The sequence below is a fragment of the Ornithorhynchus anatinus genome, unplaced genomic scaffold (genome assembly GCF_004115215.2).
Source record: "Ornithorhynchus anatinus isolate Pmale09 unplaced genomic scaffold, mOrnAna1.pri.v4 scaffold_93_arrow_ctg1, whole genome shotgun sequence".
NCBI classification, from domain to species: Eukaryota; Metazoa; Chordata; class Mammalia; order Monotremata; family Ornithorhynchidae; genus Ornithorhynchus; species Ornithorhynchus anatinus.
The window spans coordinates 1,742,924-1,805,278 of record NW_024396943.1 but is presented as its reverse complement, the minus strand read 5'-3'; the positions used below and the strand labels follow the sequence as shown (position 1 = coordinate 1,805,278).

General features: G+C 47.4%; 1 protein-coding gene, 1 long non-coding RNA gene and 1 other non-coding gene across 3 annotated transcripts; all 3 read left to right on the top strand.

The window, feature by feature from the left end:
• Nucleotides 1-9,375: 9,375 nt before the first annotated feature.
• LOC103166910 (telomere repeats-binding bouquet formation protein 1-like) lies at nt 9,376-41,772 on the top strand. The gene is made up of 14 exons (XM_029057386.1): nt 9,376-9,442; nt 11,778-11,838; nt 12,573-12,680; nt 14,710-14,838; nt 16,130-16,261; nt 19,878-19,938; nt 20,349-20,464; nt 20,624-20,745; nt 24,757-24,909; nt 26,921-27,052; nt 31,652-31,791; nt 33,021-33,223; nt 39,304-39,368; nt 41,014-41,772. Exons 2-8 carry the CDS (start codon nt 11,823-11,825, stop codon nt 20,695-20,697), a joined length of 636 nt encoding a protein of 211 aa, XP_028913219.1. The 5' UTR covers nt 9,376-9,442; nt 11,778-11,822; the 3' UTR covers nt 20,698-20,745; nt 24,757-24,909; nt 26,921-27,052; nt 31,652-31,791; nt 33,021-33,223; nt 39,304-39,368; nt 41,014-41,772.
• LOC114809007 lies at nt 15,550-15,687 on the top strand. Its single transcript, XR_003756760.1, has one exon. It is a non-coding gene; the product is annotated as a small nucleolar RNA SNORA7 (small nucleolar RNA).
• Nucleotides 41,773-54,535: 12,763 nt separating the features above from the next.
• LOC114809004 lies at nt 54,536-62,095 on the top strand. Its single transcript, XR_003756755.2, has 3 exons — nt 54,536-54,658; nt 56,119-56,250; nt 61,994-62,095. It is a non-coding gene; the product is annotated as an uncharacterized LOC114809004 (long non-coding RNA).
• Nucleotides 62,096-62,355: the final 260 nt, after the last annotated feature.

Here is a 62,355-nt window from a genome sequence, read left to right as displayed (position 1 = left end):
TGACAGTGAGGTTCCTTAGAAAAATGAATATGACGTGAGTAAGGCAGACTGTACCATGAGACAAGTTGTTCTTTTAACTTGGGCCAGCACCTTCCATTGTCCCCACGTTTGTTGTCCATTTGCAGTGTGCAGCTTAGAGAAGCAGCATGGCTTAGTGGAAAGAGCACTGGCTTGGGAGTCAGAGGTTGTGGGTTCCAATCCTGGTTCTGCCACTCATCAGCTCTGTGACTTTGGACAAGTCACTTAACTTCTCTGTGCCTCAGTTTCCTCATCTGTAAAATGGGGATTAAGACTGCAAGTCCCACATGGGATAACCTGATTACCTTGTATCTACCTCAGCACTTAGAACAGTGCTTGGCCCTTAGAAAGTGCTTAACAAATACAATCATTGTTATTATTTGCACATTGTCGGGGTCTGTAAAAGAAACAAGACACAGCAACACAGCACTAGAAGTTTATTATTTCAATGGTAATACAGATCTGTATGGGTGAGGACATACAGAGCCCATTGTTCTAAAAGCGAGTTCAACCTCACCGCTGTACAGCCAGAAAGCACAGTCTATTACAGTCCAGGGTAAGTGGGGCATTTCCTTTCTTGCCACTTGGTGGGAATGGCAAGAGAGCAAATCAACTGCGAGTCCTCGCCTCTGACTTTGTTCGAATACTTCTGCCTTCCCTCCCTGCTTCTGAGAAGGACTGATGGATGATTCTCCTCTCTTGGTTTTCCACTCATCTAGTGGATAGAGCATGATTCTCTGTTTCTTTCCCCATTTATCTTATTTTTCACGGATGGGAAAATTGGGCGGGGGGGGGGGGGGCCTGTGCAAGGTTAAGATTAAGCTACAGTACATGAAACAAGGTTAAGTTTCAGCACACCAAATGGATTCCAGAAAGCTAAAATGGAGTTGTCTGGTCGTGGTTCAGTTTCCACAGGAGGCAATAGCTGTGTGATCATTCCCGCTCTCTTAAGCAATGTTGGTTTAGAACGTTTCTGATGACAACCCAATTTCAGATCAACACCCCCGTTTAGATACAGACGAAGACAAATAGTACAATTCTAGTGAAAGGCTCCTAGGTCATTTAAATATTCCCCAATTTCATTTTCTGTCCCTTAGAACATTCTAGGCCCTCTTCTGCACTAAGGGCCAAGAGTAATCGCTGAGCTACACGTTGAACTAAGGGCACCGCAGGAGGACGGTCCCCGGGGCTCTCACCACCCGTCACGTTAATTGCTGTCATATCAGTATCTGAGGCTTATCCGATTAGACTGTAAGCCCGTCAAATGGCAGGGACTGTCTCTATCTGTTGCCGACTTGTTCATTCCAAGCGCTTAGTACAGTGCTCTGCACATAGTAAGCGCTCAATAAATACTATTGAATGAGGCCCAGAGACGGAGGAAGGCAGCAGGTGAAACCCGCTCCTCTGCTGCATTGGTCCAGGGCGGGGTCCTCCCTGGATGGATGGGTGAGGGCTCTGAGCCTTCTTTCCCTTCATTCATTCATTCATTCATTCAATAGTATTTATTGAGCGCTTACTATGTGCAGAGCACTGTACTAAGCGCTTGGAATGAACAAGTCGGCAACAGATAGAGACAGTCCCTGCCGTTTGATGGGCTTACAGTCTAATCGGGGGAGACGGACAGACAAGAACAATGGCAATAAATAGAGTCAAGGGGAAGAATATCTCGTAAAAACAATGGCAACTAAATAGAATCGAGGCGATGTACATTTCATTAACAAAATAAATAGGGTAATGAAAATATATACAGTTGAGCGGACGAGTACAGTGCTGAGGGGATGGGAAGGGAGAGGGGGAGGAGCAGAGGGAAATGGGGGGAAAAGAGGGTTAAGCTGCGGAGAGGTGAAGGGGGGGTGGTAGAGGGAGTAGAGGGAAAAGAGGAGCTCAGTCTGGGAAGGCCTCTTGGAGGAGGTGAGTTTTAAGTAGGGTTTTGAAGAGGGGAAGAGAATCAGTTTGGCGGAGGTGAGGAGGGAGGGCGTTCCAGGACCGCGGGAGGACGTGGCCCAGGGGTCGACGGCGGGATAGGCGAGACCGAGGGACGGTGAGGAGGTGGGCGGCAGAGGAGCGGAGCGTGCGGGGTGGGCGGTAGAAAGAGAGAAGGGAGGAGAGGTAGGAAGGGGCAAGGTGATGTAGAGCCTTGAAGCCTAGAGTGAGGAGTTTTTGTTTGGAGCGGAGGTTGATAGGCAACCACTGGAGTTGCTTAAGAAGGGGAGTGACATGCCCAGATCGTTTCTGTAGGAAGATGAGCCGGGCAGCGGAGTGAAGAATAGACTGGAGCGGGGCGAGAGAGGAGGAAGGGAGGTCAGAGAGAAGGCTGACACAGTAGTCTAGCCGGGATATAACGAGAGCCCGTAGCAGTAAGGTAGCCAGCCGTTTGGGTGGAGAGGAAAGGGCGGATCTTGGTGATATTGTAAAGGTGAAGCCGGCAGGTCTCTTAGCTAAGGACACGAAGGGTGGGGCATTCCATTCATTTGTCAGTGCCATCATGTGTGGGGATCCCAGGTTCTCTTTCCTGGCTTGCCATTTCTCACATCTACCCCAGCCTACCCCAGTCAATCAGTGGTATGTATTGAATGCTTACTGTACAGGGAGCACTATTCTAAGCACTTGGGAGAGAACAGTATAATACCGGGGAGAAATGATCCCTGCCCTCGAGTAGTTTACAGTTCAGTTGGGGAGGCAGACATCAAAGTAAAATACAGATGGGGAAATTTGGAGTGTGTAAGGATAGATACAGAAGTGCTCTGGGACTGGGGGTGGGGTGACTACCAAAGTGCTGAAGGCGTACAGACCCAAGTATCCAGGTGACCCAGAAAGGTGGAAAAGTAGGGTGGGGAAATGAGTTAGTCAGGGAAGGCCTTTTGGAGGTGATATGATTGTAGTAGGGCACTAGAGGGGAGAGTGGTGGTCTGTTGGATGTGAAGAGGGCATTCCAGGCAAGAGGGAAAATGTGAGCAAGTGGTAGGCATTGTGAGGGGTGAGATCGAGGCGCACTGAGTAGGTTGGTTATTAGAGGAGCAAAATGTGCAGGTTGGATTGTAATAGGGGAGTACTGAGGTTAGGTAGTGTGGAAGAAAACTTCAAGGACTCTGTGTTGCATTCAAAAGGGTATATCAGAGACAAGCTGATTACTACTAGCACTTCTTCTTGTACTAGTAGGGAACGGTGGTTGACGGGCAGAGTTTCCTCAGCTGGTCGAGGCCAGCTCTACCTCCTGGAAATTCATGGGAAGCAGCACAGCCTAGTAGATAGAGAGCACGGGCCTGGAAGTCAGAAGGATCTGGGTTCTAATACCGGTTCATCCAGTTGTCTGCTGTGTGACCTTGGGCAAGTCACTTCACTTCTCGTGCCTCAGTTAATTCATCTGTAAAATGGGGATTAAGACTGTGAGCCCCATGTGGAAAAGGGACTGTGGCCAACCTGATTACCTTTTATCCACCCCAGTGCCTAGAAAAGTGCTTGACACATAGTAAGTGCGTAACAAATTCCATAATTATCATTATTATTATTATTATCCTAGCTTCACATGTGATTGGAGAGCACAAATCATAGTTGTAAAGTGCCAGGCACTGAATTAAGTGCTACACAGAGCAGTGAATTCTACCTGGGGGCATTATTAGCCCCTGCCTAGTCCCTTCCATTATAAGGATCTGGTGGGCATACAGTATTGGTAAGTGGTCTAGGAATCCTGACCTGGCTTCTTCCTGTCTCAAAGACCTTGATAAACCAAACTTCCTGTTAAACAGATAGACAGAACAAAGGAGAGAGGAGGATACGTCACGTGCCCGCTTTGAGTAAACGGAGGCTTGGCCAGGCAAAATGGAGGCCAGGGCTAAAGACCCATCACGTTCCATCTCTTGGTATTCTATCATTCCTAGGGACTCTAGTCCCCGGAGCTACTCTTGTTCCCTTAAACAAGTTGTCTAGGAGACAAGCAAACACAGGGCTGGAAACAAAGCAGCTCAGAGGGAATGGTTGGATGGGAGGGGATCAATGCAAGGCCTAAACCACTGTGCTTCCACAGTAGGAGAGGAAGAGCTCATTTGGGTACCGTTTGTTGTTTGTTTGTTTTTTGGGTTTTAAAAAAATGGAATTTGTTAAGGGCTTACTATGCACCAGGCCACTAAACTAAGCACTGGAGTAGATTCAAGATAATCGGGTTAGACAGACCTCATGCTCCGAAGAAGGCTCGCAATCTTAGTCTCCATTTTACAGAGGAGGTAACTGAGGCCCAGAGAAGTGAAGTGACTTGCCCAAGTTCCCACAGCAGACCAGTGGCAGAGCCAGGATTAGAAACTAGATTCTCCGAGTTAGAGCCAAGAGTAAGGAATTTGTTTGATACGGAGATGGACGGGCTACCATTGGAGGTTTTTGAGAAGTAGGGAAATGTGGACAAGAATGGTGGTTTTAGAAGAGTGATGCTGGTGACTGAGTGAAGTAGGGACGGGTGGCAGAGATGTCAGTGAGGAGGCTGGTTCAGAAGTCGAGGCAGGATAGACTAGGTGCTGAAACCAGCGTGGTAGGTAGCAGTTTGGATGGAGAGGAAGGGATGAACTCTGGACATACTGCAAAGGTAGAGTTGACAGGATTTGGTGGCAGACTGAATGTGGAAAGAACGTCAAGGGAGCAAGATCAGTCCATCAGTGCTATTCGATTGAAAGAAAACAAGGCCGAGGCTCTAACAAACATTAAGTACTCGGTAGGGGCTCAATGAATGCAGTCGATGAATTGGTCACAGGGTGATCGGGTAAGAGTGTGGATAGCTCAGTCCAACCCTTCACTCCCACTGGAGAAACAAGTGGGACTCCCCGCTCCCCCACCCCTTGCGGCGCTTCCCTCCCTGGCCTGAACAAAGTCTCCCTCCAGTAGGCGGCCCAGCAGATGGGTCACCTAATGACTGACGTCTTACAGGCTGCGTTCCTGTGCCACCGGCGAAGCCATTCGCTCTGAGGCACGAGACGAGGCTCTCGCAGCCCAAGTCGACAAGGCAAATGTACTACTTGGCGAGCATTTGACCCTTCAGTGGTATTTACCAAATGCCTCCTGTGGGCAGAGCACTGTACTAAGGGCTCGGGAGAGAACAGTGGCAGAAAGTGACAATCCCTGCCCTCAAGGAGCTTACGGTCTACTGGGGGAGGCACACAGCAATATAAATGACGCGTAGGGGGAGGCGCTGAGTGTAAGGCTCTGTGTTGTGGGGGTCAGAACGATCATCTGAAATGCTCCCCTTCAACCCAGAGGGGACCTGGTGGTCATTCATTCATTCAAAGACAATGAATGAATAAATGATAAAGACAATCCCTACCCACCAACGGGCTCACAGTCTAGAAGGGGGACAGATGACAAAACAAAACAAGTAGACAGGTAACCCTGGGGGATGAGGTGCCCAGCTGCTCCGCACCCCACGATGGCCATGGACGCTCCACAACTCCCCGCCCTAATTACTAATCCTCCTCGACCTCTCAGCGAGGACGGGGCTGGCTTTAACTCTGCCCTCTCTCTATTCGGCAAAACTCTTCCCTTCCCTTATGGACACCCATGCCCCTCACCCTCGCCAATTGTTCTGGAGACTTAACTTCCTTCTCAGGCCCCCTGGCCCCCCGCTCCCCCCCGCCATCCTTTGCACTCAATGACCTGGCCATATACTTTATTATGAAAATGAACACCATCAGGTGTGAGCTCCTTAAAATTGCCCCTGCCCCTCCTCAGTCCTTCTCCCGTCGGGCCCCCTCTTCAACTCTCCCATCCTTCCCAGCAGTTTCTCGAGAGGAGATCTCCTGCCTCCTCTCTAAAGCCACCCCTTCCACATACGCATCGGACCCCACTCCTTCGCTCCTTATCAAAACTCTTGCCCACTTCCTCCTTCCCTCCCTAACACCCATCTTCAACCATTCACTCTCTAACGGCTTCTTCGCCACTGCCTTCAAACATGCCCATGTCTTCTCCCAGTCCAAAAAAACCCTTCCCTTGATCCCATGGCTCCTTCCAGTTGTCGCCCCATCTCCCTCCTACCATTCCTCTCCAAAGTCCTTGAGCGAGTCGTCTACACCCGCTGTCTCAAATTCCTCTCCTCCAATTCTCTCCTGGAACCCCTCCCATCTGACTTCCGTCCCCTTCACTCCACTGAAACCACCCTCTCAAAGTTCACCACTTAGCTCTTTCCTGCCAAATCCAACGTCTCCTACACCATCCTAATCCTCCTCGACCTCTCAGCTGCCTCTGACACTGTGGACTACCCCCTTCTCCTGGAAACGTTATCCAACCTTGACTTCACTGAACTCTGTCCTCTCCTGGTTTTCCTCATCTCTCTGGCCGTTCATTCTCAGTCTCCTTCGCGGGCTCCTCCTCTCCCTCCCACCCCCCCTAACTGTTGGGGTCCCTCCAGATTCAGTTCTCGGGTCCCCCTCTATTCTCCATCTACACTCATCCCCTTGGAGAACTCATTCGCTCCCACGGCTACTACCATCTATACGCGTATGATACCCAAATCTACATCTCCTCCCCTGATCTCTCTCCCTCTCTCCAGGCTCACATCTCCTCCTGCCTTTGAGACATCTCTACTTGGATGTCCTCCCATCACCTCATAACAGAGCTCCTTATCTTCCCACTCAAACCCTGTCCTCTCCTGGACATTCCCGTCCCTGTAGACGGCACCACCATCCTTCCCGTCTCCCAAGCCCTTAACTTTGGCGTTATCCTTGACTCTTGTCTCTCATTCAACCCACACATTCAGTCCGTCACCAAATCCTGTCGGTCCCACCTTCACAACATCGCTAAACTCCTCCCTTTCCTCTCCATCCAAGCTACTACCAAGTTAATACAATCACTCATCCTATCCCGCCTGGATTACTGCACCCGCCTCCTTGCTGACCTCCTAACCCCCTGCCTCCTCACATTCCAGTCCATACTTCACTCCTTGGCCAGATAATGTTTCTACAAGAACGTTCAGGACATGTCACCCCACTGCTCAAAAATCTCCAGTGGTTGCCTAACCACTGAATCCAATGAATGAGTGAATGAGTACCCAGTCATTCATTCATTCATTCAATTCAATCGCATTTAGGGCGCAATTACTGTATGCAGAGCACTGCACTAAGCGCTTGGGAAGTACAATTCAGTAACCAATAGAGACAATCCCTGCCCACAACAGGCTCGCAGTCTAGAAGGGGGGAGACAGGCATCAGATACCCAGCTCGGTATCAAACAAACAAAAACTCCTCACCATTGGCTCTAAAGCACTCCATCCCCTTGCCCCCCTCCTACCTCGCCCCGCTTCCCTCCTTCTACAACCCAGATCACACACTTAGCTCCTCTGGTGCTAACTTTCTCACTGTGCCTCTATCTCGCCCGTCTCGCTGCCGACCCCTGGCCCACGTCCTACCTCTGTCGTGGAAGGCCCTCCTTCCTCACATCCACCAAACAATTACTCTCCCCCCTTCAAAGCCTTAATGACGGCACACCTCCTCCGAGAGGGCTTTCAAGACCAAGCCCCACTTTTCCTCATCTCCCGCTTCCTTCTGCGTCACCCTGACTTGCTCCTTTTGCTCTTCCCCCTCTGCCTCTCTCTGCCCCACCCCACTTATGTAGATATCTGTAATTTTACTTATGTATATTGATGTCTGCCCTCCACCACCCTCCCCACCCCTCCCACCCCCCAGACTGTGAGCTCGTTGTGGGCAGGGATCGTCACTGTTTATGGTTGTACTGTACTTTCCCAAGCGCTCAGTACAGTGCTCTACACACAGTAAGAGCTTAATAAATACGATTTGAATGAATCTCCTCCGGGATGCCTTTCCTGACAATTCTCTCCTCTCCCCACCCTATTTCCCCATCCCACGCCTTTATCGCCCATGAACCTGGGTCTATACTCCCTAAGTATTTGGGCACTTAGGAGAAGCGGCGTGGCTTAGTGGATAGAGCACTGGCCTGGAAGTCATTAGGACCTGGGTTCTAATTCCTGATCGGCCACCTGTCTGCTGAGTGACCTTGGGCAAGTCACCTCACTTCTCTGTGCTTCAGTTACCTCACCTGTAAAATGTGGATGAAGAACGTGAACCCTGAACCCCATACGGGACGTGGACGGTGAGCAACTCCGTATCTACCCCGGCCCTCAGTACAGGGCCCGGCCCACAGTAAACACTTTCCCAATACCATTACAAACAAACAAACCAAACCAAACCAAGAAACCGACCCCATTCACTCCCCCCACAGCACTTGTTTCCATATCTTCACGCTCTGCTGCTGCCCCTCGTTGTATTGTAGCGGAGAAGCCCTGTCTCGTGGCCCATTGTGGGAAGAGCCTGGGATCCGGGAGTCACGGGAACTGGGTTCCAATGCAGACTCTGCCACTTGTCGGCCGGGTGACCTCCGGCAAGTTCCTTAAGCCCTTCGTGCCTCAATTTCCTCCTCTTCTCTAAAGTGGGGATTCCATCCCACTTCTCCCCTCCCCTTCTACCGTGAGTCCCACGTGGGAGTGGATCGCGTCCGCTCCGATTACCTCGTGTCCACCACAGCGCTTCAATCGTTCGCATTCATTGAGCACTTACTGCATGCGGGGCCCTGTACTAAGCGCCTGGGTCAGTAAGCAGCGTGGCTCAGTGGAAAGAGCACGGGCTTTGGAGTCAGAGGTCATGGGTTCGAATCCCGGCTCTGTCACTTGTCAGCTGTGTGACTGTGGGCAAGTCACTTCACTTCTCTGGGCCTCAGTTCCCTCATCTGTAAAATGGGGATTAAGACTGTGAGCCCCACGTGGGACAACCTGATTCCCGTGTGTCTACCCCAGCGCTTAGAACAGTGCTCTGCACCTAGTAAGCGCTTAACAAATACCAACATTATTATTAGACGACACAATAACATAACAGACGCATTCCCTGCCCACTAAGAGCACAGGGCACCTGTCTTTATTATTAACGGTGCAATCCACGTGATGCCTCCTCCGCTCCCGGCCCCCCAGCCGACAAGGTCAGCGCCCAGAGGGCAGGCAATGGGTTCACCAACGCCATCGCCTTCTCCCCATAAGGGAAGCGGGGGCCTCCGAGGGTGGCGCGCCACCGCGCGGCCGGCGGCGGCAAGGCGGGGAGCGGGCCCTGCCGCCCGGAGGCCGCGAAGAGAGCGAAGGGAGTGGAGAGCGGTCGTTGGCACTTGGAGGAGGGGTGGGGGCCAGGGGCCGCCACGCGCAGGCGCTCTCGAAGAGCTGGGAGAGGGAGAAGCTCGGGGCGCGGGAAGAGTGAGACGTCGGGCCGGTGGAGCCGGGTGTGGCCGAGGCGACGAGGCCGAGGGGCCGCCTCGCAAAGGAGGAGCCGCGGCGACGCTGAGGAGGAGCCGCCGGCGGGGAGCGACCCCGATGAGGACGTGAGGCCGCGGGGCCGGCGAAGGGCGAGAAGCCGGCGGTGGTGTTGGCGGCGCCCGCCGGGGTGGAGAGGAGGTGGGCCGGCCCCCGCGCGGGCGTTGGGGCTCCGGGTCGGTGGGGGTCCCGGGCCGTCCATCTTGGGCGGGAGTCCTCTGAGTGGAGTTTGCCCCGGCCGCGGGGGTTGAGGGGGGCTAGCGGCAGAACCATTCTCTTCCACAGAAAGAGAGGGTTTGGGGCGCTCGGGGCAGAGTTGTTGTGTTGTATAGGAGGAGGGGGGAGCACGGACACCGCCGTCCGAGTTAAACGGCCACTAGAGGCGGGCGGCGAGCGACGGTCGGGCGGAGGGAGGCGGGGCGGCCGAGGCTTCGGTGGCCAGCCCTGGCCGGACCCATCTCGGGGCCGCATCCTCAGGGCGGGGTCGAGGGAGGCCCCGGGCCTCGAGGCGCCGAGGCAGATTGAGCCGGTCTAAGCCGGTGAGCCACCGAACCGACCGCGGCCGCCAACGCGGAAGGACAATCCAGGACGGTGACGTGGAGAGAACGTTTGGAAAGGGAGTGTGGTAAGTGGTAGGAGCCGTCGTCGTCGTCGTGGGGTTTATGACGTGCTTACTCCCTGCAGAGTACTGTAGAGAAGCAGCGTGGCTCAGGGGAGAGAGCATGGGCCTAGGAGTCGGAGGTCATGGGTTCGAATCCCGACTCCGCCCCTTGTCAGCTGTGTGACTGTGGGCCAGTCACTTCGCTTCTCTGTGCCTCAGTTCCCTCATCTGTAAAATGGGGATGAAGACTGTGAGCCTCACGTGGGACAACCTCATTCCCCTGGTATCTACCCCAGCGCTTAGAACAGTGCTCGGCACATAGTGAGCGTTTAATGAATACCAACATTATCATTATCATTATTAATTATTACACCACCAATAGGTGAACATTAGACACAGGCCCTGGCCCTCTCAAGGCCCTCGCATCTAGTAATTGGGGCGGGGAGAGGGGGACAACCCAAAGGAGAACATGAAACCCCACCAACAGGAAAGCAATAGAAAAGACGAAGACAGTGATCTACACGATTTAGGGACGTGGCTCTGCGGGAGGTAGAAATGCAAATAAACTAGAGGGAGGGGAGGCTACCGTGAGGATACGTAGTTGAGTGCTGGCCGGGGTGGGTGGGGAGGGCGGCCGGCCGGCGGGAGATGAGAACCCACGCCCTCTGACTCCCAAGCCCCTGCTCTTTCCACTAAACCTGGCTGCTTCTCCTACAAGTACAGTTGAATTCTCTCTCTCACACACACACACACACACACACACACACACACACACACAGTGTTGAGGCAAGGTATAAATAAATACCTAGGACTTAAGAGTTTGAGTCTTAGGTCTGCTAGGTTGATAGAGGTGTTGGGAGTTCCTCAAGCAAGGCCGATGGCAGGAGCTGAGATTTGAGGAGGGTTCCCAAGGTGCGGGTGGCTGAGGTCTGGGCTGTTGGTGGGGGGGGGGCTTTCCGTAACCCTTCGATATGTTGAGCTTTAAGAAGAGATGCCCATGGGTAAGAAGGGGAGAGGTCAGACCACCCTTAGCCCCTCAGCACTTAGGTCCGTGACCCTATAGTCTCCGGTTTGCCTCATCTGTCATTTATTTTACTGTCCGTCTCCTCCTCTAGACTGAGAGCTTTCTGTGGGCAGGGAACGTTTCTTCCCTCTCTACCCTATGGTACTCTGCCGAGTGCCTAGTACAGTGCTTGGTTCGCAGTAAATGCTCAATAAATACCACCGGGTGATTGAATCCGAGGAACTTTGGTAGGTGGGCGGACGGACTATCCGTAAGGGCTTGAAAACTTTTTGGAACCCATCTACCAGGCTGGGTTGTGTCTATATTTTGATGTTAGGCCTGTGTAAATGTACAACACTTATTTGTGTTTTCACTTCTCTCCATGGATTAGGAAGCGACATGAAGACCAGGATCGTGTCTTCTATGTCCCTTGTAGTTTCCCTAGGACTTATTACAGTGCTCCTCAAGAGGAATTTTGGGGGGGTGGGGGAGGGCGATAATTGTCCTAAACTTTTGTATAGGGCCTTGCTTTCAGAGATTGAAATATTAATCCCAAGGTATAGTCACAACAGTCCTATTAGGTAGTTGGAAAATTTCCCAGCTCCCTTTTTCTGATGGGGGGAAATTCAGGTGCAGAGACGTTTTCCAATAAACCCGGGATCTAAAGCTTGCCCAGGAAATGAATGGCGGAACTGTGATTTAGAAAATAGATCTTTGGTTTCCTGGGAAAACATGACCCATATAAGAGACTGAAAAATCAAGTTATCCAATGAGAAGTATTGTTTATGAAATTTGCTTGATTTCTTTCACTGTATTGGCCATGCCCTGAAACTAGTTGATGTGAATAATTTGAAAAATCACTTTTCTTGTAGGAAGGGAATAAGAATACACAAGGAAAAACAGAAGGCTGTAAGAACATGGGACTCACTTGTGGTAAAAGCTCTCTGAACCAGTTTTCCCCTTTCTTGTCAATGTATTTTTTGTTTAGTGCCCTTAGGTAGGTTTCCGCCCCCCAACCTCTGACCCCTTCAAGTCTGCATAGTAGAATTCAGAGTAATAATTTGCAGTGATGTGGTATCTTTTAGGCTACCCGGCCAGTCTCCACGTAACGCCTGAATACCGTGTCAGTGTTTGGAGCGAAAAACTGTTCCTTGCACCTGATCCTCTAGAACTACCTGCCTGTTCTTCTTAATCCACTGTACCCCTCTCCTCATCCTCACCCCCATTCTCAGTTCCATTCCCTCCATGCCCCTCTTGGCCTCATTCTCCCCTCCACGCGCACAAATACCCATTCCCCCTTACCAGTTGACCTTTCCCCAAATCACACTCGCAAACCTCTGTGCTTACATGCATAAATGTAAAAGAACAGTTAAAGCCATTTGGATGAAGTAGTGCATCGGAAATAAGACTGCTCTCTAAATTAATTTTGGAGCAAAATCTATCCCATGATTTCATAATACCTTTTGGGTAGCAGTTATTTACTTAAGAGTTAGATTCCCCCTCTTAAAGGGGACTGAATGTTTGAGTACTTGCTGTTTCTCTCAGGGAAATTAGGCATGACGAAAAATAACTTCAGATGTTAAAATGTTGGTCTTCAATGAGGTAAGCGGGTACAACCTTCATTAACTGGCTCGTTTTTTGTTTACTTTTCCTTTGTTTTTAAACAGCCGATATCAATGTGGGCTTACTGCTGGAGTGCATCAAGCAGCAACTCGACGACATTCCTGTTGTAAAGGATGCTTTGCTCTTAATTGTGTCAATTTGTCAAGAACACAGTAAGATGATTCACTGAAATTTGATCTGGGGTTCCCGTTAGTTTGCACCGTGAGATCTCATGATGCAAAAATGTATAATTCTTTATTTCCAGAGACGATGGTGAAGCGTGTCATTTTTTTGCCTCCGAGAAAAGAGTTTTTTGAAACGGAATAGGTGGGAACGAGAGGGCTTTTTTTTTTTCCCTGTAGGAACTTGGGATAAGATAGATTGTGAGCCTCGAGAGGGACTGGGACTCTATCCAGTGTGATCATCTTGTGGCTACCCCAGCCCTTCTACAGTGCTTGGCACAGAATCAATGCTTAATAAAGACCACTATGATTATTCTCAAGGAATCTCCATTCTTTGGATTATCTGCTCCCGTGTTAGTTGGGGAAGGGCGACAGTTGAGTCGGCAGTTGCAGGAGAGCAAGCCCGTTGGCTTGTAGGGATGTCAAACAGGTGTCTCTGAGGTGAGAACAGGCCCCCAGAGTCTTTCATCCAACGCACAGACCTAATCATGGTAATAATGATCATGATAATAGTAGCATCAGTTAAGCGCTCACCAGGAGGGGCAGCCTGGCCTACTGGAAACATCACGGGCCTGGGAGTCAGAGGACCTGAGTTCAAATGCCGCCTCCGCCACTTGCCTTCTGAACAATGTCGGGCAAGTCACTTCACTTCTCGGTGCCTCAGTTTCCTCATCCATAAAATGGCGATTCGATGCCGGTCCTCCCTCCTACTCAGACTTTGAGTCCCAAGTGGGACCGAAACTCTATCTGACCTGGCTGTCCTGTGTCTAAGCTGGCAATTAGTGCAGTGTTTGGCCGATCATAAGAGCTTAGCAAGCACCACAGTTATCATATGCATAATCAGGACAGTAATAATACTGTCATCACGCACCAAGCACCATACTCAGCTCTGGGATAGATGCAAGGCAATCAGATCAGACCTGATTCCTGACCCATCTGGGGCTCTCAGTGTAAGGTGGAGGGAGACGTGGGTGGACTCAGAGTTGCTCTGCTCCGTTCCCACCCCTCTTCCTTCTCCAGGCCTGGTGTGCAGTTCCCAGTGCCCCTTCTCCGCTCAGCCAGATGCCTTGTCGCCTTTGGGTGCCCCCCTGGGCTGCCGGCCAGGATGAACTGTACTTACTCTGCCTGTGGTGGGGGGAACCAGGTGGTAGTTGGTTAGGGCCAAACACTATAGTGCCCCCTGCAGAGGGAGGAACCGGGAGCCAGGGTGAGAGGCACGCACTAAGAAAGCTGCTGGAATTTCTCGGTTCTACAGAGAAGGTGAGGGAGGAAAGCTAGAGAGTAAGAGAGACTATGAGTGAGAGTGACTGAATGAGTGAGTGACCAGGAGAGCGAGAGACTGTGAGAGAAAGCCCGAGTGTATGTGGGGGCTGGAGTAGACTGAGGCTGGCGTGGACTGCGAGTAGAGGCGGCAGTTGTGGTATTGGTTAAGCATTTACTGAGCTCTGGGGTGAATACAGGATAAGCAAGTCAGAAATAGTCCTTATTCCACATAGGGCTCAGAGTCCAAACAGGTGGGAAAACAGTTTCTGAATGAATCCTCATTTTACAGATGAGGAAACTGGGGCCCAGATGAATTGAGTGATTTGCCCGAAGTCCCGCACCAGGCAAATTCTGAGCTGGGACCAGAGCCCAGTTCCTCCGCCGTCCAGGCCACTGCTCTTTCCAGTGGACCATGCCGCTTCCCACTTAGGGCTGGCAGGAGCGGGGCAATGGGAGAATTCTTGAGACCTAAAGGAAAGAAAGTGAAGATGGGGAATTTTCCAAGCTGGGTCAGTTGTGTTCAGAGTCAGGCAGTAGGAGGTAGGGGGCTGCGAATGGAGTGACAGGGTTTGATTTCCCCAACCTTGGTTCCGGGTATCCTCCCCTCCCTGGTGCTGCTGGGCTACTCTACCCCCATTCTCAGGGGAGCCATGGAAGGATACCCAAACCATCAAATGAAAGGGTTTGATTCCCTGATTTTTTGGAATAATTCAGAAACTTTGTTCGGTCTTCCATTTTCTTTTTGCAAATCCTGTAGGCAATGCAAGTGTTTATTTTCAAGATATCGGTGGTTTGAAGGTGGTACATAAACTTGTGAGGTCAGATGTGCCCAGCTCATTGAAAGAAGTCGCCCTGTACACGTTGGGATCTCTAGCCGATTCTAATGGTAAGACGGATCGTTTCATCCCTTATTCCATACCAATGCCCCTGTTGAACCATTCAGTCTTCTTTTTTCCATTTTCCCCATTTTTGCATCCAGATTTAAGCCATGTGCTGTATTAATCCCAAAATAAATAAATCAATGTAATTTGAACTAAAGAACCCATTATAGTTCTGCGTGATTTATTGGCAGTCAGTAGGTTACTCCTCAGGAGTCTTCATGTGTTATTCACTTGAACTGAAGCTGAAATTTTGACTCGTCAGCTCAGACGATCATTAAGCTTCAAAAGCGTGGTAGTTATTTGTCTGAATACGGTTCCAGGTAGCTCAAAATCTAGATGATTATAAATGATTTTCCCTCTACAGCTGTTCACCTCATTATTATGGTGAAAACTACAATTCATTGCTAACTCTCCCTACTTTCCCTTGTTTGCATAAAGTTACTGCAGGAATGTAGGAAAACAGTCCCAATGTCATAGGCCTGTTGTTTTCCCGAGTGGTGTTTGGAGTCTCAGCTCTGAAAATGACTTTTTTTTCTTTTTCTTTTCTCTTGTGTGTGGTTTGCTTGCCACAGAAAATTGTTTCAGTGTTTACCAGTTTGTAGGATTTTTTTCTATTTGAGGGTGGGTATGGGGGGCGGTTTTCCCCAAGTGACTTTCTTTTTGAGGGCAGAAAGACCCATTTTTAAACAAGATTTATGTGCACCGGCTATGGAAGGCACCTCTCAGGGTCCCACCTGGAGAGTTTCCAGGACTCTACCAGTCTCGACTATGAGAGGGAGAGTCAAGCAGTGGCATATCCATTCCATTCCTAGCTTGGGCAGTGGCCAGCAAGTGGAAGGCAATCTGCTACAATTCAAAACTCACCTGTGCCGGGCAGCAGCGGCCTGGGAGAGAGTTGAGGGCAGAGACTCAGGTTAACTGCAAGGAAGGAGGCAACGGTAAACTGCTTCTGTATTTTTACCAAGAAAACTCTATGGATACACTGCCAGAATGATTGCAGATGGAGGTGGGGCATTCTGGGAGAGATGTGTCCGTGGCGTCACTATGGGTCGGACATGACTCGGCGGCATAAAACAAGACAACCTAAGGGAAGGAATTGCTCAATTATGGTGGAACGTGTTAAACGGGCTCATTTGTTGTGGATTATGATAGCGCTGGTCTTATACACTGCACAGTTCAATTGGAGCCACAAACAAAAAGTTTAGGCCCATTTCTGGGATGCAATGTCTTAGTTGAATTTATTTTTTAAAGAATTTGTGTTTTTAGTAACCATTCGTGTGGCTTTTCTTATTTCAGTCCTTTGTCAGCAGAGTCTCTGTACTCCTGAATTGTTTGATGAAATGATGACATTCATAGCTGATGAGAACTCTGGCATGAATTTGCAGATGCAGTCTGTCTCTGTTGTGTTGTCCCTGGTTTCAAAGAACAGTAAGTGCAGATTTTCCATGGAGAATAGAACACGAATACTTCATTTTCTGTTTCATTTTGTCCATGTACAAGAGGAGCTTTTGTTGGCCCTTTGAATCCAATTTCCACTTCAGGGACTTGAAGGCCATGTGTACATCTCGAGTTACGTGGCTTAGCGGAAAGAGCATGGGCTTAGGAGTCAGAGGTCGTGGGTCTAATCTTTGGGCACTTTGGGCAAGTCACTTAATTTCTCAGTGCCTCAATTACCTCATCTGTAAAATGGGGATTAAGACTGGGAGCCCCACGAGGGACAATCTGATAACCTTGTATCCACCCCAGCGCTTAGAACAATGCTTGACACATAGTAGTAAGCACTTAACAAATACCATCGTTATTCTAATTATAATAAAAAGTTCTGGATTTAGTGGGGTAAAAATAAAATTAAATCCAGTTGGTTTGGGTTGTTCATTATTTTAGAGCTGTCCATGTTGAGAAGCAGTAAAATGCAGCCCTTCCTGCCTCCAGTCTTTCCCCACTGCAGGCCATACTTCACTTGGCTGCCCGGATAATTTAAAAAAAGAAAAAAGTTTCATCCATGTCTTCCCTCTCCTCAAACACCTCCCAAGAGTGAGAGGACCTGGGTTCAAATCCCAGATCTGCCACTTGTCACTTGTGTGACCATGGGCAAGTCATTTAACTTCTCTGTGCCTCGGCTACCTCATCTGTAAAATGGGGATTAAGACTGTGAGCCCCATATGGGTCATGGATCGGGCCCAACCTGAATTAGCTTGTATCTGTGCCGTGCTTAGTACCGTGCCTGGCACATAGTAAGCGCCTAACAAGTTCCTTTAAGAAAAAGGGCCTAGTATAGTGCTTTGCAAGTAGTAAACAGTCAATAAGTACAATTGATCAGCTGATAATTTTTCAAATGTCTGACTCTCCCAGTAGATTGTTAGCTTCTCAGGGGCAGGGATAATGTCTGCCAACTCTACTATATTCTGCCAAATGCTTAATACCAAATGCTTAATACAGTTCTCTGCTCGTCCTAAGTGCTTCATTAATACCATTGATGGATTGACTGAAGTGCTTTCAGGTGCAACTTTTAGGAGGCTCTTTGCCTAGGTTATTTTCTCTGACTCATGCAATTTGCAAGTAACTCAGAATTCTAAGTAGATGAAGAGTTAAGGCTCATTTCCTTAAGAAGATCAAAAATTAGTTTCACTCTGATGAAAATATCTACCTTTTGAATAGGAACAGTGTGCAAAATGAGCTTTTCCATGTATTGGGAAATTAGATTTGCTATTGCTCTGTCGGCGTTTGTTACTCATTCAATTTCAATCATTTATTGAGTGCTTATCGTGTGCAGAGCACTGTACTAAGCGCTTAGAAAGTACATTCAGCAACAAGTAGAGACAATCCCTGCCCATAACGGGATCACAGTCTAGAAGGGAGGAGACAGACATCAAAAACAAATAAACAGGCATCAATAGCATCAGTATAAATAATAGAATTATAGATATATACACATCAATAAATGAATAGAATTATAAATATATACATATATACACACACGCTGGAGGGGGTTAGAGCAGAGGAGTGGAGTGGGGCAAGGGGGGAGGAGGGGGTAGCAGAAGAAAAGGGAAGCTTAGTCTGGGAAGGCCTCCTGGAGAGGTGAGCTCTCAGAAGGGCTTTGAAGGGGGAAATGTGCTAGTTGGCAGATGTCTCTCCTCACTTCAGTCTATACTTCACACTGGATTATTTTCTACAAAAATGTTCTGGGCATGTCAGCCCCCCCCCCCCCCCCAAAAGACCCCATTGGTTGCCTATCAACCTCCCTATCAAGCAAAAACTCCTCACTATTGCTTCAACCTCTCCATACCTTGCCCCCTGCTACCTCACCTTCCTTCTCTCCTTCTACAGCTCACCCCGCACACTCCTGTTCCTCGTTCTTGCCTGTCCGTTCGTCCAGCTCTGGCCACGTCCTACTCTCTCCTGGAATGCCTTCCCTCCTCACATCCACCAAACTAGCACACGTCCCTCAAAGCCCTACTGAAACCTCACTTCCTCCAGGAGACCTTCCCAGACTAAGCCCCCCTCTTCCTCTGCTCCTCCTCCCTTTCCCATCAACCTGATTCCCTCCCTCTAACTCTACCCCCTCCCTGCCCCCACAGCACTTGTGTGTGTGTATATATATAATATTATAATATATATATATATATACATATTTGTTATTCCATTTATTTTGTTAATGATGTGGATATATCTATAATTCTATTTATATTGATGCTATTGATATCTGTTTACTTGTTTTGATGTCTGTCTCCCCCCTTCTAGACTATGAGCCCATTGTTGGCTAGGGATTGTCTCTATTTGTAGCTGAATTGTACTTTCTAAGCACTTAATACAGTGCTCTACACACAGTAAGTGCTCAATAAATACGATTGAATGAATGAATGAACGAATGAGTGCATTCCAGGCCAGAGGTAGGACGTGGACCAGGGGTCAATGGCCGGACAGGCGAGAATGAGGCCCAGTGAGAAGGTTAGTGGCAGAGGAGTGGAGTGTGTGGGTTGGGGTATAGAAAGAAGGTAGAAGGGGGTGAGGCGATGGAGAGCTTTGCAGCCAATAGTGAGGAATTTTTGCTTCATGCGAAGATTAATAGGCAACCACTGGAGATTTTTGAGGAGGGGAGTGACATGCCCAGAATGTTTCTGTAGAAAGATAATCCAGGCAGTAAAGTGAAGTATAGACTGAAGCAGGGAGAGACAGGAAGTTAGGAGATCAGAAAGGAGGCTAATGCAGTAATACAGTTGGGATAGGATGAGTGATTGTACTAACGTGGTAGCAGTTTGGATGGAGAGGAACGGGCGGATCTTGGTGATGTTATGAAGGTGAGACCAGGTTTTAGTGACAGATTGGATGTGGGGGTGAATGAGAGAGCAGAGTCAAGGATGACACCAAGGTTGTGGGCTTGTGAGACGAGAAAAGATGGGTAATGCTGTCCACAGTGAAGGGAAAGTCGGGAGAGGTAAGGGTTTGGGAGGGAAATAGGAGCTCAGTCCTGGACATGTTGAGTTTTAGGTGGCGGGAGGACATCCAGGTGGAGATGTCCTGAAGGCAGGAGAGACGTGAGCCTGGAGGGAGAGAGAGAGAACAGGGGAGGAGACGTAGATTTATCATTTTGGGGGTATCATTTGGGGTTATCATTCAGGCGTCCTCTATCTCCATCCTTATTTTTTCCACAACTGCTGAGTAAGCTGCACTAGATTACATAAGATCAAACAACTGTTAAGAGTATGTTGAATCACTGAGGATCATATGAGAAGCAGCATGGCCCAGTGGAAAAGAGCATGAGCTTGGGAATCAGAGGACCCAAATTCTAATCCCGGGTCTGCCACTGTATCTGCTGTGTGATCTTGGGCAGGTGATTATTTCTCTGTGCCTCAGTTACACACCCACCAAATGGGAATTTAATACCTGTTCTCCTTTGTACTTTAGACTGTGAGGCCATGTGGGACTTGATTATCTGTATCTACCCCAGAGCTTAGTACAGTACTTGAACCATAGTAAGTGCTTAACAAATGCAATTGTTATTGTCATTATTGTTTGACAGCTAACCAATTTTTCTTATTTTTAGGAACTGGACAAATGCTTTTGAGAGAAGTAGGCTGTATTCCCATTCTGCAAAAGTTATTCAGGTAAACCTTTGGGTTAGGGTTAGGTTAGGGTTAGGGGTTGAAAAGCAATGTAGCTTAATGGATAGAGCACGAGCCTGGGAGTCAGAAGGACCTGGGCCATGTGTGCTGTGGGACCTTGGGCAATTCACTTAACCTCTCTGGGCCTCAGTTGCCTCTTCTGTAAAATGGGGATTGAGTATGAGGCCTATGTGGGACAGGGACTGTGTCCAACCTGATTAATTCATATCTACCCCAGTGCTTAGAACAGTGCTTGGCACATAGTAAGGGCTTAATAAGTACCATTATTATTATTATTACTTAATAATAATAATAGTAAATGAATAATAGGAAACTAATCTTTGGTCAAGGAAGTAACAAACATTTGTGAATTTAAAGCATTTTGACCATTTTAATTGTTTGTTTCCTAATAGAGAAACTCTCACAAAATCTGAAATTGAGTCCTCAAGTGGAAGCTTTAAGGAAAAACGTTCCCTGTGGTATGCAGTGTGCAAAACTCTGGGTGCAGCTGTCAGTAATCCTCGAAATGGTAGGTATTGTAAATTTCCTACTGTATTTGTCGCCTGGGAAAATGAATATAAGAAAAATGAGAAACTAAGTAAATTATTGGTCACTGAGTTTTTCTAGAGGAGTCCCTCTGCCGAGTCAGACATTTACCTGATTAAGTTCTGGTTTCTTTTCTTGTCAGTGGAAAATCAGGAAATTTGCTCTTCTGTTTTGCTGCATGTACAGACCTTGTTGGAAGTCCCTATGAATGCATGAGATAATTCATCCCTTTGCTTATTAATTGACTCACAGTGGAGGACAACCGTAAGTATTAATTATTTTCTTAACTGAGATTCATTTAGGAGAACCATTCTGTGGAACAGTGAATATACTGGATTCCCTCCAATGCTTGAGTTTCTCTACGGTAAACCCTAACCCAAATGGCGGTGCGACTTGTCAGCACCATCAACAGAGTTGGTAGGCGTGATCCTGCTACAAGGAGCTTGAAGTCTACAGATGCCTGGGAAAGTTCTTGATGGAGCTAATTATTGGACTGGGGGAAATAGAGTTCAAGGGTCCCGCCCAAGATGTGAACCCTTGGAGAGGTGTCTGTCTCCCTAGACAAGATATCTGCTTGCCCCTGAGAAGGCCCCAGGGCAAGGAGGCAGAGTTCCCTGGGTTGGAACCATCTTCATGCTCTGTTAAACAAAGCAGATGTCTTTCTCTGCCAGGGAAGCATTGATTAGCAGCACAGTACATCTGTTAGTCATCTTGAGGCTGTTTAGTCAGCAAATGGTAAAAGGACAGGTTATATTCATTCATCAATTTATTCATTCAATCATATTTATTGAGCGCTTACTGGTATATGTGAAGTGGTTCCTAAGAAGATATAGTAGAGTCTCTTATACAGGCTCATCCACCCCAGAAAGTATTCATTCATTCATTCATTCATTCAATCATTCGTATTTATTGAGCGCTTATTATTCATTCATTCAGTAGTATTTATTGAGCGCTTACTATGTGCAGAGCACTGTACTAGGCACTTGGAATGTACAAATCAGAAACAGAGACAGTCCCTGCCCATTGATGGGCTTACAGTCTAATCGGGGGAGACAGACAAAAACAATAGCAATAAATAGAATCAAGGGGATGTACATCTCATTAAAACAATAGCAATAAATAGAATCAAGGTGATGTACATCTCATTAACAAAATAAATAAGGTAATAAAAATATATACAAATGAGCAGACAAGCACAGTGCTGAGGGGAGGGGAAGGGAGAGGGGGAGGAGCAGAGGGAAAGGGGGGGTAAAGGCTTAGCTGAGGGGAGGTGGGGGAGGGTAGAGGGAGCAGAGGGAAAAGGGGAAGCTCAGTCTGGGAAGGCCTCTTGGAGGAGGTGAGCTCTCAGTAGGGCTTTGAAGAGGGGAAGAGAATTAGTTTGGCGGAGATGAGGAGGGAGGGCATTCCAGGACAGCGGGAGGACGTGGCCCACGGGTCGACAGCGGGATAGGCGAGAACGGGGGACGGTGAGGAGGTGGGCGGCAGAGGAGCGGAGTGGGCAATGGAAAGAGAGAAGGGAGGAGAGGTAGGAGGGGGCAAGGTGATGGAGAGCCTTGAAGCCTAGAGTGAGAAGTTTTTGTTTCGTGCGGAGGTCGATAGGCAACCACTGGAGGTTTTTAAGAAGGGGAGTGACATGCCCAGAGCGTTTCTGCAGGAAGATGAGCCGGGCAGTGGAATGAAAAATAGACTGGAGCGGGGAGAGACAGAAGGAAGAGAGATCAGAGAGAAGGCTGACACAATAATCCAGCCAGAATATCATGAGAGCCTGTACCAGTAAGATAGCCGTTTGGGAGGAGAAGAAAGGGCGGATCTTGGCGATATTATAAAGGTGAGACCGGCAGGTCTTGGTGATGGATTGGATGTGTGGGGTGAATGAGAGAACCAAGTCAAAGATGACACCGAGGTTGCGGGCTTGAGAGACAGGAAGGATGGTTGTACCATCCACAGTGATAGGGAAGTCAGGAAGAGGACAGGGCTTGGTAGGGAAGATGAGGAGCTCAGTTTCAACCATGTTGAGTTTTAGGTGGCGGGCAGACATCCAGGTAGAGACGTCCTGGAGGCAGGAGGAGATACGAGCCTGAAGGGAGGGGGAGAGGACAGGGACAGAGGTGTAGATTTGTGTGTCATCTGCACAGAGATGATAGTTGCAGCTATTATGTGCAGAGCACTGTACTAAGATCTTGGAAAGTACAATTCAGCAATAAAGAGAGACGGTCCCTGTCCGCGCCGGGCTTACAGTCTAGAAGGGGGCAGACACGTTAAAATAAGTAAACATCAAAAGCATAGGCCAGAATAAGTAAAATGAAAGAAATCATCCCCGTCACTCAGTCAGTCGATTGGTGGTACTTATCGAGTGCTTACCCATTCAATTAAAATCAGTCGTATTGATTGAGCACTTACTCTGTGCACAGCACTGTACTAAGCGCTTGGGAGAGTACAGCATTCATTCATTCAATAGTATTTATTGAGCGCTTACTATGTGCAGAGCACTGTACTAAGCACTTGGGTCTCTATCTGTTGCCGACTTGTTCATCCCAAGCGCTTAGTACAGTGCTCTGCACATAGTAAGCGCTCAATAAATACTATTGAATGAATGAATGAATGAATGTACAATTTGGCAACAGATAGAGACAATCCCTGCCCAATGACAGGCTCACAGTCTAATCGAGGGATACAGAAGGCAGAGCAAAACAGAAAGAAACAAAAACAAGACAACATTATCACGTTAAATAGAATCAAGATACTGATTCTGATAAGATACTGTTCAGTATCACAATGAACAGACACATTCCCTATCTACAATGAGCTTACAGTCTAGAGACAATGAGCTTACAGTTGCCGTGTGCAAAGTCCTCTTCTAAAACACTTGGGAGAGTGCAGTACCACAGAATTGTTAGATATATTTCCTGACCACAAGTAGCTGGTAGTCCAAAGAGGGAGACAGACATTAAAATGAATTATGGCTCTGTCCAGAAGAGTTGTGGGACTGAGGGTGGGGTGAATATCCAGTGCTTAAAAGGTACAGATCCAGGTGCTTGGGTGATGCAGAAGGGAGGGGAAGTAGAGTAGGGGGAATGAAAGCTCAGTCGCAAAGGCCTTTTGGAAAAGATGCACTATGAGTAAGGCTTTGAAGATTGGAAGAGTGGTGATAGTGTTGGATATGAAGGCGTGGCTTAGTGGAAAGAGCACTGGCTTGGGAGTCAGAGGTTGTGGGTTTTAATCCCGGCTTCACCACTTATCAGCTGTGTGACTTTGGGCAAGTCACTTAATGTCTCTGAGCCTCAGTTACCTCATCTGTAAAGTGGGGATTAAGACTGTGAGCCCCACGTGGGCAGGGACTGTGTCCAGCCTGATTAGCTTGTATCTACCCCAACACTTAATGCCTGGCATATAGTGAGCATTTACAAATATCATTAAAAACAACCAACCAAACAAATAAAAAATCCTGGAGGTTCTTGAGTCGGGAGACGTGAACTGAACTTCTTTTAGAAAAATGATTCGGGCAGCAGAGTGAAGTAAGGACTGCAGGGGTGAGAGGGAGGAGACTGATGCAGTAGTCAAGGACAGAATGTGTTTGGTCTTTGTCTCTGAACTCAAATGAGTCCCGGTGGTGAGCACTCCAAAAGCAGTAGGTAAATACCATCCCGGCTATGCCACTTGTCAGCTGTGTGACTGTGGGCAAATCACTTAACTTCTCTGTGCCTCAGTTACCTCATCTGTAAAATGGGGATTAAGATTGTGAGCCTCATGTGGGACAACCTGATGACCCTATATCTACACATAGTAAGCTCTGCACATAATAAGCACTTAACAAATACCAACATTATTATTATTATTGATTGATTATGTTGGAATTAAGAAATTTGGCAGCTTGCTGGTTATAAGAGTGAATCTATTCAGTGGGATTCTCTGTTTAATGGCCTGAGCTCGATCATTCCATTAATTTGCAGCGATAGGAAAACGTATTCTAATACGCAATAAATGTATCCGTGATTTACGTATTCATAATTTATATCGTGTCTACCAACTCTGTTATACTGTACTCTCCCAAGTGCTTAGCACAACATACTCTGCACACTGTAAGTGCTCAATAAATACGATTAAGATTGACCGACTGATTGAAAAATACTTGTTTAGCGGCATATGGAAAAGTATCATTTTAACACAAAAATTCTGCCCTAGCAATGTCCATGTACTTGTATCCATTTTGTAGAAGGAATAAGAATCCCTTTGGTTGATCAATCTAGTGACTGTTCTATAACTTTATTCCTGAAGCCCTGGTTCAGAAATTCTTCATATCTGTTGGTGGATTGGATAGTTTGGCTGACATTTTTACCAAGCTGGCTGGAGATTCACATCAGAATATTTCTAGTGCTAAAATGGCAGTAGCGGTGACAGTTGCCATGGGTGTCTGCATTGCTGATAACCGTGAGTGATTCAAACATTTGCATGTCTAGTATTCCAGTAATTCCATTTTATATGATTGTTCCACAGTTCGGTGCTTGATTTTCTGGAGACTTTATGTACACACAAATGCTGTGAATGACTTATGATGTTTTACCAGCATTTTGTCGCCATCCCTCTGTGATCACAAACTCAGTACTCTCTACCTCCTGCCGCCACACCCGCCACCACCCTGGGTTCCAGTGTGGAAATGCAAAATTCCCCTGGCTGATTTAGGAGCCTTTTGGGGAAGAATTAAGCCCCCTGCCCAGTCCCCTCACCGACCGACACCCCTCTCCGTTTGGCCCTGGAAGCCAGCTACCTACGAGTGGAATCACCATTTTGTGGGTCCATTTCCTGTCGGTCCCTCCCCATCTGCTCCAAAAGCCTTGGAAACCTTTTCCCTACGGTCCCAACTCTGGGGTGGGAGGCAGCTGCCCCCTTCCCTGTCCAGGATTGGTACTTCTGTGTCCTGTTCTCCTGAGCTACGCCTATTCCCTCCTTAACTCCTCCCACTTTTCCCATCTTGATCAAAGGCACAAGCTGTCCTTTCTGTCCCCACCTTGTTTGTAACGTTGGAATCATCTTAGATGCCTCCTTCTCATTCTTTGCCCACATTGAAATTATCACCATGTCCTGCTGATTCCCTTTTGGTGTCGTATCATGGATCATCTCATTCATCCAGCGCTTAGAACAGTGCTCCAACGCTTAGATACTTAGCACATAGTAAGCGCTTAACAAATACCATCATTATTATTATTATTTCATTCAGTCATATTTATTGAGTACTTACTGTGTGCAGAGCATTGTACTAAGCACTCTCCTTTCTCTCCATGCCTGCAATTACTGCTCCAACCACACTGTTTCCAGTTTCTGTTGCCAAACTTCTTGGTCATTCATTCCTTCGTTCTTTCAATCAAATTTACTGAGCGCTTACTGTGTGCAAAGCACTGCACTAAGCTCTTGGGAATGTCTACTATAACAATAAGCAGACACATTCCCTCCCCACAATGAGCTGGTCAGTCAGGGGAGTTTAATTGAATGGGGATGGTCTATCTACCATAGGAAGAAAAGGGAGAAACATCATGAAAACTAGTCACAACTAAAAGGGGCAAAAAAATGAGTTCACAAATAGTTGCATGGAAAGAAACACGCTATGGCTGTTGGTAGCAGGAAGATAGAAAGATGGATATCTAAGAGTAAATTACTTCAAGTCATGAATGTGCCTATGTACCAAGGCAAATAAACATAAGGGGTAAGGGCAGCTGTTGGATGGACACAACCTGGGAAGCTTGCTTAATCAGGAAAGGCCTCCTGGGGGAGGTGGGATTTCAGAAAAGGTTTTGAAGATGGGGAAAGCTGTATTCAGCAGATTTGAAGGGGGAAGGAGTTCCAGGCAGGGAAACGTTATGAGCCAAGGGTCAGAGGCAGGAGAGCAGAAAACAAGGTACAGTGAATAAGTGAGCTTGAAGGGAATGGGGAGTGTAAGCTGGGATCTAATGCACAAAGTGTGTGGGTGAATGAGAGGGAGAGAGCTTATGGCTTGCCTCAAAAGTACTCCCTTCCAGGAGAAGGGTGGGCCCCGTGGTGTCAGTGAGCATGGTAGTACATGTAGGTGACGGAGCCTTGTGTGATAGTGCTGTTGTATGCCGTGTGGAAGTAGCTCATCGCCCAGAGCTCAGTAAGAATCAGTCTGTCACAGACACGACACGGCTAAACCCTGGGTAGGAAGAATAGCCTCCCAGACAGTCAGCTGTGCAGTTGCACATATGTGCTGAAAAGGAATCCATTCTTCATCATCCTGAAGATTGCTATCACCAAATGGTTCCAGTTTTGGAAGAACTGGGGGATTAGCGCAGGGGACAGAGGTCAGAATGCTCACCGGGAGGCAGAGGAGTACCTGAAAGGTCTATATTTGGATTTTGTTTTCCACCCTGCTGATTTAAAAAATGTTTTTGTCAATTATACATATGTTTAAAATGTTTTATTCTACAAGCTCCTGGTAGTAGAATTCTAGCAAAGCATCACGTGGTGCCCAAACTTCTGACTTTGCTGCTTCTGGAGGGTCTGGATTCTGGAGAGAAAAATGGTGTTCTGCTTACCCTTGGGCATGCCATAGTATCATGTGGTGAGTATGGGTATTATTTAGTGGGCTTGATTCTGCAGCGAGCATAATACCTTGTCCACTTTCTGTTTATATATAAACTGAAAGAGAAACTGCAGAGTCCCGTGGAAAGAGCACAGGACTGCGATTCAGGGGACTTGGGTTCTAATCATGACTCTGCCACTCGCCCACTGTGTGATCTTGGGCCATTCATTCAATCGTATTTATTCAGCGCTCACTTTGTGCAAAGCACTGTACTAAGCGCTTGGGATAACAACAAACAGATACATTCCTGCCCACAATGAACTCATAGTCATAGTCATAGTCATGAAGCAGCGTGGCTCAGTGGAAAGAGCACGGGCTTTGGAGTCAGGGCTCATGAGTTCGAATCCCAGCTCTGCCACTTGTCGGCTGTGTGACTGTGGGCAAGTCACTTAATTTATCTGTGCCTCAGTTCCCTCATCTGTAAAATGGGGATTAAGACTGTGAGCCCCACGTGGGACAACCTGATTCCCCATGTCTACCCCAGCGCTTAGAACAGTGCTCGGCACATAGTAAGCGCTTAACAAATACCAACATTATTATTATTATTAGTCTAGAGGGGGAGACAAATACCATTATTATTATTGTTTTTGTTATTATCATTATGAATAATAATAATAGTGTAAGTACTTAAAAGATACCAGTATTATCATTATTTTTTCATTAATGAATTGTTATTATGATATATTATTATTTAGACTGGGTGCAGATATCCTGAAAGAAAGGCATTAGCAGTTAGTCAAAATAGAGAAGACTCTAACTGTAATTTCATTATATTCTGCAGAGCAAAATCTGATTTTACTGCTCCAGAACAATGGCCTTAGCCTTATTGCAGATTCCTAACTGATTCTCATAGTGAGGTTGCAAAACTCATTGTTTTTATTGTGTTGCACAGCTGTGAGATTTTGAGTAAGTTAATTGTTATTGTAAAAATAACCTCACATAAACTCATTTTCAAAAGGCTGTGGTTCATTTTACATTAATGACTAGTGTGGTGTGCTTTAAGCTATTTATTCATGAGAGAAAGCAAATCTGCCCCAGAGGTGAGTAAGGGGCAGATTCCTCGTGTGGCCAGCCCCAGGTACCCTCTGGACTTGTCCTCATAAAGTTAGCAGGAATTTTCTCCCTGGGTAGCAGACAGTCAGAACCTACAGCATTTCTCACCTCTCCAACTCTGAACTGCCACTCTCAGGCTAGTAGTAACCTCGTGACTTGCCTCCTCATTCACATCCCCTCACCTCCCCTTAGCCGTGCCACAGGGGCCCCCAAACCAGCTCACGTCTCTCCTGTCTGAGAGAAGCCTTTCTCTGGGTTCCCCTGTACCCTCCAGCAGTCACCCCATGTTCTTGCTTCTACCTGCACCCAAAGTCAGCATGGGAGAGTACAGCAGAGCAAGCCAGACGTCCCTACCTTCAAGGAGCTGACGTTCCTTTGGGGGAGGCAGACCTACAAAGTCTGTACCAGTAGTGGTTGCAGTTGGCAGGATGAGGATCGGAGTGGGGAGTAGAGTGAGAGTGGAATAAACAGTCGGATTGGACCATTCAATCGGTCAATCTATCAGTTGTATTTATTGAGCACTTACTTTGTGCAGAGCACTGTAGTAAGCACTTGGGGAGAGTACAGTCAACAGAGTTGGTAGACATGTTCCCTGCCTATGACAAGCTTACAGTTCAGAGGGGTAGACAGGCATTAATATGAACAAATGGATTACAGATAGGTACATCAATGCTGTAAGGTTGGGGGAGGAATGAATAAAGGGTGCCAATCCTAGTACTAGGGCAACGTAGAAGGGAACACGAAAAGAGAAATGAGGGTTTAGTCAGGGAAGGCCTTTGAGAGAAGTTGTGCTTCTAATACAACTTTGAAGGTGGGGACAGTGATCAAATGTCCCCTTAAGTACCATATGCATTATTAATCATTATTATCTGTGGGCTATGAAGAGGGAAGGCACAGGCCAGAGGCGGGACGAAGGCGAGGGGTCTACGACAAGATAGATATGATGGAGGAACAGTAAGTAGGTGGGCATTAGAGGATCTAGGTTTGCGGGCTGGGTTGTTGTAAGATAGCAAGGAGATAAGGTAGGAGAGGGCAAGGTGATCGAGTGCTTTTAAAGCCGATGATAAGGAGTTTCTGTTTTATGCGGAGGTGAATGGGCAGGACCTGGAGGTTCTTGAGGAGAGGGGAAACATGGACTGAACTTTTTTGAAGAAAACTGATCTGAGCAACAGAATGATGTATGAACTGGAGTGTGGAAGAGACATGAGGCAGGGAGATTACCAAGGGAGGAGTGAATGATGCTTGGATTAACATGATAGCAGTTTGGATGGAGAGGAAGGGGCAGATTTTAGCAATATTGTGAAGGCCGAAGCGACAGGAGTTGGAGATAGATTGTGCGGGTTGAATGAGATCTATAACGCCAAGGTTACAGGCTTGTGAGACAGGGAGGATGGTGGTGCTGTCTACAGTGTTGGGAAAGCCATGGGGAAGACAGGGTTTGGGTGGAAATATGAGAAGTTCTGTTTTGGACATGTTAAGCTTTTGATGTTGGTGGGACATTCAGATAGAGATGTCCTAGAGGCAGAAGAAAATACGAGACTGCAGATAAGGAAAGAGATCAGGGCTGGGGAGGGTAGATTGGAGAACCTTCCACATAGAGATGGTAGTTGAAGTTATATGAGTGAATGAGTTCTTCAAGGCAGTGGGTATAGACAGAGAGTACAAGGGGACCCAGAACTGAGCCTTGAGTGACTCCCAGAGTTAGAGGATGGGAGACAGAGGAGGAGCCCGCGAAGGAAACCGAGAATGAGCCACCTGAGAGATAGGAGGAGAACCAGGAGAGGAAGGTATCAGTGAAGCCCAAGATTGGATAAGGTTTCCAGGAGAAGTGGGTGGTTGACAGTGTCAAAGACAGCTGAGAAGTCGAGAAGGATTAGGATGGAGTAGAAGCAAGAAGATCATTGGCGACCTTTGTTAGGGCAGTTTCTGTCTAGTGAAGGGGGCTGAACCAGATTGGAGGGCGTCAAGGAGAGAATTCCAGGAGAGAAAGTGAAGGCCACAGATGTAGCTAACTCGCTTGGGGAGTTTGGATAGGAATAGTAGGAGGGAGATGAGGCAATAACTGGAGGGAGCCATGGCTTTCAGAGGTGGGTTTTGTAAGGTAGAGAGACATGAGCATGTTTGAAAACAATGGGGAAGAAGCCATTCGAGAGTTGAACATGGCTGTACCATTGGCTGTACATCTCTATGCACACGCTAAGTGTAAACACATAAGGGCTCAGGAATGGGACTGGGGCTGTAGTTCGGTAGAAAATGAGGAAGAAATGTTCTCATCTATGTTCTGTTAGTATTGTCAGTTGAAGATAACATGAGAGCTAAACAATTTGATACCAAATTACTGATAGGTTCATGATTTGTATCCCAAGCATTATTCTGTAAATGGTGGACTCTATAAAGATTACCATTGCAGCATGGTATAGTGGATAGAGCACAGGCCTGGGAGTCAGAAGGTCATGGGTTCTAATCCTGACTGTGCCACTCATCTGTTGCCACTGTGCCACTCATCTGAGTCTGCTGACTGTGCCACTCATCTGAGAAGCAGCGTGGCTCAGTGGAAAGAGCACGGGCTTTGGAGTCAGGGCTCATGAGTTCGAATCCCAGCTCTACCACTTGTCGGCTGTGTGACTGTGGGCAAGTCACTTAACTTCTCTGTGCCTCAGTTCCCTCATCTGTAAAATGGGGATGAAGACTGTGAGCCCCACGTGGGACAACCTGATTCCCCTATGTCTACCCCAGCGCTTAGAACAGTGCTCGGCACATAGTAAGCGCTTAACAAATACCAACATTATTATTATTATTATTATTATTGTGTGACCTTGGGCAATACACTTAACTTCTCTGTGCCTCAGTTACTTCATCTGTAAATAATAATAGCAATTATTATGGTATTTCTTAAGGGCTTACTATGGGCAAAGCAGTGTTCTAAGCACTGGAATAGATACAAGGTAATCAGGTAGTCCCACGTGGGGCTCACAGTCTTAATCCCCACTTTGCAGATGAGGTAACTGAGGTACAGAGAAGTTAAGTGACTTGCCCAAAGTCACACAGCTGACAAGTGGGGAGCCTGGGGTTAGAACCCACCACCTCTAACTCCCAAGCCCGTGCTCTTTCTAGAAAGCCAAATGGGGATCAAAACAGTGAGCCTCACGTGGACAGGACTGTGTCCAAAGCAATTTGCTTGTATCCACCCCAGCACTTAGTACAGTGCCTGCCACATAGTAAGCGCTTAACAAATACCGTAATTATCATTATTATAATTATTTTTACGTTCCCTGTTTCCTTTAAGGAGATTGTGTCTTTTACTCCCAAAATCATTTCTGAAGGAAAACTGGGGTTCCACGACAAGGAATATGATATAGGCTTAGTGTGGTATGTGACATTTTGTGAATTGAAATTTAGTGACCTTAAAATGGTTGAGTGGGCAAGTTTTGTGAATTCATTTTCATGAAAATAAAGTCTTAACATGAAAACATTTATAATAATGTCCAAACTCTCATTACCTCCACCCCCGTCCCTTTCACGTAGTTAAGGATTTGGCCGTTCAACTTCTTGCAAATGCTTCTCAAGACATCCTTGGACTGTGTGAACGAGGAGAAATTTTTGGCCACATGAAGACAATCCAAAACTCCTTGCCTAAAAAAACAATTAAAAGAGAAGAAGATGAGGTTTGCCTCTTTCTTTCAAAACATATAAATCCCCTTCCAAAGATTTTAGAGAAGGTCTGATAATTCTTTGTGTGTGAATCATAATTTGGGCAGGAACAGAAAACTGAATTGCCAAAGCTCTAGACTGCTCATTCCGTTATTTTCCACATCAATATGAGGTGAAGGAAGGGAATCTGTACCATTTGTCGGGAAGGGGCAATTGTTCCAATAGTTGGGGCAATTGTTCCACATCCCTCCTTCCACCTGGGGACCTCACCCCTCCTGGGGAATGGAGTTCTGGGCAGCTGCCTTTAAAATTTGTGCACCAGAGCTGGATGAAGACATGCACCTGAGTCCCCGGTGCCCCTTCTCTTCCCCGCCACTCCTTTCTGGGGTCCCCTGGCCGGGGAGGGTGGAACCACCTAGGGTGACGGGCCCGAGACCCATCAGAGGAGGTTTGGGGGAGGGGGCACATGTGGGAGGCCATGGGCTCTGCCCCTCCTGGGGTGCCCCTGAGAGGAATGAGGGCCAAGAGGGAACAGAGACGTTACTATTGGTTGGTCCCTTAAGAGACTTTCTGCCACGATAGCATATGCTGAAGTATAGGGCAAAAATACTCCAGTGTGAAGGATTTAGACCTAGGATGGGGGTAATAATTAGGGCCCCATTAACTTGGAGTCAGCAGCAACCAGGAGAAATTTCAAGAGTGAATTTGTGTACAGTAAGCACCCAATAAATACCCTTGATTGATTATTAGATTGATTTACAGGAGTTTGAAAAGGCATCTGTGTAGCTGTTCTTACTGTTGGAAAATGAGATTTTGTCCAGGTGTGTGCTCCTAGAGTGGGAGCTCCTAGAGGGCAGGGATCACATCTACCGACATCCAAGTGACATCCTCTCCCAAACTCCTTGCATCTGAAGGAAGCCCTTCTCTGGGCCTCCGTCATTTGCGTACCTTAGCTCTGCTTTTGATTTGGCCTCTTATTATTGTCATCTTTCCCATAGTATTTATTGTGAGCCTGCTGATAGATCAATCAGTCATATTTCTTGGGTGCTGACTGTGTGCAAAACACTGTATTAAGCACTTGGAAGAGTACCATAGAATTAACCGACCCGATCCTTGCCTTTAAAACTTGTATTTCCTCTACCTGTAGCCCACTCATTTTCCACATTGTGTGAGGGCAATGCTACATGGAGCCACAGGTAAACCTGCCTCTTTGGAATTGTTTCTGTGATGTCTTGTATTGCAGGAACAAGGCCCTAAAACAGATGATGACACTGGAGATTCCGTGCTGAAAGATAGCGACCAAGAAGATGCCCTTCCAAAGCGATGTTCTGAGTCAAGTGCTCAGATTTACCACCCATCTGCAAACGATGAGCTCCAGAGTCAGTTAGAGAGTCTTGGAGGGGATCCCACAAGTGCTTTTTCCAGCAAACATGAACCAGTTGGAAGGTAAACTGTAACCAAGGGTAACATAGAGGTTACATTTAATTCAGAATAACTGTACCTTGTGAATATGAAATCCAGATTAAATGAAAATTCAATGAGTTTTAGCATTGTGTGATGGGGGGATAGGAACCTACCTGCCCCTTACCTCCGCAATCTGACATGATTGAGCTTGTGAGATGAATCTGGCCCATGTAGGATCCCAGAAATGGAGGAAGGAACCTTGGGCGGTCACTTGGACCTGCCCTTTGCCCAAACCCCCAACAGGCTTCCCATGTCTCTCCGCATCAGATGAAAACTCATCCTCGGCTTCATAACTCTATGGCTTCTGGCAGGCAGTGTGTGTCTTGCTTCTGTTGTACGATCCCAGGTACTTAAGTCAGTGCTTAACACAGAGAATGCCATTGATCGGTTGTTTGATTGTGATTGGTTATGACTCTACATCCGCTGTCCCAAATTCTTCTCCTCCAGTTCTCTTCTTGACCCCCTCCAATCTGGCTTTGCTTAGCTCAGAGAATGCCATTGATCAGTTGTTTGATTGTGATTGGTTAGGACTCTACATCCGCTGTCTCAAATTCTGCTCCTCCAATTCTCTTCTTGACCCCCTCCAATCTGGCTTCCGTCCCCTTCACTCCACAGATAACCACCTTCTCAGAGGTCACCAATGATCTCCTTCCTGCTAAATCCAATGGCCTCTACTCCGTCCTAATCCTCCTCGACCTCTCAGCTGCCTTCGACACTGTCAACCACCCACTTCTCCTGGAAACGGTATTCAACCTTGGCTTCACTAACTGTCCTTTCCTGGTTCTTCTCTTACCTCTCTGGCCGGTCATTCTCAGTCTCCTTCACAGGCTTCTCCTCTTCCTCCCACGCCTTAACTGTGGGGGGGGTCCCACAAGTTTAGTTCTGGATCCGCTTCTATTCTCCATCTACACCCACTCCCTTGGAGAACTCATTCACCCCACATGGCTTCAACTGCCACCTCTTTGCGGATGATACCCAAATCCTTATCTCCAGCCCTGATCTCTCTCTCACTGCAGTCTTGCATTTCCTCTTGGCTTCAGGACATCTCCCAGCAGCGTGGCTCAGTGGAAAGAGCCCGGGCTTGGGAGGCAGAGGTCATGGATTTGAATCCCAGCTCTTCCACTTGTCAGCTGTGTGACTGTGGGCAAGTCACTTCACTTCTCTGGGCTTCAGTGACCTCATCTGGAAAATGGGGATGAAGACTGTGACCCTCACGTGGGACACCCTGATTACCCTGTATCTACCCCAGCGCTTAGAACAGTGCTCTGCACATAGTAAGTGCTTACAAATACCAACATTGTTATTATTATTATTATCTCTACTTGGATGTCCTCCTGTCACCTCAAGCTTAACATGTCCAAAACAGAACTCCTTATCTTGCCATCCAAACTTTGTCCTCCCCGTAACTTTCCCATCACTGGAGATGGTACCACCAACCTTCCTGTCTCACAAGCTTTGGCTCCTCTCTCTCTTTCAACCCACATGTTCCATCTATCACTAAATCCTGTCGCCCAACTTCACGATATCAGTAAAATCCTCCCTTTCCTCTCCTCCCAAACTGCTCCACGTTAATACAATTACTCATCCCATCCGGCCTAGATTACTGCATCAGCCTCCTTGCTGACCCCGCTCTTGACCCCACTTCCCCCTCCAGTTATCGTCCTATCTCCCTACTACCCTTCCTTTCCAAAATCTTAGAACGAGTCGTCTACAATCGATGCCTAGAATTCCTTAACTCCCATTCTCTCCTAGAACCCCTCCAATCTGGCTTCCGTCCCCTCCACTCTACCGAGACTGCTCTCTCTAAGGTCACCCATGACCTCCTTCTTGCCAAATCCAATGGCTCCTACTCCATTCTGATCCTCCTTGACCTCTCTGCTGCCTTTGACACTGTCGACCATCCCCTCCTCCTCCATACCTTATCTCACCTTGGCTTCACGGACTCTGTCCTCTCCTGGTTCTCCTCTTACCTCTCTGGCCGATCATTCTCGGTCTCCTACGCTGGAGCCTCCTCCCCCTCCCATCCTTTAACTGTTGGAGTTCCTCAAGGGTCAGTTCTTGGCCCTCTTCTGTTCTCCATTTACACTCACTCCCTTGGTGAACTCATCCGCTCTCACGGCTTTGACTACCATCTCTACGCAGATGACACGCAGATCTACATCTCCGCCCCTGTCCTCTCCCCCTCCCTTCAGGCTCGCATCTCCTCCTGCCTCCGGGACGTCTCCACCTGGATGTCGGCCCGCCACCTAAACTCAACATGAGCAAGACTGAGCTCCTCATCTTCCCTCCCAAGCCCGGTCCGCTCCCAGACTTCTCCATCACCGTGGATGGCACGACCATCCTTCCCGTCCCGCAGGCCCGCGATCTCGGTGTCATCCTTGACTCGTCCCTCTCGTTCACCCCACACATCCTATCCGTTACCAAGACCTGCCGGTTTCACCTCTACAATATCGCCAAGATCCGCCCTTTCCTCTCCACCCAAACGGCTACCTTACTATTGCGGGCCCTCGTTATATCCCGGCTAGACTACTGTGTCAGCCTTCTCTCTGACCTCCCTTCCTCCTCTCTCGCCCCGCTCCGGTCTATTCTTCACTCCGCTGCCCGGCTCATCTTCCTGCAGAAACGATCTGGGCATGTCACTCCCCTTCTTAAACAACTCCAGTGGTTGCCTATCGACCTCCGCTCCAAACAAAAACTCCTCACTCTAGGCTTCAAGGCTCTCCATCACCTTGCCCCTTCCTACCTCTCCTCCCTTCTCTCTTTCTACCGCCCACCCCGCACGCTCCGCTCCTCTGCCGCCCACCTCCTCGCCGTCCCTCGGTCTCGCCTATCCCGCCGTCGACCCCTGGGTCACGTCCTCCCGCGGTCCTGGAACGCCCTCCCTCCTCACCTCCGCCAAACTGATTCTCTTTCCCTCTTCAAAACCTTACTTAAAAATCACCTCCTCCAAGAGGCCTTCCCAGACTGAGCTCCTCTTCCCCCTCTACTCCCTCTGCCATCCCCCCTTTACCTCTCCGCAGCTAAAGCCTCATTTTCCCCTTTTCCCTCTGCTCCTCACCTCTCCCTTCCCATCCCCACAGCACTGTACTCGTCCGCTCAACTGTATATATTTTCGTTACCCTATTTATTTTGTTAATGAATTGTACATCGCCTCGATTCTATTTAGTTGCCATTGTTTTTACGAGATGTTCTTCCCCTTGACGCTGTTTAGTGCCATTGTTCTTGTCTGTCCGTCTCCCCCGATTAGACTGTAAGCCCGTCAAACGGCAGGGACTGTCTCTATCTGTTGCCGACTTGTTCATCCCAAGCGCTTAGTACAGTGCTCTGCACATAGTAAGCGCTCAATAAATACTATTGAATGAATGAATGACCACCCAGCCTACTGTCTCTCTCCACTTCAGTCCATACTTCACTCTGCTGCCTGGATTATCTTTTTACAAAAATATTCAGGATATGGCACCTCACTCCTCAGAAAACTCAGTCGTTGCCCATCCACCTCTGCATCAAACAAAAACTCCTCACCATTGGCTTTAAAGCATTGCACCACCTTGCCCCCTCCTACGTCACCTCCTTACTGTCCTTCCACAACCCAGCCCACTCCTCTAATGCTAACCTCCTCACTATGCCTCAATCTCACCTATCTCACCGCCAATCTCTCGCCCACATCCTGCCTCTGGCCTGGAATTCATTCATTCATTCACTCAATAGTATTTATTGAGCGCTTACTATGTGTAGAGCACTGTACTAAGCTCTTGGAAGGTACAGTTCAGCAACAGATAGAGACAGTCCCTGCCCAGTGACGGGCTCACAGTCTAATCAGGGGAGAGAGCAGAGCAAAACAGAACGAAACAAAAGCAAGACATTATCACGATAAGTAGAGTCAAGGGGATGTACATCTCATTAACAAAATAAATAGGGTAATAAATAATATATACAAATGAGCACAGTGCTGAGGGGAGGGGACGAGGGGAGGGGAAGAGAGGAGGGGAGGAGCAGAGAATGGGGTGGGGAGGGGGAGCATAGGGAAAGAGGGCTCAGCTGAGGGGAGGGGAAGGGGGAGGAGCAGAGGGTGGAGGGGCAGCAGAGGGAAAAGGGGGGAGCTCAGTCTGGAAGGCCTCTTGGAGGAGTTGAGCTCTCAATAGGGCTTTGAAGAGGGGAAGAGTGCTAGTTTGGCAGTTGTGAGGAGGGAGGGCATTCCAGGAAAATGGGAGGACGTGGGCCAGAGGTCGAAGGTGGGATAGGCGTGAACGGGGGACAGTGAGGAGGTGAGTGGCAGAGGAGCGGAGTGTACGGGGTGGGCAGTGGAAAGAGAGAAGGGAAGTGAGGTAGGAGGGGGCAAGGTGATGGAGTGCTTTGAAACCAAGAGTGAGGAATTTTTGTTTCGTGCAGAGGTTGATGGGCAACCATTGGAGGTTTTTAAGGAGTGGAGTGACATGCCCAGAGCATTTCTGTAGGAAGATGATCCGGGCAGCGGATTGAATAATAGACTGGAGTGGGAAGAGACAGGAGGAAGGGAGATCAGAGAGAAGGCTGACACAATAATCCAGTCGGGATATTATGAGAGCTTGTACCAGCAAGATAGCCATTTGGATGGAGAGGAAAGGGCTGATCTTGGTGATATAAAGATGAGACTGGCAGGCATTGGATGTATGGGGTGAATGAGAGAGCTGAGTCAAGGATGACACCAAGGTTGAGGGCTTGTGAGACGGGAAGGATGGTCATGCCATCCACAGTGACAGGGAAGACAGGGAGAGGACAGAGTTTGGGAGGGAAGATAAGGAGCTCAGTATTGGACATGTTGAGTTTTAGGTGGCGGGCAGACATCCAGGTGGAGACGTTCTGGAGGCAGGAGGAGATATGAGCCTGAAGGGAGGAAGAGAGAACCGGGGAGGAGATGTAGATTTGGGTGTCATCTGCATAGAGATGATAGTTGAAGCCGTGGGAGCGAATAAGTTCACCAAGGGAGTGAGTATAGAGGGAGAACAGAAGAGGGCCAAGAACTGACCCTTGAGGAACCCCTACAGTTAGTGGATGGGAGGGGGAGGAGGAGCCCGTGAAGGAGACAGAGAATGAACGGCTAGAGAGATAAGAGAACCAGGAGAGGATAGAGTCGGTGAAGCCAAGGTGAGATAAAGTGTGGAGGAGAAGGGGATGGTCGACAGTGTCAAAGGCAGCTGAGAGGTGCAGGAGGATTAGGATAGAGTAGGAGCCATTGGATTTGGCAAGAAGGAGGTCATGGGTGACCTTTGAGAGAACAGTCTCGGGGGAGTTGAGGGGAGGGAAGCTAGATTGGAGGGGGTCCAGGAGAGAGTTGGAGTTGAGGAATTCAAGGCAACGAGTGTAGACAACTCGTTTTTGGAATGCCCTCCCTCCTCAGATCCGACAGACAATTACCCCTACTTCAGAGCCCTATTGAAGGCATATCTCCTCCAAGAGGCCTTCCCAGACTAAACTCCCTCTCTTCTCTTCTCCCACTCTCTTCTGCGTCACGCTGACTTGCTCCCTTTGTTCTTCCCCCCCACCCCCAGCCCCACAGCACTTATGTACATATCTGTACTTTATTTATGTTGATGTCCGTCTCTAGACTCTAAGCTCATTGTGGGCAAGGAATGTGTCTCTTTTTTGTTGTACTCCCCCAAGTGCTTAGTATAGTGTAACAATAAACAGACACATTCCCTGTACTGTACTTTCCCAAGTGCTTAGTACAGTGCTCTGCACATAGTAAGCATTCAATAAATATGATTGAATTAATTAATAAATGAATGACTCTCCCACAGGTCTTTTTCAGATGTTTTGTGCCTGGCCAGCCTTATCCCCATTTGATTGCCTTTTTTCTCCTTAAGTATCCTGTCTCACACTGTCCTTTCTGACTTCTGTTGTCTTTTTATTGGATCATATGTTCATGGTCACTTGACCACGTTAGCCACCCTACTCAGTTTTGTATCGACTGTAAATTTGTTGAGCATACTCACAATTCATTCAGCCCGAGCATCAATCAAGATATTAACTAGAACCACTTATTAACCTACTGTTCTTTTAACCTACTGTCCCTTTTCTTTTAGTGAACGAGTATTTGACCATCCAGCTTCAGAAGATGAAAATAGAGTGCAGCAGCCACCAAAGGAAGGTAAAATAGCAGAATTTTTCTCTCCTCTGTGTTAAGCTTAGCTGGAAATTTGGGGGAGAAAATGTGTCTACTCTTCACCACCTCAAATGGCTGTTTCAGCTCTTACCGCCCAAAGCGGGTAGCTCCATCACCCATAACATTTCATCTTCTGAACTATACCTTTTCAGCAACAGGGAGATTGGATTGGTAGTTGTGAGTTCAGAGCTAAGAACTTTTTTCGGGTTGAAAAGCCTTACCACAATGACAAGAAAGCTTTATCCATGGGAACGTTGATGAATTTTGAAGAGGAAGTTGTTTTTGTCCTGGTCCGGCGTCATTAAATTCGGAGTTAATCCATCAATCAGTGGTATTTATCGAGTGCTACCATGTGCAGAAAGCACTAAACCAAGAGCTTGGAAATGTAAACTATAACGGATTTGGTAAGCACCTTTACTACACACAAGAAACTTAAAGTCTAGGGGCGGATACAGACATTAAAATGGATTAGAGCTACATAGATGAATGCTAGAATTGGCCAAAGGGATGGTATGACTCAAGGTGCTGAGGATTGAATTGGGGAAAACTAGTCAGAGGAGGAAGGATATAAGGAGGGATTCAAATGTCGAGAGGGCTGTGGTCCGTCTGATGTAGGGAAGGAGGGAATTCCAAGCCAGGGTAACTGGGTGACTGAGGGGTCAGAGGCGGGAGCCTTGAGAAGCAGCGTGGCTCAGTGGAAAGAGCACGGGCTTTGGAGTGAGGGCTCATGAGTTCGAATCCCAGCTCTGCCACTTGTCGGCTGTGTGACTGTGGGCAAGTCACTTAACTTCTCTGGGCCTCAGTTCCCTCATCTGTAAAATGGGGATTAAGACTGTGAGCCCCACGTGGGACAACCTGATTCCCCTATGTCTACCCCAGCGCTTAGAACAGTGCTCGGCACATAGTAAGCGCTTAACAAATACCAACATTATTATTACATTATTATTGAGAGCGAGGTCCAGTGAGACTGTTGGCTGTGGAGGAATGAAGAGAGCGACTTGGAAGATAGTGGGTTGAGAGAGCAGTTAGGTCAGGCGGAGCCAGGTGGTGGAGACCCTGGAAGCTGATTGTGTGGATGGTCTTGTTTGTTGAGAAGTGAAACCGTGGGCCAGTGGAGGGTTTGGAGGACAGGAGAGATGCAGGCCAGGGGGTGATGCTTCGGGAAGGTGATCTGTTCAGCAGTTTGTAATGGGAGGAGTGGTATTTATTAAGTGCTTACCATGTGCAGAACACCCAACTAAGGCCTGGGAGGTATACACAGGTGGGAATTAGACACTGTCTCTGCTCCTACACTCTCTCACTCAGTTCTCTCACTCATGTCACTAAGATGTTGAAGGGTAGGGAGTGGGGGCAGCCAGGCTGGTTGCAGAATTGCTGGCGGTCTCTATTCATCATTCCCCCTTGGCAGATGATGCTCCCTAGTGTTGTCTGCACTGGGCTCCATGGGGAAGGTATTGTCCCTCCTCATACTTGCTCTGCAGAGGCAAGTCTCTCGCCCTTTTCGACTGTTTGGGCAAAGGGTGGGGCTAGGTGGATGGCGGACAGAGGGGTGGATGGACACAAGGCTCAGGAGGATCTGCGAACATGCCGACTGAGAAAGTCTTTCATCTTACATGTGTAATGATTACAGAACAACCCGAGAATCCATAAAGTAGGTGCCGAAGAAAAAGTAGCCGACATTTTTACTACAGTAAAGAAACTGGGAAACCGCTAGAATTGAACGTCGTGGTCTTACCTAGGAAGAAAGACTACAGTGGATCTGGCCTATAAATACTACTCGTTAGATAAATTAAATGATATATAATTCCCGAAAGAGTTTTTTTTATGTGTAGAGATTTTTTAAAAAGGTAACTGTTCTTCATTTTAAGCAAGTTGTGTCCTGCCGATACCGGTTTGTTTCACTGCATGATATTCAAATGGGGGGCAGTGATATTGTTTCTTAAAGGGGCTTCTGGTAGAATGAGTTCTGGAGACCTTTGTTTCTGCTTGTTCAAGAAGCGGCCGAAAAGGAAGAAACATAAAAGTACTCGCTGCTTTTAACTGTTTAAAATTTTCCTTTTGTCTTTCCTAAATTGGGTAGAGGCCACTAACTGTTTTAATAGAATTTTTTATGTTTAAATTGAATTTGTTAAACAGTGTTTTTAGCGAATGAAATTATTCATGGAATGTTAAAAATATCCTTTTGCCTAAGTCAATGAGAACCTAACTTACTACAGAGGAGTGAGTTATGTACTAGGGAAGAACGTAGCCCATTGTTCAGATACAGTTGTGCCGTCTCTGACTTCATTCACTGAAGAGAATGTAAGACACCTTTGATAGATAAGTGAATTTTTTTAGGAAAGTTAAATGAACTGTCATTATTAAATAAAAAGGTTTTTTTCCTGGAAATCTGTTGGAAGTGGTCCTACTGAGTATTTCTTCTCTCTTGAGACATTTCTGGCTCACAGAAACTGTTTGTGCTTGACTTGGCCCCACAACATTACACATCACTGGTTCTCTTAAATTTTTATGTTCTCATTTCTTTTCTTCTACTGCCTCCCATCCTTTCTGATGTCCTGGCTTCACAATGAAATATATACACATGACATTTCTTCTTTTACCTGACTTAACAAGGAAAGCCTGTAATATACATAGGCTCAGGGCTCTTAAAACTTGAATTGAAAGCTTCACCTGATCCAAAAATACCACAGACTCCATCTACACGATTCGCATACGTATGACCCTGTTGCAAAGATGGTGTGGGACCCTATTGTATCTCTGAAGAATGGCACACGAATTCCAGTGTGTTGTACTTCCTTGAGGAATTTAAGAGGTCGAATCTTTGGCCCTTTGGTTACAAATGAGATGCGACCTGATTCTGAGCTTCTGGCTAAAAAAGAGCAAAATGGCAGCCACCCCCTCCCTCTAATAGAACAAGTATTAAATGTGAAGCTGTTGCAGTAAAATGACAATTCCATAGTCAGCTGAACATCACCCTGAGAAGCAACGTGGCCTAGTGCATAAAGCATGGGCCTGGGAGTCCGAAAGATCTGGGTTCCAATTCCGATTCTGCCCCTTGTCTACTGTGTGACCTTGGGCAACTCACTTCAGTGCTCTGTGCCTCAGTTACTTCATCTGTAAAATAGGGATTAAGATTGTGAGCCCCATGTGGTACAGGGACTGTGTCCAACCTGATTACCTTCTATCTACCCCAGCGCTTGAAACGGTGTTTGGCACATAATAAGCACTTAACAAATGCCATAATAATTATCAAGCATCTGATGGTGAGGTTCCTTAGAAAAATGGCTATGGTGTGTCAGGCAGACCATACAATGAGACAAGTTCGCTTTTGTAATTGAGCCAGCACTCGCCATTGTCCCCACATTTGTTGTCCATTTGCGCAGGCAATAGCTGTGCTATCATTCCTGCTCTCTTAAGCAATGTTCATTTAGAATGTTTTTGATGACAACTCGATTCTAGATCATAGGCCTCACTGATACACAGCCAAAGGCAAAAAGCACAATTCCAGTAAAAGACCGCTAGGTCATTTGAATGTTCCCCAGTTTTATTTTCTGCCCTTTAGAACACCTGAGGCCCTAATCTGCATGAGGGGCCAAGAGAAATCACTAATCTACATGTTAAATTTAGGGCACTGCAGAAGGATGGTCATGGGGTATTTAGCACACATTTATTCATTTCATGGGGTATTTAGCACACATTTATTCATTCATTCAATTGTATTTATGGAGCACTTACTGCATGAAGAGCACTATACTAAGCGCTTGCGAGAGTCCAAGTAACAATAAACTGACACATTCCCTGGCCATAACGAGCTTACAGTCTAGGGGGAAGACAGACATTAACATAAATAAATTACAGACATGTACATAAATGCTGTGGGGCTGGGGGAGGGGATGAATAAAGGGAGCAAGTCAAGGCAATGCAGAAGGGAACAGGAGAAGAAAGGAGTGCAGAGTCAGGGAAGGCCTCTTGGAGGAGATGTGCCTTCAATAAGGCTTTGAAGAGGGAGGAGAGTAATTGTCCGATTTAAGGAAGGAGGGCATTCCGGGCCAGAGGCAGAACGAGGGCGAGGAATTAGGGGTGAGATAGATGAGATGTTGATGCAGTAAGAAAGTAAGCATTGGGGGCGTTAAGTGTTCAGGCTGGGTTGTAGAAGGAGTGTAGCCAGGTGAGGTAGGAGGGGGCAAGGGGATTGAGTGCTTTGAAGCCAATGGTAAGGAGTTTTTGTTTGATGCAGAGGTGGATGGGCAACGCCTGGAGTTTCATCTGGAGTAAGGTAGTTTCTTGAGGAGTCACATTAACTGCCATCATATCGGTATCTGAGGCACACAGAGATGGGTGAAGGAAGGCAATGCGACCTACTCCTCCACTGCTTTGTCCAGGGACGGGTGTCCTTTTCACGGCAATGGGGGAGGCCTCTGAGCTGACTTTCCCCTAGCTGAAGACATGAAGAATGGGGCATTCTGTTTAGCTGTGGGTGCCATTGTGTGTGAAGATCCCAGGTTCCCTTTCCTTGCTTGCCTTTTCTTACACCTACCCTGCCTTCCTTTCTCCTGTTGCACACCATCCAATTCCCACTTTCTGAGTTTTCTAATGAAGCCCATTTGAAGATCTGTGAGTGCTTCACTTGGTGACCGTGTACAGAGTGGGTGTCACAGCAATCAACCAATCGGTGGCATGTATTGAGCACTCACTATACACAGAGCACTATATTCATTCATTCAATCAATCAATCATACTTATTAAGCGCTTACTGTATGCAGAGCACTGTACTAAGCGCTTCAGAAAGTACAATACAACAATGAACAGGGACGTTCCCTGCCCACAGCGAGCTCACAGTCTAGAGGCGGGGACACAGCCATCAGTACAAATAAGTAAAATGACTGATATATACATAAGTGCTGTGGAGATGCTGCAGGGAGTGGGGGCGGGAGAGGAAGCAAAGGGAGCATGTCAGGGTGTTGCAGAAGGTAGGGGGAGATAAGCACTTGGGAGAGAACAGTATAATATTGAGGAGAAATGGTCCCTGCCCTCGAGGAGCTTACAGTTTAGTTGGGGAGGCAGACATTAAAATAAATTACAGATGGGGAAAATGGGAGTGTGTAAGGATAGATACAGAACTGCTCTGGGACTTGGCAGGGAGGGGTTGGGAGGGGAGGTGAGTATCCAACTGCTTAAGGGGTACCGAACCAAATGCATAAGGTCACATGGAAGGGAGGAACTATAGAGTGAGGCAATCAGGGGTTAGTCAGGGAAGTCCTTTTGGAGGTGATCTAATTTTAGTAGGGCATTGGAGATGGGAAGAGTGGAGGTCTGTTGGATGTGCAGAGGGAATTCCGGGCCAGAGGGAAGATGTGAGCAAGTGGTTTGCAGTGAGCTTGGCAAGATCGAGGCACCCTGAGTAGGTTGGTTATTAGAGAAGCAGAATGTGCAGGTTGGATTGTTGTAGGGGTTTAGTGAGGTTAGGTAGGAGGGGAAGAGCCATTTTGGTACCGTTTTTTGTTAGGTTTTTTTTTATGGTATTTGTTAAGCACTTCCTGTGTGCCAAGCACTGTACTAAGTGCTTAACACTAAGATAATCGGATTGGACTAAATCCCTGTCCCACAGAAAGCTCACTATCTTGGTCTCCATTTTACAGATGAGGGAACTGAAGCCCAGAGAAGTTAAGTGATTTGCCCAAGGTCACGCAGCAGACTAGTGGCAGAGCCAAGTTTAGAACCCAAGTCCACTGATTTAAAGCCGACAGTAAGGAATTTCTGTTTGATATGGAGATGAACGGGCCACCATTTGAGGTTTTTTGAGAGGAGGGGAGACATGATCAAAACAGTGGTTTTAGAAAAATGTTGATGGCAGCAGAGTCAAGTATGAACAGGCGTCAGAAAGGTCAGCGAGGAGGCTGGTGCACTAATGGAGGTGGGATAGGCTAGGTTCTAGGACCAGCGCAGGAGGTAGCAGTTTGGATGGAGAGGAAGGGATAAACTCTAGAGATATTTCAAGGGTAGAGCCGACAGGATTTGGTAACAGAGCGAATGTGGAAAGAGTGTCAAGGGGGGCAAGATCAATCCATCAGTTGTATTCGGTGGAGAGAAAACAGGTTCAGGCTCTAACAGACATTATATACAGAGCAGGTGCTCAATGAATGCAATTGATGAATTAGTCACAGGGTGATCGGGTGGATAGCTCAGCCCAACCTTTCACTCCTGCTGGAGAAACAAGTGGGACACCCCACCCCTTGCGACGCTTCCCTCCCTGGCCTGAACAAAGTCTCCCTCCAGTAGGCGGTCCAGCAGATGGGTCAGCTGGTGGCTGACATTGTACAGGCCACCTACAGTGCCACCGGAGAAGCCATTCTCTCTGAGACACGAGGTGAGGCTCCCACAGCCCAAGTAAACAAGGCAATGTACTGCTCAGCCAGCATTAAGTCATTCAGTGATATCTACTGAATAATAAGAAGAATTATTATGGTACTTGTTAATTGCTTACTAAGTGCCAAGCACTGTTCTAAGTGCTGGGGTGGATAGAAGGTAGTCAGGTTGGACATAGTTCCTGTCCCACATAGGGCTTACACTCCTAATCCCCATTTTGGAGATGAGGTAACTGAGGCCCAGAGAAGTGAAGTCACTTGCTCAAGGTCACACAGCAGACATGGGGTGGAGTTGGGATTAGAACTCATGAGCTGCTGACTCCCAGGCCTGTGCTCTATCCACTAAGCGGTGGGCAGAGGACTGTATTAAATGCTTGGGAGAGCACAGTGGTGTAAAGGAGACACAATCCCTGCCCTCAAGGAGGTTACAATCTCCTGGTGGAGGCAGACAGTAATGTAAATGTCATATAGGTGGAGGCAGTGAGTTTAAGGCCACGTGCTATGGGGAGTAGAAGAAGCACCTAGAACCCCTGAAATACTCCCCTTTGACTCAGAGGAGACCCGGCTGCCAGATGGTCGCCCTGGGGGATGGGGTGCCTGTCTGGTCCGCACCCCACAATGGCCATGGCTGCTCCACGATGCCCCGTCAGGATCCGGGGCTGGGTGAGGGTGTCCCTTCTGAGGCCAGGGAGCGGTGAGAATGGGCCTGGCGGGGCCGGGGAGGAGAGAAATGCATCTCGTGCCCAAGTGAGAGGAGGCCTGGGTGGGGTCTGAGGCGGGGGCATGGAACTGGAGTTCAGGGGCTGGGGGCTCACAACCCCCCAGCTCCTGCCTGGACCTGCTTCCCCATTAACATCTGACAGACCTCTGCTTTCCCCATCATCAGAGCCTTAATAAAGTCACCTCTCATCTCCTCCAGGAAGTCTTTCCTGACAAATCTCTCATCTCCCCACCCTATTTCCCCATCATGTACCATATTACCCATGAACCTGAGTCTACACTCCCTAAATATTTGGGCACTTAGAAGAAGCAGCGTGGCATGGTGGACAGAGCATGGGTTTGGGAGTCAGAGGTCATGGGTTCTAATTCTGGCTCCGCCGCTTCTCAGCTGTATGACTTTGAGCAAGTCACAACTTCTCTGTGCCTCAGTTACCTCACCTGCAAAATGCGGATTAAGAACATGAGCTCCATATGGGACATGGACTGTATCTAACCTTGTATCTACCCCAGTGCTTAGTACAGTGCCTGAAACATAGTAAGTGCTTTACAAACACTATTCAAAAAAAAAAAAGGATCCCACTCACTACCCCCAGAGCACTTGTATCTGTATTGTTACACTTTGCTGCTTCCCCTTGCTTTATTTTATTGGAGAAGCACTGCAGTGTGGCCCACTGGGAGGAGCCTGGAATCTGGGAGTCAGGAAAACTGGGTTGTAATCCTGGTTCTGCCACTTGCTAGCTGGGTGACCTTTGGCAAGCCCCATAAGGTCTTTGTACCTCAGTTTCCTCATCTTCTGTAAAATGGGGATAAAATACCAATAATAATAATAATAATTGTATTTGGTAAGCACTTACTATGAGCCAGACACTGTACTAAGCTCTGGGGTGGATACAAGCAAATCGGGTTGGACTGTGTCCCTGTCCCACATAGGGCTCACAGTCTTAATGCGCATTTTACAGAGGAGGTAACCGAGGCACAGAGAAGATCTCCTCCCTCCTCGCAAGTGCCACCCCCTCCACCTGCGCCTCGGACCCCATTCCCGCTCACCTTTTAAAAAACATCGCCCCTGCCCTCCTCCCTTCCTTAACTTCTATTTTTAACCACTCAATCTCCAAGGGCTCCTTCCCCTCTGCCTTCAAACATGCCCACATCTCCCCCATCCTAAAAAAACCCTCTCTCGACCCCACTTCCCCTTCCAGTTATTGCCCTATCTCCCTACTACCCTTCCTTGCCAAAATCCTAGAACGAGTTGTCTACAATCGCTGCTTAGAATTCTTTAACTCCCATTCTCTCCTGGACCCCCTCCAATCTGGCTTCCGTCCCCTCCACTCTACCGAGACTGCTCTCTCTAAGGTCACCCGTGATCTCCTTCTTGCCAAATCCAATGGCTCCTACTCCATTCTAATCCTCCTTGATCTCTCTGCTGCCTTTGACACTGTCGACCATCCCCTCCTCCTCCACACCTTATCTCACCTTGGCTGCACGGACTCCGTCCTCTCCCGGTTCTCCTCTTATCTCTCTGGCCGGTCCTTCTCAGTCTCCTTCACAGGCGCCTCCTCCCCCTCCCATCCTTTAACTGTTGGAGTTCCTCAAGGGTCAGTTCTTGGCCCTCTTCTGTTCTCCATTTACACTCACTCCCTTGGTGAACTCATTCGCTCTCACGGCTTTGACTACCATCTCTACGCAGATGACACGCAGATCTACATCTCTGCCCCTGTCCTCTCCCCCTCCCTTCAGGCTCGCATCTCCTCCTGCCTCCAGGATGTCTCCACCTGGATGTCGGCCCACCACCTAAAGCTCCTCATCTTCCCTCCCAAGCCCGGTCTTCTCCCAGACTTCCCTATCACCGTGGATGGCACGACCATCCTTCCCGTCTCTCAGGCCCGTAATCTCGGTGTCATCCTTGACTCGTCTCTCTCGTTCACCCCACACATCCTATCCGTTACCGAGACCTGCCGGTTTCACCTTTACAATATCGCCAAGATCTACCCTTTCCTCTCCACCTAAATGGCTACCTTACTGCTATAGGCTCTCGTTATATCCCGGCTAGACTACTGTGTCAGCCTTCTCTCTGACCTCCCTTCCTCCTCTCTCGCCCCGCTCCGGTCTATTCTTCACTCCGCTGCCCGGCTCATCTTCCTGCAGAAACGATCTGGGCATGTCACTCCCCTTCTTAAACAACTCCAGTGGTTGCCTATCGACCTCCGCTCCAAACAAAAACTCCTCACTCTAGGCTTCGAGGCTCTCCATCACCTTGCCCCTTCCTACCTCTCCTCCCTTCTCTCTTTCTACCGCCCACCCCGCACGCTCCGCTCCTCTGCTGCCCACCTTCTCACCGTCCCTCGGTCTCGCCTATCCCGCCGTCGACCCCTGGGCCACGTCCTCCCGCGGTCCTGGAATGCCCTCCCTCCTCACCTCTGCCAAACTCTCTTCCCCTCTTCAAAACCCTACTTAAAACTCACCTCCTCCAAGAGGCCTTCCAAGACTGAGCTCCCCTTCTCCCTCTACTTCCTCTACCGCCCCCCCTTCACCTCTCCGCAGCTTAACCCTCTTTCCCCCCCCCCTCCCATCCCCTCAGCCCTGTACTCGTCTGCTCAACTGTATATATTTTCATTACCCTATTTATTTTGTTAATGAAATGTACATCACCTTGATTCTATTTAGTTGCCATTGTTTTTACCAGATGTTCTTCCCCTTGACTCTATTTATTGCCATTGTTCTTGTCTGCCCGTCTCCCCCGATTAGACTGTAAACCCGTCAAACGGCAGGGACTGTCTCTATCTGTTGCCGACTTGTTAATTCCAAGCGCTTAGTGCAGTGCTCTGCATATAGTCAGCGCTCAATAAATGCTATTGAAAGTGAAGTGACTCGCCCAAGGCCAGACAGAGGACAAGTGGCAGAGCCTGGATTAGAACCCATGACCTTCTGACTCCCGGGCCCGTGCTCTATCCAAGTCTCCCCTCCTCTTCTACTGTGAGTCCCATGTGGTAATGGACTGTGTCTGCTCTGATTATCTTGTACCTACCACAGTGCTTCAATCACTTGTATTTATTGAGCACTTACTGTGTGCAGGGTACTGTACTAAGCACTTGGGAGAGTTCAACTCAACAATATAATGGACATATTCCCTGTCCACAATGAGCACAGAACACATCATTATTATTAGTAGTAGCCTGATTAATATTATGTCCCCCATCCCCAGACTGTAAGCTTCTTGAGGGGAGGGATCAGGTCTATTAGCGCCATTGTATTCTTCCAAGTGTTTATTACAGTGCTCCGCAGAGAGTAAGCGCTCAGTATGTGCCACTGATTGAAGGATTGATTGACTGACAGTGTGGGAGCTGGGCTGTGAGGAGCTCTGGGAGGTGCTGCTCCGGGCAGTAGGGGGCGCTGGGGTTCCCGAGGGCGGTGCGCCACCGTGCGGCCGGAAGGGGGAAAGGCAGAGAAAGGGTCTTGGCGGCCGTTAACGGGGGAGCAGGGGAGGGGAGAGCGGCCGATGGCAGTTGGGGCGGGGGCGTGAGGGGGGACGTCGCACGCAAGTTTTGGCAGTTGGTTTGGGGGCGGGGGGACTTAATCTCACTTTGACTGCTCTTTCAGCCTCCTCCCTGACCTGCCTCCTGCCCCTCCCCACTCCAGTCAATCATATTTATTAAGTGCTTACTGTGTGCAGACCACTGTACTAAGCTCTTGAATAATCATGGTACTTGATAAGTGCTTCTAACCACTGGGGCAGATACTAGTCAAGCTAATCAGGTTGGCAGGCAGTCTTCACTCCTCTAAAGTCAACCTACTCACGGTACCTTAATCTTGTCTATTTCACTGCCAAACTCTCACCCACGTGCTGCTACTGGCCAGAAACACCCTTCTTTTTCATAATCGACAATTACTCTCCCCACCTTCAAAGCTTTTTTGAAGGCACATCTCCTTTAAGAGGCCTTCCCTCACTAAAACCTTATTTCCTCTCTCCCATTCCCTTCTGTGTTACCCTGATTTGCTCCCTTTGCAGATGACACACAAATCTACATCTCCTCCCCTGTTCTCTCCCCCTCCCTTCAGGCTCGTATCTCCTCCTGCCTCCAGGACGTCTCCACCTGGATGTCTGCCCGCCACCTAAAACCCAACATGTCCACAACTGAGCTCCTTATCTTCCCTCCCAAGCCCTGTCCTCTTCCTGACTTTCCTGTCACCATGGATGGTACGACCATCCTGCCCGTCTCTCAGGCCTGCAACGTTGGTGTCAACGTTGGAGAAGCAGCGTGGCTCAGTGGAAAGAGCATGGGCTTTGGAGTCAGGGCTCATGAGTTCGAATCCCAGCTCTGCCACTTGTCGGCTGTGTGACTGTGGGCAAGTCACTTAACTTCTCTGTGCCTCAGTTCCCTCATCTGTAAAATGGGGATTAAGACTGTGAGCCCCACGTGGGACAACCTGATTCCCCTTTGTCTACCCCAGCGCTTAGAACAGTGCTCGGCACATAGTAAGCGCTTAACAAATACCAACATTATTAACATTATTATCCTTGACTCAGCTCTCTCATTCACTCCACACATCCAATCCGTCACTAATGCCTGCCGGTCTCACCTTTACAATATCGCCAAGATCCACCCTTTCGTCTCCATCCAAACGGCTATCTTACTGGTAAAGGCTCTCATAATATCCCGGCTGGATTATTGTGTCAGCCTTCTCTCTGATCTCCCTTCCTACTGTCTCTCCCCGCTCCAGTCTAGTCTTCATTCCGCTGCCTGGATCATCTTCCTGCAGAAACGCTCTGGGCGTATCATTCCCCTCCTTAAAAACCTCCAATGGTTGCCTATCAACCTCCGCTCCAAACAAAAACTTCTCATTCCAGGCTTCTAGGCTCTCCATTACCTTGTCCCCTCCTACCTCTCCTCCCTTCTCTCTTTCTACTGCCCACCCCACACGCTCTGCTCCTCTGCTGCTCACCTCCTCACCGTCCCCCATTCTCGCCTATCCCGCCCTCGACCCCTGGCCCATGTCCTCCCGCTGTCCTGGAATGCCCTCCCTCCTCACCTCCACAAAACTCTCTTCCCCTCTTCAAAGCCCTACTGAGAGCTCACCTCCTCCAAGAGGCCTTCCCAGACTGAGCTTCCCCTTTTCCCTCTGCTCTCTCTGCTAACACTCTGCCTCCCCCTTCACCTCCCCTCAGCTAAGCCCCCTTTTCCCCCTTTCCCCCCTTTCCCTGTACTCCTTCCCCTCTCTCTCCCCCCCCAGCACTGTGCTCATTTGTATATATTTTTATTACCCTATTTATTTGGTTATTGAGGTGTACATGCCCTTGATTCTATTTATTGCTATTAAGTTGTCTTGTTTTTGTCCATCTGTCTCCCCCGACTAGACTGTAAACCCGTCAATGGGCAGGAATTGTCTCTATCTGTTGCCGAATTGTACATTCCAAGTGCTTAGTACAGTGCTCTGCACTTAGTAAGCACTCAATAAATGCTATTGAATGAATGAATGAATGAATAATACCATTTGTGTAACAGTTATTTACCTGAAAGGTAGAGTCCCCCATCTGAGAAGGTCTCTTACCTGAGTATTTTCTGTTTCTCTCATAGATATTATGCCAGAGGAAAAATAACTCCAAATGTTAAAAGTTTCATTTTCAATGGAGAAAACAGGAACAATTTTCCTTAACTGTTGTTTTTTATTTATTTGTTTGTTTTTATCAAACAGCTGAGACCTACCTGGACACATTCCTGGAGAATATTAAGCAGCAACTAAACAATGTTCCCATTGTAAAGAGTCCTTTGCTCAAAATTGTTTTGATTTGTCAAGAAAACAGTAAGGCAATTCACTTAAATTTATTTGATCTGGGGTTCTGTCTATTTTTGCTAGATCTCATGATGAAAAAATGTATAATGCTTTGTTTCCCAAGACATTGGCGGATCCTGTTCTTTTCTTGCCTCTGCAAAAAAAAAAAAGAGCTTTCTGAAATTGAATAGGTGGGAACGAGGAGTCTTTGTTTCCTGTAGGAATTTGTGATAAGGTAGACTGTGAGCCCCATGAGAGACCTGGACTAAGTCCAATTTTATTATCTTGTGTCTGCCATAGCACCTCCACAGGGTTTGGCACAGCGTAAATGCTTTGTAAAGACCATTAGTATTATTCCAAAGGAATGGAGTATCTGTTCCTCTGTTAGCTAGGGAGGGGGGTCAGTAGAGTCAGCAGTTGCGGAAGAGCAAGCATCTAGGTGTCCTTGAGGTGGGAACGGTCTCCCAAAGATTTTCACCCAAGCTACTGATCTACTCGTAATAATGATAATAATCAGTCATACAATCAGTCTTATTTATTGAGCTCTTACTGCGTGCAGGGCACTGTAATAATAATAATAATAATGATGATGGCATTTGTTAAGCACTTACTATGTGCAAAGCATTGTTCTAAGCACTGAAGTGCTTGGGAGAGTACAGTACAACAGTTGATAGATACATTCCCAGCCCACAAAGAGCTCACAGGCAAGAGGGAATGATAATAGTGGCATTTGTTAAGTGCTTACTATGAGGGGCAGGACCTGGGTTTTAGGCACAGTTTCGCCACTTGCCTGCTATGTGACCAGTCAATCAATCAATGATATTTATTCAGCACTTACTACATGCAGAGTACCGTACTAGGTGCTTGAGAGAGTACGGTACAACAGAATTAACAGACACATCCCCTGCCCATAATGAGCTTACATTCTAAAGGCGGAGTGACCTTAGGCAAGTCAGTTCTCTCTGCTTCAGTTTCCTGATCCATTAAATGGTGACTCAGTGCCCATTCTCCCTCCTGTTTAGACTTTAAGCCCTATGCATGACAGGGTCCATGTCTGATGTGATTGTCTTGTTACTAGCATAGTGCTTAGTACAGTGTTTGCCAACTAGTAAGTGCTTAACAAATATCACAATTATCATTATTGTCATTATGGTGACAATAATAACAATGATAGTAATCATGATGGTAATTAAAATATTGCTTTGTACCTATCACTCTATTCAGAGCTGGGATAGATACAAGATGATCAGATTAGATCTGATCCCTGCCCCACTTGGGGCTCTCAGGGTAAGGTGGAGGGAGACGTGGGTGACTCAGGGTTGCACTGCTCCACTCCCACCCTTCTTCCTTCTCCAGGCCTAGTGTGCAATTCCCAGTTTCCCTCCTCCACTCAGCCAGATGCCTTGTTGCTTCTGGGTGCTCCTCTGGGCTGCCGGTGTGGAGGAACTGTACTTTCCCTGTGGTAGAGGGGAGCCAGTGGTAGTCAGATAAGGTCCAAACCTTTGGTGCCACCTTTAGTGGTTGAACCAGGAACCAGAGTAAGAGGTACGCACTGGGATCCTGGAATTTTGGGGTTCTACAGAGGAGGTGAGGGAGAAAACCAAGAGGAAATGGAGAAGGAGAGGATATGAATGAGAGTACTGAGTGACTAGAAGAGCTAGAGAATGTGAGGGATGTGGTAGCTGGACTGCAGGTAGAGGGAGTAATTGTGATATTCATTAAACATTTACTATGTCTCAGGCATTACACCAAGCTCTGGGGATGGATTCCAGATAAACTGGTTGGGCATACGGGTATCATAGTCTAGATAGGAAGGAGAACAGGTACTGAATCCCCATTTCACAGATGAGGAACCTGAGGCATGGGGAGGTTAAGTGACTTTCCCAAAGTCCCACAGCATGCAAGTGCAGATCCAGGAGTAGAACTCAGTTCCTCTGACTTCCACGCCTCTGCTCTTTCCACCAGACCCTGTTTCTTCTCTGTTAAGGCTGGCAGGAGCAGGGGAAATGGGAGAATTAATGAGAAATAAAGGAGCGAGAATGAAGGCGGGGTATTTTCTAAGCTGTAGGGGGTTGCTGATGGAGTGACCAACATTTTCATTGTTGGCTTTGATCTCCCCAACCTTGTTTCTTGGTATCTTCCCCTTCTTGGTGCTACTGGACCACCCTACCCCCATTCTCAGGAGAGTGATGGAAGGATCCCGAAAGTGCTGAAAGAAAGGTTTAATTGCCTGATTCTTCAGAATAATTCAGAAACCTTATTTGATCTTTCCTTTTGTTTGCAATCCTGTAGACAATGCAAGTGTTTATTTTTGCAATATTGGTGGCTTGACGTTGGTATGTAATCTTGCAAGTTCAGATATGCCCAGGAACTTACAAGAAGCCACCCTGTATGCATAAGGAACTCTGGACAATTCTAATGGTAAGTCAGATCATTTTATCTCAAAGTGCACAATAATTCACCTGTCGAGCCATTTTAGTCTTCTCTATTTGCCACATTTTTGCATCCAGGTTTTATCTAGGTGCTGTATTGATCCCCAAACAACCAAAATCATTTGAACTAATGAACCCCTCATAGTTTGGTGTAATTTACTGGCAGTCGCTGAATATGCATTGAAAGCACCGTTTTCATATTTAATTTACTTCAACTGAAATTGAAATTTGAATTGATCAAATCGAATGGATCATTGAGCTTCAAAGGCATCGTAGTTATTCATCTGAATAATAATAATAATAATAATAATGTTGGTATTTGTTAAGTGCTTACTATGTGCCGAGCACTGTTCTAAGCGCTGGGGTAGACACAGGGGAATCAGGTTGTCCCACGTGGGGCTCACAGTCTTAATCCCCATTTTACAAATGAGAGAACTGAGGCACCGAGAAGTGAAGTGACTTGCCCAAAGTCACACAGCTGACAAGTGGCCAAGCCGGGATTCGAACCCATGACCTCTGACTCCAAAGCCCATGCTCTTTCCACTGAGCCACGCTGCTTCTCTACACAGTCCACATAGTTAAAAATCCAGATGATTAGAAATGATTTTGACTCTAATACCGTTAATGTCATGATTATGGCGATCACTAGAATTCATTGCTAACTCTTGCTACTATTCCCTGTAAGTGTAAAGTTACTGAAGGAATGTAGAAAAACAGTCCCAATGTCAATGGGACTTATTGATGTTGGACTTACAATGAGTCCTTCCTATGGGCAGAGCACTGTAGTAAGTTCTTGGGAGAGTACAATACAATGGAGTTGGTAGATTCACTCCCTGCCCACCATGAGCTTACAATCATGAGCTTATTGCTAAATTGTACTTTCCAAGCGCTTAGGGCAGTGTTCTGCACAGAGTAAGTGCTCAATAAATAAGATTGAATTGAATTTCCAGAATAGCATTTGGAGTCTCATATCTGAAAATGATTTTTCTTTTCTCTTCCCTTTTATGTGGTTTGCTTAACACAGAAAATTGTTTCAGTGCTTACCAGTATGTAGGATTTTTTTTTTAGTTCATTCATTTAAAGAGCGCTTACTGTGTGCGGAGCACTCTACCAAGTGTTTGGTATTAAAGAGACAATTTTCCCCGAAGTAGCTTCATTTTGAGGGCAGAAAGACCCCAGTTGGACTTGAGAATTGTGTGCACCTAATGGGGAAGGAAATGCCTAGTTCTGTTGGAATGGGTTAGATGTGACTCATTTGCTCTGGATTATGGTCACATTGGCTTTATACTGTGCACAGTTTGATTGCAGCCACAGAAAATTGGCCCAATTTCTGCAGTAAAATCAGCCCAATTTCTGCAGTACAAACTTTTAATTTGTTAAATTTGTTTTTTAAAGTATTTGTGCTTTGTAATAGCCATTCTGACATTATGACTTGTGTTCTTGTTTCAGTCTTCTGTCAAAAAAGTCTCTTTCCTCACGAATTTTTTGACGAAATGAAGACGCTCATAATTGACGAGAAGTCCAGCGTGGATTTGCAAACAATGTCTGTCTCCCTTCTGTTGGACCTGATTTCATAGAACAGTAAGTGTGGATTTTCCAAGGAGATTTATCTCCATGGAATATAAATATTTCATTTTCTGTGTGATACGGTCCATGTACTAGAGCAGCTCTTCTCAGCCCTTTTAATCCAGTTTCCACCAAAGCCATCTGAAGGCTGTGTATGCACATTTCCAGTTAATAAAAAGTTCTAGATATAGTGGAGTCATAAAATGATACCCAGGTGCTTTTGGTTGTTCAATATTTTAAAGCTGTCCATGTTGAGAAGCAGTAAAGCGCTGACCTTCCTGCCTCCAGTCTCTCCCCACTACAGACCTTACTTCACGTGGCTGCCTGGATCTGTTTTTTTGTTTTTTAAAAAGTAACAAACAAGAAACATTTGGCCCGATCCTCCCCGCTCCTGAAAAACCTCCAATGGTTGCCCGTCCCTCTCTGCATCCAACAGAAACTCCTTACCATGGGCTCACCTTACCACCAGGCAACTGAGTGGCTTCTTTCCCCCTCCTACCTTCTTACCTTGCTGGTCTCCTACTACAAGCCACCGCAACTTTGTTGCTCCCCTATCTGTAATTTTAAAAATAATAATAATGATGGTATCTGTTAAGTGATTACTATGTGCCAAGCACTGTTCTAAACGTAAATACAAGGTGACCAGGTTGTCCCACGTGGGGCTCACAGTCTTAATCCCCATTTTACAGATGAGGTCACTGAGGCCCAGAGAAGTGAAATGAGAGAAGTGAAATGAGAGAAGCAGCGTGGCTCAGTGGAAAGAGCCTGGGCTTGGGAGTCAGAGGCCGTGGGTTCGAATCCCGGCTCTGCCACTTGTCAGCTGTGTGACTGTGGGCAAGTCACTTAACTTCTCTGTGCCTCAGTGACCTCATCTGTAAAATGGGGATTAACTGTGAGCCTCACGTGGGACAACCTGATTACCCTGTATCTACCCCAGTGCTTAGAACAGTGCTCTGCACATAGTAAGCACTTAACAAATGCCAATATTATTAAATGAGTTGCCCATCTGACAGGTAGCAGAGCTGGGATTAGAATCCATGACGTCTGACTCCCAAGCCCGTGTTCTTTCCACTAAGCCACGAGACTCCCCCAGTTGAGTTTCAGCTCCTTGAGGAAGGGTGCATGCTTGCCTCTCCATCGTACTCTCCCAACCACTTAGTACGGTGCCCTGCACACCATAAGCACTCAATAAATAACACTGATAGATTGACATCCTTTCGAGTGTAACGTTAAGATAACATTGCCCAAGTTATTTTCTCTGATGCATGCAATTTGACAGTAACTCGAAATTCTAAGTAATCAATCAGTGGTATGTGCTGAGCATTGTACTAAGTGCTTGGGAGAGTACAGTACAACAGAATTTGCAGACATGTTCGCTGCCCAATAGTGAGTTTACAGTCTACTGAGGGACACATTAATATAAATAAATGATTTATTATTGATAATTTAAAGATATGTACCTGTCTTGTGGGGTTGGATATGGATGGGGAGGATGTGGGAAAGCAACTGGCGGCGAAACAGAGGAGATAGGGGCACAGTGAGTGACTGGCACTAGAAAAGTGGAATAGTGGGCTGGGCTGGAGTAGGAAATCACTGAGAAGGGGGCAAGATGATTGAGTGCTTTAAGCCAGTGGAAAGGAGTTTCTATTTGATGCAGAGGTGGATGGGCAGCCATTGTAGGTTCTTGAAAAGTAGGAAGATTTTGTTGAAAAATGATCTGGGTGGCAAAATGAAGTATGATTTGGAGTGAGGAGAGACAGGAGACAGGGAGGTCAGTGAGGAGGCAGATGCAGTAGTCAAGGTGAGATGGGATAAGGGCTTGGATCAGAGTGGTAGCAGTTTGGGTGGAGAAGAAAGGGTGGATTTTAGAGATGTTGTTGAAAGGTAGAACTGAAAGGATTTGGTGCCAGATTGAATCTGTGGGTGGAACAAGAAAGATGAGTTGAGGACAACGCCAAGGTTACAGGCTTGTGAGCTAGGGATAGGGATAGCGACTCCAGGGTTGGGAAAGACAGGGGGTAGACAAGATTTGGGCGGGAAGATAAGGAGTTCAGTTTTGGAGGTGTTTAGTTTGAGGTGTCTGCGGGACATCCAGGTAGAGTAGAGATGTCCTAAAGGGAGAAGGAAACACGAGGTTGCAGGGAAGGAGAGAGGTTGGGCCTGGAGATGTAGATTTGGGAATCATCTGCATAGAGAAGGAAGTTGAAGTCATGGGAGCAAATGAGTTCTCCAAAGGAGTGGGTGTAGATGGAGAATAGAAGGGGACCCATAAATGAACATTGAGGGACTCTCTGTGTCAGAGGGTGGGAGGCAGAGGAGGAGCCAGAAAAAGAAACTGAGAAGGAGCAGTCAGAGAGTTAGGAGAACCAAGAGAGGACAGTGTCAGTGAAGTCAGGGTTGGATAAACCTTCATGGAGAAAGGGCTGGTCTGTAGTGGCTAAGGCAGCGGAGCGGTCTTGGAGGATTAGGATAGATTAGAAGCCATCAGAAAGGCCATCAGATTTGGCAAGAAGAAGGTCATTGGTTACCTTAGAGATGGGCTACTTCTGTGGAGTGAAGGGGGCAGAAGCCAGAGTGGAGGAGATAAGGAGAGAATTGGAGAAGAGGAAGGGTAGTCAACGGGTACAAATAATTCTCTCAAGAAGTTTGTAGAGAAATGGTAGGAGGGAGATTGGAAGGAACCATGGGATCAAGAGAGGCTTTTTTTGTTTGTTTGTATTTTAAGATAGGAGTTATGTAAGTATGTTTGAAAGCAGTGGGGAAGAAACCGTTGGAAAGTGAACAGTTGAAGATGATGGTCAAGGAGGGAAGAAGGGAGGGAGAGAGTGGTTTAAAAAGGTATGACAGTATGGGGTCAGAAGCACAAGCGGGTGGGTTAGATTTGGAGAGGAGGTGAGAGCTGTCACCTTATGTTACTGTGGGGAATAATGGAAGAGTTGAAGAGGGTGGAAGAGGAGCAGCAGCATTGGAGAGAAGCAGAGGGGATTTTAGGGAGATCATGCCTGATGGTTTCAGTTTTGTTGATGAAGAATGTAGCCAGGTCATTGGGGAAAGAAGTCGGGGGGATGGGGGAGCAGGAGATTTGAGGAGGGAGTTAAATGTCTGGAACAGCTGGTGGGGGCAATGGGTGTGGGAGTTTCTTGTTATATTGTGTTTTCCCAAGTGTTTAGTACACCACTCTGCACACAGTAAGCGCCCAATAAATACAATTGACTGACTGAGTGAATTAGGAAGGAGCAGTACCGTTGTCAGGCAGTGGAGAGGGCCTAACTGAAGCAAATAAGAATGAATTTCAGGCGGACGAGGTGAGAGAGATGTCAGGATTTCTGCCAACAGAGCTCCACAACTCAAGCACAGGAGGGGAGGAAGCATATTGTAGAGGTGATTCAGAGTTGCAAGGTTAGAGGTATGAGATCAGCAGAGGGACAGGGGAAGCAAGGGAGTTGAGTTTGGTGGAGAAGGTGGTGTTGAGTGTGTCAGTTTGTGTGTCTGGAGAAGGTAGTTGGGGAATGGAGATGAAATAGGGGTAGAACGGTTGTAGAATATCGGAGGTGGTCAAAAGAAAAGGACAGATTTGTCTGGGGTGGGGAGAATGGAAAAGAGGTGATAGTATGGGTTGTATATTGTATGGGGTGAGGAGGTTGTGGTCTAATAGAGAAATTTCAGAATTGGTGAGGGGAGAGATTGTACAGTTACTAGAGATTAGGAGATCAAGTATGTGCCCAAGTTGGTGAGTGTGTGAGGTGGGATGGAGCAGCAGGTCACTGGAGTAGAGGAGTGAGAGGAGATGGACAGTGAAAGGATCGTCGGGGATTGAAGTCCAAAAGGATCAATGTGGGGATGGAGGATGAGAGAAGGAATGTGAGAATGGGATCCAAATGATTCAGAAAGTCAGAGAAGGGGTCTGGGGGGCGGTAGATGACCGTGACTGGTAATCAGAGTGGGTGGTAGGGAAGGATAATAGGGGCTTCAAAGGAAGGGAAAGAGACGGATGGGGGAGGTGGGATGGTGTGAAAGTGGCATTGGGGAGCGAGAAGGAAGTTGACTCATCGCCCTTCCTTACCCAGTGAGTCTGGGGGAGTGTGAGAAGATGAGACCCCCCCCTCTAGAGAGAACAGCAGAGAAGATAGGTGTCATCTGGGGAGAGCCAGGTTTCAGGGATGGCGAAGAGGAACTGTGAGTGGGTCAGGAACAGGTCAAGGATTCACTCCGTCATTCATTCAATCGTATTTACTGAGCATTTACTGCATGCAGAGCACTGTACTAAGCACTTGGGAGACTACAATACAACAATAAATTGACACATTCCCTGCCCACAACGAGCTTTCAGTCTAGAAGGCTGAGGCTGTGTGGAGGGTGTGGGGGGTAGGACTGGTGTTAGGGGTAGCCGGGGGTTGAATGAGAGTGAGCTGGCGGGGGTCGTTGTTGGAGGGAGATGAAGGGCGGTGTCCCACAGCACTTGTGTTTATGTGTACATATCTATAATTCTATTTATTTATATTAATGCCTGTTTGGCTCAGAGAGCAGCATGGCTCAGTGGAAAGGGCCCGGGCTTGGGAGTCAGAGGTCATGAGTTCGAATCCCGCCTCTGCCACTTGTCAGCTGTGTGACTGTGGGCAAGTCACTTCACTTCTCTGGGCCTCAGTTACCTCATCTGTAAAATGGGGATTAACTGTGAGCCTCACGTGGGACAACCTGATTACCCTGTACCTACCCCAGCGCTTAGAACAGTGCTCTGCACATAGTAAGCGCTTAACAAATACCAACATTATTATTGTTTTGATGTGTGTATATCTATAATTCTATTTATTGATATTGATGTTATTGATGCCTGTTTACTTGTTTTGATGTGTGTCTCCCCCCCTTCTAGACTGTAAGCCCATTGTGGACAGGGATTGCTGAATTGTTTTATTGCTGAATTGTACTTTTCAAGCGCTTAGTACTCTGCACACAGTAAGCACTCAATAAATAGGATTGAATGAATGAATGGAATAGGGGGACAGGGATGGGACTGGAGAAGTGTTGGATGGAGGTAAATTGAGGGGGACCGGTGTGTGGGGCAAGCGACGAGGAGGAGTGGTAGGCTAAGGGGGCAGGGGTGGGAGGATTCATTCATTCATTCGGTTGTATTTATTGAGCGCTTCCTACATGCAGGGCACTGTACTAAACTCTTGGGAGAGTACAATATAACAATAAAAAAGCACATTCCCTGCCCATAACAAGCTTTCAGTTTAGAGCGGGGGAAACAGACATTAATATAAATAAATACATTACAGACATATACCTTCATTCAGTCGTATTTATTGAGCGCTTACTGTGTGCAGAGCACTGTACTAAGCGCTTGAAAAGTACAATTCAGCAATAAAGAGAGGCAATCCCTGCCCACATCGGGATATAAGTGCTGTGGGGCTGGGAGGGGGGAAGAATGAAGGGAGCAAGTTAGGTCAACATAGAAGAGAGTGGAAGAAGCAGAAAGAGGGGATTAGGGACTGTAAGACCCGGATCCTAAACCCGGCTCTGCCACTTTGGGCAAGTGATTTAACATCTCGTATACTTCAGTTAATCGCATCCCCAAAGTGGGGATTCAGTACCTGTTCTCCTTGAACTTAAAACTGTGAGTCCCTTATGGGACCTGATTATCTTGTATCTACCCAGGCACTTAATACAGTGCTGGACACATAGTAAGTGCTTAATAAAATACCATCATTATTGTTATTACTATTATATGATATATAATCAATTTTGGGGTTATTTTTAGGTGCTGGACAAATGTATTTGAAAGAAACAGGCTGCATTCCTGTTCTGCAGAAGTTATTCAGGTAAACAACTAGGAAACTAATCTTTGGTCAAGATAGTATGGAAAAACGGTTTGCAAATTTAAAACATTTTGAGCACTTTAACTGCTTGTTTCCTAATAGGGAAACTCTCACAAAATCTGAAATTGATTCCTCGAACGAAAGCTTTAGGGAGAAATATCTCCTGTGGTATGCAGTGTGCAGTACTCTAGGTGCAGCTGTTGACAAACCTAAAAATGGTAATTATTGTCAGTTTTCTATGGTATTTGTGGCCATTGAAATGAGCATAAGAAAAATTGGAAACTCCGTGAATTGTTGACAGCTG

Bases quoted from the DNA above. Each gene is read 5' to 3' on its own strand.
- LOC103166910 (XM_029057386.1), top strand. The intron at 14,839-16,129 runs GTAAGACGGATC...TTCTTATTTCAG, and splicing joins ATCTCTAGCCGATTCTAATG to TCCTTTGTCAGCAGAGTCTC. The intron at 19,939-20,348 runs GTAAACCTTTGG...GTTTCCTAATAG, and splicing joins ATTCTGCAAAAGTTATTCAG to AGAAACTCTCACAAAATCTG.